Genomic DNA, 72089 nt, shown 5'->3' with positions numbered 1-72089 from the left:
CTGGTCTGCATCCCCTTAACAATTGTATGTATTGAGCTGTACTGTACTGTACCCATTCTGCAATCTGTTAATAAACTTTTCAATCAATCAATCAATGACATACACAACATGCAGATATAAGAATCTAATCGAATCATCTAAACTAATCTAATCATTACATTTAAGACATGCATGACATACAGATATATATATATATCTCTGAGCACCTGAAGCCTGTGCTATTAAACCAGGAAGTGCAGCACTGTTGATAAGGCTGTCAGCACTGCAGTAGAGCCACTCAGTGCCCTGCGCTGCAAAGAGTGTGTGAGGTTTTGTCCGCTGCCCACCCACTCGCTCTGTTCCTTTAAGGTATTTTGTTAAATTATTTGCATTCCGAGCCTCACGCTTCTATCCTGTATGATGCCGTTTGATTGGTGCTCTCCCAACCACACGCTTCTGGAGCAATGATCAATTTCATCCCGCAGCTGTCACAGCTTGTCATTAAGTGCCCCGTGGCTTTAAATACCCTGATCTCCCTAATATTGATGTTGGTTCGTTTTGAAACATTCCCTGCATTTGCCTGTTCCTTCCCGTCGCTGCTTTCCCTGTTCTGTTGCCTCCCAGGACTCTCGAGAAATATTCCGTTTGGAGAACCTGCTTCCCCGTTACGAAGCGGCCGCCTCGTTTGATCTGCCCGCTTTTCGCGTTGCGCTCTGGTGAGTTTTTGCAAACAGTCTTTTGGATCTATCGTTTTTTGTGTGTTTGTAAAGCACTGAAGAGATCCTGTTTTTGTTCAGACTGTTCTCACCTTTTTGTCTGTTGGAATTACACGTTTGGATTACCTAATTGTTTTCACTCTGGACACTGCTCTCTGTGTGTTTCACACCGAAGATCTGTCACTTGGATTATTTGTTTGGACAATTCACTTCACCAGTCACCTGTCAGTTTCAATTGTGCGCTGAGCTAACTCGGATTCTCTCTCTCCCTCTCCGCCTCCATCCGGAGTATATGCTGGGAGGATCTGCAGAGCGGCTCTGACGTCACGGACAAATTCCACAACATCATCTTCTGGGAGAAGCTGCAGAGCAGCAAACATTCCTCACATGCCTGTTTCCCAGTTTGTTCTGTTCACCACCTAATTCATTCTTGTTACTCAGTGAATAAACACACCCTTGATTTTGGCTAACTCTGAAACAACTCTCTCTGTGCCGTTTGCGTTTGGGGTCGGTTTCAAACCCTAACATTACGAACCAACCATGACGACCCCAGCCGACACAGAGAGAGTCAGAACAGCATTAGCTGGCCAGATTGAGTTAACCAGGGAACACAGCCAACAGCTAGACAGGGCTGCGGCTGCAGTACAGGAACTCCGAGAGCAGGTCCTGCCTATTCAGGGGTCCCTGGGCGCTCTGGCAAGCCAGCAGTCAAGTATTCTCCTCCACTTACACACGCTGAGTGACTCCGTTAACACCTTGCTTGTACCCCCACTTCCTTCAGGAGCCTTGGCCGGAGCATCACCCGCAACCCTGGCAGGCCCTGCGCCTCCCGATCCCGCACCTCGGGAGCCCCGTCTCTCCGAACCACGGCTGTTCGACGGCAACTTCGAGGATTGTGCCACATTCATCATGCAATGTGAGTTGGTTTTTCGTCATCAACCCAGTCGTTTCACTTCAAGGGGAGCCCAAGTGGCCTACATGACTAACTTGCTCTCAGGCCGGGCAGCCCAGTGGGTCACTTCCTCCTGGGCAATGGAGGCAGACTTCTGTTTCTCCTACCCAAACTTCGTGGCTGAGCTCCGCAGGGTGTTCCACCATCCAGCCCGTGGTCTGGACCCTGGAGCCCGGTTGGGTACCTTCCGGCAGGGCAGCGGCGGGGTTACCGACTACGTGCTGGAGTTCAGACTGGCGGCTACGGAGAGCGGTTGGAACGACCAAGCACTTCGTCTTACCTTCAGGAGGGGGCTCAACGACGCAGTCAGGGACCAGCTCGCGACCCGTGAGGAACCTGAGTCCCTCGAGGACCTGTTCAGCCTCGCCATTCGCATCGACGGACGCCTCCAGGAGAGAAGACGTGAGAGAACCCGACAGGGACCTCCTGAGGTACTCCGGACCCCCCTTACTCGTGACGGTACTGCTGGTCGCCCTGCTCCCAACACGACTGGTGGTTTTTTTCCCTCCCGTTCGGTACCCGAGGAGGAACCCATGCAGCTGGGACGTTCTCATCTGAGCCATGCTGAACGGGAGGCGAGGTTCAGGTCCGGCCTTTGCCTCTACTGCGGTCGGGAGGGACACCGCATCGCCAACTGCCCCACCCGGCCAAAAGACCGGGAGATCCTGGTGAGCCGTTTTTCTCGTTCCCAGAGCCGTGCACCACCGGGCCATCTGATGAGCGTCACCCTGGCCTGGGCGGACCAACGGGCCACGGTGGAGGCACTCATTGACTCGGGGGCAGACGAGAGTTTCCTAGACTTCGAGTTTGCTACCCGGGCCAACATTCCTCTTGAGGACCTAGTGAGGCCATTGGAGGTATTCGCATTGGACCAACACCGCCTGGCTGACATCACTCAATGCACCTGCCCTGTCCTGCTGACCATTGCTGGTAACCACGTTGAGAGACTCCAGTTCCTTATCACCAGATCCCCTCTTGTCCCAGTAGTCCTGGGCCGGCCCTGGCTCGCGCTGCACGAGCCCCACATCGCCTGGTCCTCCGGTACCATCAAGGGCTGGAGCTCCTCCTGTCATGCCCAGTGTCTTCAGGCGGCGTCCTGTCCCCCGCCCCAGAGATCCGTTGGTGGGCCGCCTCCGGACCTTTCGACCATACCCCCCGAGTACCACGACCTCATGGAGGTTTTCAGTAAGTCCAGGGCTCAGGCCCTTCCGCCCCACTGGCCTTACGACTGTGCCATCGACCTCCGCTCAGGGGCTCCCCTTCCCGGCAGCCGCCTCTACAGTCTGACCGTCCCGGAGAAGGCGGCGATGGATCAATACATCTCTGAGTCCTTGGAAGCAGGACTCATTCGGCCTTCCTCCTCTCCTGTGGCGGCCGGTTTCTTCTTTGTTGGGAAGAAGGACGGGGACCTTCGACCCTGCATCGACTATCGCCAGCTCAACGAGATCACCATTAAGAACAAGTAGCCTCTACCTCTCATGAACTCCACTTTCGAGCCTCTCACCCAGGCTACCGTCTTTACCAAGCTGGACCTCCGGAGTGCCTACCATCTAGTCCGTATCCGTGAGGGCGATGAATGGAAGACCGCCTTCAAGACTCCCAGGGGCCACTACGAGTACCTGGTGATGCCGTTCGGCCTCACCAACGCTCCGGCGGTATTCCAGGCACTCATGAACGACGTCCTTCGTGACATGCTGGAGGAGTTTGTGGTAGTGTACCTAGACGACATCCTCATCTTCTCCAAGACCCTCGAGGAACACATCCAGCATGTCCGCCGTGTGCTGGAGCGCCTCCTCCACAATCGGCTCTTCGTCAAGGCGGAGAAGTGCCGATTCCACTCCGACTCCGTCGATTACCTGGGCTTCATCGTGGAGAAGGGCTTGACCCGAGCTGATCCTCGCAAGATCCAGGCAGTGGAGGAATGGCCTGAACCCACCTCTCGGAAGGAGTTACAGAGCTTCCTCGGGTTCGCCAACTTCTACCGAAGGTTCATCCGGAACTACAGTCAAGTGGCGGAACCGCTTACCAGACTGACCTCTCCCGCCCTGCCGTTCGACTGGTCCCCAGCGGCGTGTGCTGCGTTCCGCTCCCTCAAGAAGAGGTTCACTTCCGCCCTGATCTTGCTCCATCCAGACCCCAAGAGACAGTTCATCGTTGAGGTGGACGCCTCGGATACTGGACTGGGAGCTATCTTATCCCAGCGGTCGGCAACGGACCAGAAGGTACATCCGTGCGCCTTCTACTCGCGTCGGTTCCTCCCTGCCGAGAGGAACTATGACATCGGCAATCGGGAGCTGCTGGCGGTTGTGGCTGCCTTGGAGGAGTGGCGTCATTGGCTAGAGGGGGCCGAGGAGCCGTTTACCATTTGGACGGACCACAAGAACCTGACGTACATCCGTGCTTCCAAGCGCCTCAACGGCCGGCAGGCAAGATGGGCCAGCTTCCTCAGTCGGTTCGACTTCTCGCTGACGTTTCGCCCTGGTTCCCGCAACACGAAGGCCGACTCCCTGTCCCGGTTACACTCCAAGGGGGCTCCAACCACTGAGGACCCGACTCCCATCCTCCCGGAGGCCAGGGTGGTAGGAGTCGTCACCTTGGGCATCGAGGGGGTGGTAAGGCGTGCCCTACGCTTCCATCGCGCTCCAGGCAATGTACCGGTTCATCGTCTCTTCGTCCCCGACTCAGTCCGGTCCCGGGTCCTCCAGTGGGGCCATACCAGCCGGTTCGCCTGCCACCCGGGCGTTCATCGCACGTTCTCCTTCCTGGCTCGTCGATTCTGGTGGCCCACCATGAGGAACGACGTCAAGGAGTTCGTACTGGCCTGCGCGGTGCGCCCGCAGCAAGGCCTCCCACCAGGCACCCTCCGGGCTATTACAGCCGCTTCCCATTCCGAGCCGTCCTTGGTCACATGTGGCGCTGGACTTCGTCACAGGTCTTCCCTCCTCCCAGGGGAACACGTGCCTTCTGACCGTGGTGGATCGGTTCAGCAAGGGGGTTCACCTCGTGGCCCTTCCCAAACTTCCCTCGGCGGCCGAGACGGCGGACCTCCTGACACACCACGTGTTTCGCCTCCATGGTTTTCCCCAGGACGTCGTCTCGGACCGGGGGCCCCAGTTCACTTCCCAGGTATGGCGGGCTTTTTGCAAGGGATTGGGGGCAACGGTCAGTCTTTCCTCTGGTTATCATCCCCAGACTAACGGACAAACGGAGAGGATGAACCAGAGCGTGGAGTCTGCTCTTCGGTGTGTGGCTGCCGAGAGACCAGCTTCTTGGAGCCGTTTCCTTCCCTGGGTCGAGTACTCCATCAACTCCATGGTCAGTTCCGCCACCGGCCTCTCACCCTTTGAGGTATCCCTGGGCTACCAACCCCCTCTTTTCCCTGCACAGGAGACGGAGGTGGCAGTTCCCTCCGTGCAGGACCACCTCGACCGGTGCCGTCGGGTCTGGGAGATCGCCAGGACCGCGCTGCTCCGGTCATCAGAGCGCGCCTGTCGTGGGGCTGACCGGCGCCGGGTTCCTGCGCCGACGTACCACCCTGGGCAGAGGGTGTGGCTTTCCGCGAGGGACCTCCCACTTCGGTCCTCGGCCAAGAAACTTAACCCCCGGTTCGTCGGACCTTTCGAGGTTCTGAAGGTACTCAGTCCGGCGGCGGTGCGTCTTAAGCTTCCTGCGTCCATGCACATTCACCCCGTTTTCCATGTGTCCCGGGTTAAGCCTGTCTCTCTCAGTCCCCTGATGCCTCCTGCTCCGGATCCACCTCCTCACAAGATGGTGGACGGTCACCCCCAGTGGCAGGTCCGCCGGTTGATGGGCGTTCGACGGCGGGGTCGGGGGTTCCAGTACCTGGTGGACTGGGAGGGTTACGGCCCGGAGGAACGGAGCTGGGTCTCCCGCCAGCTCATCGTGGATCCCGGCCTGATCACCGACTTCCATCTTGCCCATCCGGGCGAGCCGGGTCGGCCTGGTCACCGGGTGGCTCCCGTGGAGGGGGGGTACTGTGAGGTTTTGTCCGCTGCCCACCCACTCGCTCTGTTCCTTTAAGGTATTTTGTTAAATTATTTGCATTCCGCGCCTCACGCTTCTATCCTGTATGATGCCGTTTGATTGGTGCTCTCCCAACCACACGCTTCTGGAGCAATGATCAATTTCATCCCGCAGCTGTCACAGCTTGTCATTAAGTGCCCCGTGGCTTTAAATACCCTGATCTCCCTAATATTGATGTTGGTTCGTTTTGAAACATTCCCTGCATTTGCCTGTTCCTTCCCGTCGCTGCTTTCCCTGTTCTGTTGCCTCCCAGGACTCTCGAGAAATATTCCGTTTGGAGAACCTGCTTCCCCGTTACGAAGCGGCCGCCTCGTTTGATCTGCCCGCTTTTCGCGTTGCGCTCTGGTGAGTTTTTGCAAACAGTCTTTTGGATCTATCGTTTTTTGTGTGTTTGTAAAGCACTGAAGAGATCCTGTTTTTGTTCAGACTGTTCTCACCTTTTTGTCTGTTGGAATTACACGTTTGGATTACCTAATTGTTTTCACTCTGGACACTGCTCTCCGAAGATCTGTCACTTGGATTATTTGTTTGGACAATTCACTTCACCAGTCACCTGTCAGTTTCAATTGTGCGCTGAGCTAACTCGGATTCTCTCTCTCCCTCTCCGCCTCCATCCAGAGTATATGCTGGGAGGATCTGCAGAGCGGCTCTGACGTCACGGACAAATTCCACAACATCATCTTCTGGGAGAAGCTGCAGAGCAGCAAACATTCCTCACATGCCTGTTTCCCAGTTTGTTCTGTTCACCACCTAATTCATTCTTGTTACTCAGTGAATAAACACGCCCTTGATTTTGGCTAACTCTGAAACAACTCTCTCTGTGCCGTTTGCGTTTGGGGTCGGTTTCAAACCCTAACAGAGTGAACACAAAACGCTCATGGACCCGCTGTCTCATGTTGACTGAGTCGCTTGTGTTGTTCGTTGGATTCGTTTTTGAGCTCAAAACGTACACTACACGGACCGCGGTCTCATGCTGAGTGATCAGTGATCGCTTGTCTTGTCGCGCTGTGTGTCAGACTCTGGATGCTTTAGACACCCGCCCACCTCCACCTCTGATTGGCTTACCATGACATTGTATTCAACCTCAGCCAATCGTCAGCATGTATGCTTGGCTCGCGCACTGTCCACTAAACAAGGAAGAACATATTATTGACTCTCGGCGCAGAGATATGTCTGATGAAAGAAACAGGTTCATTCATAGTAACGCGCTGCATTTTTTTGCAGTAACTGTAATGACGTTATTAAGATTGGAAGAGTAATCCGTTAGATCACTCGTTACTGAAAAAACTAACGCGTTAGTAACGAAGTTACTTATAGTGCCGTTATTCCCATCACTGGTTATGGCTAAACCTTTAACGTTAGGTAACGCTAGCTTTCGGTTAGCTGTTCAATGCTAATAACACCACCAAGCGAACCCATCACAGCTCCCCGTCAACAGCGCTCTGTCGGGACGATGTGGCATTTAAGAAAGTATCTGCTGTTAAAATGACACAAACATTCGTTTTGTGGCATTAACGTTATATAGTTAGTGTTACACCTTCAATAATATCAGCATATTATTTACCCGAAGATAGCAAGCAAGCAAGCAAGGCATTACTCCGTTGTTCATAGCTCAGTTCCATTCCGTACCCAACTACCCATTCTGCAATCTGTTAATAAAGTTTTCAACCAGACAAATGTATAGAAAGGCTTTGTTTTATTATAACATTTGTTGCAGTAAAATCATTGTGTCTCGTTTGGTCATCCTGTGGAGCGATGGTCGGCGGGCAGCTAACGTATTAGCTACGTTAAGTTTGTTGTGCTCTCGCAAGCAGATCATTTCAATGGCGGCATGCCCCGAAGTAAAAAATGAATAAACTCTTGCCGATTGGTGGTAAGAACAGCAGGAGGTGGGTGCTAGCGGTGTGGCGTAATTGGCAGAATCGACTGTCAATCAAAATGGTTCTATTGCATTGGTTGAAAGCTCTGGTTGAGAGAATAGTATCCATCTGCAGGCCGCCAGAGCGGCCAGACGATACTGGAAGAGGGATATAATAATAATAGTGATACATGGCATGGTGGAATTAATACCATAAACATATTTCTTGATGTTTCCTTTTTTTAAGTAAGTAAAGAGGCCTACAAATACAAACATACACATACAAATATACAGTCGTTTCATTAAAAAAAAATATATAAAAAAAAAAATATTAAAAAAAAAAATTACAAATACTTATTTTTTGCCACAAGTATCGGTATCGGTATCGGCCGATTGTGTTAGTTGAACAATCGGTATCGGTGGCCAATTTTCATATCGGTGCATCCCTAGTCTCGACGCGTACTCGTACATAGTGCTGGTTCGGGGTGTTTCTGATAAGAATCATGCAGGAGGCTAGTACGCCTTGGTTGCTCGTCAGTGGGCTTGATTGCGAACAGCTGCGCACAGCGGTCATTATTGTCCCACAGCGGTCATTATTGTCTGATAACTGACCTCTGACGCGCGCTATTGACCAATCACAAGCAAGCATTTCGGCGAATGTGAAAACGCCATGTAATAACGTTAGATAATGTACAAAATAAACATTTTCCGCTGCTATAAACGTTGCACTTTTATTTTGAAAACCCCAGAAAGGAAATCATTATATTTGCTTTACCATCCTGTTCTGTGTTAGCTCCGGTTAGCTCCGAGCGTCCAGTAGTTAGTAGTATATTATCAATACCAGCCATTGGATTACTGTTTTCTAAATTGGGGAGGCTTTTAATCGTCAAGGTAAGAGGATTTTAAGTCATGGTATCCATAAACTTCAATCGGTTCGGATCCTTTGAAGGAATGAGAATATCAACAAACCTGTAGGGAACGTCAGGCTACTGTCCTGCCTCACTTCCAGTGATGAAGCTATGCTAACGGAGCGACTGTTCCCAAAGCTAAATGCACGCACAGAGACAAAAAAGGTATGTATCTTCTTGTCTAACTCCAGGGAAGATGTTAAATAAGCTAATTTCCCAAAATGTTGGAGTTTTCCTTTAACATATATGACATGCATGACATGCAGATAGACAGTACTGCTATCTAGACATTTATGACATACCAGATTTACAAATACAGTTCAGTTTGTGATACAAAAAGAGAGTATATACATTTGACGAAGAAACAGTACATTGGAGGAGGTTGGGTAGGTGGGGGGGGGGGACTGTACATTGGAGCATAGCTGTCAACATTTCGATTTGAAAAAACATAAGCCACGCCCCTTATCCTGGCCCCGCCCCCTCAGCCCTCCCACCCGGCCCCGCCCCCTCCCAATGGAGCTGCCTCGTCGCTGCTGGTCAAAACCGGTATTATTTTGTTTTCCTACTGTGTAGAGTGTAAATGCTATAAACATACAGTAAATTACCTTTTATCAAAATATTAACCATTAAATAAAGGTTGTAATCTGTAAATGCATTTGATTTTACTGTAATTTGACAGTATTTGGAAACCATAGATGCCAGACATTTAGTTTTCTTGCAGCTTTTTTTCTTACAGTCTACAGTCAGTGAATCCTAAATCTCCACTAGGCAACCACTTAAAGTTATCAGTCCAACAAGGACTGGGTGAACTAGTTGCTACATTAAATTAATCAGATACCTGGTTGAAAGTGAAATGCTGTGAACATCCCTGCATTAAGTGTAAGACACAAATTCAGTATAAATTCAGTTTATGTAGTAGTAGCATTAACATGTTCATATTTATTGAAATCTTACAATTCATACATAAATGTTATGATGAATTGAAAATGGGGGAAGAAGTCCTTCTCTGGTCTGCATCCCCTTAACAATTGTGTATTGCACAATACTGTATTGTACCCATCTGTTAAAGTTAGCAATCAATCAATGTATTACCAGTGTCTTTATACCTTCATCACTGTAGGCTACATATTAATACGACAACTCAAGAAGAATCAAGAGGTTTATTTGTCACATACAGTGAAATGCAGGTGGTCACGCCTGCATTGATTGTGCAAAATGCAAAAAAATATAGACACAGGATATGCATGATAAAAAAGACATGCCATGTTCCTGAAAAAGCTATAAAAAATACCTATGGTCATTAATTTAGCAGTGGGAAATGGGAATATCATTTTTGGAACAGTGTGTGTGTGTCTATTATGTCTGTGTAGTATGTCTGTATGTCTGTATTGAGCCGTACTGTATTGTACCCATTCTGCAATCTGTTAAATAAAGTTTTCATTCATTCTACAGAGAAAAATTTGATAGAAAAAAAGCCAATGCGATTTTGTGTTTTTCCTCAATATCTCTGCAATGCCTGCGAGTTACCAGTAACTGTATTTGTCATACCATGACAATTCACGACAACTTTTAAAACGGATCAATTTATTTATTTTTTGTATTTTATTTTTTTATTATTTTTTAAACAAACATATAAACAAACATGACAACACACGATAAGATATACAAGCATTAATTGTCAGGGCACATCCAATGAGATCACCTTTTGGTTAGTTGTTTTATATAAGATATACCCATAATACCTGTTATCTAAAAAAAAAACCTACACACATATGCTCAGCTCGAACCCCCCCCTCCCGGACCCCACCTTGAGAAGTACCTCCACTATCCCTCGCACCTAACCAGACACTACCATTATAAGCTAGCTTTTATTCTCTCCACCACTTCTAACCACATTGACATTTTGGATTCATTGAGACGGATCAATTTATTTATATGTATAAATCGCATTCAGGAAATTGGGCGTCAGTGATGGCATGCTATCTGTGGAGGAATGGCAGGAGCAGGAGCAAACGGCTGTTAGTGTTCACCAACCAACACATTTACACATTCCTGCATTTGTATTGTTTTATCCACAGAAGATTTGCAAACCTTTTGTTCCAGAGACAAAAGCCACAGAGTGGGCAATCAAGAGACACTGGCTAAGTTGATTTGACACCCTTGGTCCGCGGCCGCCTCGGTGCATCAGTCTACTCTCTCCCCTGAGCTCTGAGCTTTATCCGGTCGCGTGGCTGTCTTCTTCGGGTCGCAACGGTCTGACTTCCTGTGATAACGGTCTAATCTACACTGCTGCCACCTGTCGTCACGGAGGAGAATTGCACCCATTTTGTAAAAAAAATAATAATAATAAGTACAAAATACGTACCAATCCGTGAGCCGTGAAGAGGCCGTGCAGAGGGTCGAAAAAACAGGAGAATCCCGGTAAAACCGTGAGAGTTGACAGCTATGCATTGGAGGTGGTTGGTGGGAGGGGGGGTTGGGTAGGCAGGGTGGGGGGGGGGGGGGGGGTGTAACTACTAGGGATGGGTACCGTTCACATTTGAACCGATACGGCACCGGTACCCAACGGTACCTTTTTTCTGTACTTTAGTCTCTAAAAATGTAATCTACCTACTACCTCAGTTGTAAAAAAAAAAAATCCAAACTTCAAATAACCACACTTTCGACCGTTTTCGGCTTGCCATTGCCCCGACTGCTTTGTTGTTGAATCAAGTCAAATCCTAGGTAAGCGTATATTGTGCGTATGAACGTTGACATAAAAAAAATATATATAATAATTTTTTTTTTTTTTACATTACCGACAACGGTATCTCACGTGAATCGATACTCGGTAGTACCGACGTGTTTCGGTAAGTACCTTTTTAAAAGTACCGAATTCGGTACCCATCCCTAGTAACTACATTGGAGGGGGTTGGGTTAGGACATTTACAGGGGCCAGTTTCGAATTGCAGTCTCCCGTATGTGCTCTTTGTTGGTTGGTTGTGTTGGTTGGTTGCCTAGGCTAAAGTTAAAGCCATTGCTATTGTTAGGTTTGGGTTCCAGAGCACATTTCTTATAAGACTTGTGGAACATTAATGCCGGTGTATAATGTGACAATTCTACATAGATTGCCTAACTGATTAACACTAGCCATCATAGCTAACGTTATAGTAGCCGGTAGACTGTCCCTGACCAAATACAGTCAGGAATAAATTAGGGGTGGAACGGTTCACAAAATCCACGGTTAAAGTTCGTATCACGGTTTTGGGGTCACGGTTTTCGGTTTGGTTCGGTATACGTTGTTTTTTATTGAAACATGTTTGAACACTTCAAAAATACCATACATCAGCATAAGATATATAGCCTAAAAATAATCCAACTTTTCAGTTATTTTCAAGGACGTAGTCGGTCATGCAAAAACTGAAAGAATGAGGCAGTTTGACATCACGCACAACATTTTGACAGTGACCAGTTAGAGCTAGGAGAGATTTTGGTTGCCTAGGCTAAAGTTAAAGCCATTGCTATTGTTAGGCTTGGGTTCCAGAGCACATTTCTTATAAGACTTGTGGAACATTAATGCCGGTGTATAATGTGACAATTCTACGTAGATTGCCTAACCAGGGCTGTACGGTAAGCTTTTTCACTAGGGGCACAGTTGCCCCTAAATGAGAAATTTAGGGGCACAGAATATTTTTTAGGGGCACATTTTTAAATAACAATTTTACCATTATAGTGCAAAAAAGGTTTCTCCTGCCTCATTACTGTGGTCCTTTTATTTAACATTTAAGTGCGTTTGTTTTCAGGTTTGTATCTTTTATAATGAACCAACTGAGAAAGTGTGTAAATCACTAATAGAACAAAATCAACAAACTGTGTGTGTGTGTGTGTGTGTGCGCTTGTAGTGCTCCTTGAATGAGATCATCACAACACACACACCATTGCATTAATCAGGAGGACAAGAAACTCTGCATACCTTTGTTTCACAATGAAAAGTGCTTTAAATGAATTATTATTATTGTAAATAACCCCATGAAAGGTTTATTATTTTTATGGGTAATTACCCGCTTCATATTTGTGATGTTACTGGTTTCAGGGTGTGCCTAAAGTGATCAATGTGTTGGGCCGTTTATAGAGATCTATGCCAATTAATGTTTATGTATATCCGGGACTTTTTTTTTATAAGAATTGAGAGGCCTACTACAGTATTTGTATACGGTATGTGACCTTTATTTTGAAAACTGTGTTGCGACGCAACCTTGTTTAAGTTCGCGCTTTTGACAATGAAATGTTCAGTTCAACTTAGCTTGAAGGAAAGACTCTAATCAAAAAGGTTTAATTGACCCGTATGAGGCTCTTACGGTGGGACTTTGATTGTTTATAGAAGAGGAATCTAATACTATGCAAAACGAGAAATAAACAGTGATTTTACCAGCAGTAAGTTGCAAGCCACTTTCATACGGGGAACCGTGACAATTATTAGTATTATCTTATTTGCATATTGTCTCATTATTAGATAGATAGATATGTTGATACTTTATTGATCCCCGGAGGGAAATTTAAGTAGACAGTATTGAAAAACGTCCCAATAGTGGGCTACTCACCTAATGCATGGCTGAACTGAACGTTAGAAGTGTGTCCCCGTCAATCATCACTGCCAGATCCGACTTAATTTCATCGGCTATGGTCTCTTATCATCTCTCCACATCGGATGTGGTTGTCATAAGATGGACTGATATCCGCTCCGTTCTTCTTGCAGAGCAAAATTAGCGGCTTAAACTTATTGAAAGGAAGTTCTTCTTTGGCGATGCAATAGCCCACATTCAGTTTCGATTAGATTGTTCGCTAGGAATTATGGGATTTGGATGTTTGGCACACTAAGACCGAACTGACTGAAAAATATAGGCTACATTGGTCAAAGTATTAACTTAGTGCAAACAAACAAAATAATTAAACCTTTCTATTTTTGTGGCCACATTATATACAAAGGCCATCAACATAAAGTATGCATATGCTCAACCAGCACTAGACTTTTTTCCATCCCAATTTCGTATTATCCAATTCTTCCCTCCCCTGTCTTGAACGTTGCTAGACAATAGGCGTTCGAGATGGATTTCGGTTCGCCTCGAAAGTAGACGAGAGTAGCCGAGTGAAGCCGGGGGAGGAGTTAAAAAGGCGGACACTTCCGATTTCACGAGAGCCTCTCGCCTAGTCTTGCATGGCAGATACGCTTTCACGTCACCACACACACATTACACACCTGTCCAGCTTATTATAATGTGATGGCCGTGTGCAAAATTAGATCAGATTCAAATGTACAGCACACCATATACTGCTATAGTGGAATATACTATTCATATACCATAATGTATACCATCTTGTTGCGCACTCCTGGCAGCACGCACACACAACACACTGCTGAATAATTCTGTTTTGCATCAATATATATATGTATACTGTGTATATTGAGGCAAAACAGAATTATATATACAGTATTGAGGCAAAACAGACGACGCATGTGTGTATGTGTGTGTGTGTGTGTGTGTCTGACAGCTTGAAGTTTATCATGATGATATGATGATAACGCATAACATAATAAAGTTTTCAATCAATCAATCAATCAATTAAACGTCTCATAACTCCCTGGCTGTCACGTGGCTGGTGACTGACAACTTTTCTGAGCCAATAGGCGCTTTGCGCGACCGTAGCAAGTCGCTTCCCAGCCGGGAGCAGCCGGGTGAGAGGTACTGTGGCGCCTCGCTCTGAAGGCTGTGCGTGGCTCGCTCCCGCGAGAGTTCCGCGCCTCGTCTCGTCAGATTTTCAGAGCAAGTCGGACAACATTCTAACCGTCATGCAACGCGCTTGGCGAGGCCGTAGTAAAACCTGCGCAGATCTGCGTCCGCCTATCCCATCTCGAACATGCCTTATGCCTCCCACTGGTCGGCTGTAATGAGGATAGAAGCCTTGCATCACGTTTCCCCTCCGGTACACGAGGAGGCAGCCTGTCGCATCTTTTCACCGCAGCTGCTCGAACTCTCAGTGGCGAGGAGTAACGCGTGGGAGGCTCACGCTGCCCCCGCTACTTCCTGTTTCCGCCGCACCGGCGTCACCCAACCGACCTGTAGGAGTCGCTGTCCACAACGCCCAATCCCCACCCACGGGCTTTCCCACCCTCTAACACTGCCAATTGTGTTAGTATGACGGCCGGCCAAGCCGGTAGCAACGGCAAGAGCTGGGCTCGATACCAGCGTCTCCTGCGTTAGTGGCGAGCGCCTTGCCCACTGCGCCACTCAGCCGCCCTGTTCATTCTATTTTTAAAATATGTACATTGTCCGTCTACATTTATTTAGACTAACATTATTTAAATATTGAGTGCAACACAGTAATTGTGAAACTGTGGTGGATTAACGTAATTCACCCACGGAACTGTCTATGGGTTGGGGGGTCCGCACGGACAATTTAGCGTGTGGTACCTTACTACCTTCGTACCTTCTCGAATCTACCTGCAGTGGAAGTAGAGTAGAGTCGAATCGAGTTGATACCATGCAGTGGAAAAGCGGCAATAGTCCCGGTTGGATAGTTGGTAAGTAAACACAGTTGTATGTTAGCCTTCTTGGATGTTGAATAAACGCCTAGCATTGTCTTTCGACACCCTGCCTCTCAGACTCCCATTTTCTTCTCTGCTAGCTACGGTAACATTTCATTGATGTCTGATGATAATGATTTCACTGGCTGTATTGGAGCTGGCGGGCTACCATAGTTAAACGTGCGTTGTACTTGTAGCGTCTCAAACCGTGCTAACGTTATGGCAAGATGTGTGTAGGCCTATGTAATGTTAATGCCGGTTTTTAAAGTCGTAATGAAGATTGATTTATATTGCGCTTGCCATTTCCACAAACTTTCTACGAACTGACTAACACCTGCTGCTGCAGCCGGCGCTTCACCTCTCCCGCCTCCGTGCCAAATGAAGATTTTTTGCGTTTGGGTCTGAGAGTGTGGCTGGTCTGCCGTTCTGCAGCTGGATACTATTGGTTTGTTTTGGCAAAATTCTTCTGCTCTGTGTGACAATAAATAAATGATGATATGCGATTTAAAACCAAAACTAAGGCCTCAGTATGAGTTGAGACGTGAACATGGTCATGTTTGTTGAATAAAAAAAAAAAGCAAAAAAAGAAAAGAACCCCCTTTTTCTTTTTTTTCTTTTTTTATCCCGATCTTCGGAAAATCACGTGATCAGATCGGGACATCCCTAAACATAACCATGTCACAACAGCATGTATAATGTATATTATCATCAATACGTTAGTTTAGGAATAGGTTAAAGTGTTAGATAGATAGATTTTCCTCTTTGAAATGTCTGTATATTCCTCAAGAGGCGACCATTTTGTAAAACCTTGAATCATGGGAATTGTAGTTTTTTTGTGGCCATTTTGTAATAGACATCGCTAGCTGTCGATCAGCGTTGGAATTTTTCAAAACTACACTTCCTGTAAGTTTCTATGGGGTTCAAAGTTCTGTATGGATTAATTTAACTGTTATTATTTGGGATAATTCTACCACAAAAGGTAATGTTTTTGACAAATATTGAAACACAGTTAGTTTCTCTTCCCTATTGTTAGCATGCAGCAACAATTAGATCTGAAATTAGTTTCAAAACGGTTGCACTGTGGTGAAAATAAAAAAGTACAGTAGATTACAGTAGATTTCATTATCTGTTCTTATGCACTCCTGGTGATACTAAATCCAAATTGAACTCAGGCATTTGAAAGATAATATGTATATATATATATTAGTGCTGTCAATCGATTAAAATATTTAATCTGATTAATCGCATGATTGTCCATAGTTAACCCACGATTAATTGCAAATTATTATTATTATTTTTTTATCTATCTTAATCAGATCTTTTTCAAGTTCCAAGTTTTAATACTCTTATCAACATGAGTCAACAAATGCTTGCTTTATGCAGGCATTTAACACAAAATGATGACCCTCAATCCCTCATGCATTACAAATTTGCATAAAATTCAAAACAGTGGTAAAAAAATTACTTAAAGTGGAGATGAAACAGTGAACAATGTGATCCTAGTTTGTTTGTTGTGTACCTTGTGTAAGACAGGGTCCTATAATAAAATGTGAAATCCTGCTTATTTGTCTGAAAAATCAAATATAATTTCCCTGTTTTCGCCATGGGCGGCGCCATTTTGTTGCTGACGTCACGTGTTGGTTTGGTGTATACACTGCTGGGTAGCTGCATAGTAAACATGGATTGTTGGGTCAGTCAGTAAATAAAATGTTGCCTACCAAACAACGGGACCGCGGTGGTTCTTTTTGTATTGCTCCTGGCTGTTCAAACTAATTTTACCGTGTGAAAGAGAGAGGAAAGTTGGTTCATTTCCACAAACTACCAGTGAAAAAAACAGTGTTGTTGGCACGTTGGCTCAGGCTGGCTGCACTCAGGCGGCGCGATCAGCCTGTTGGACAGGGAATGAAGATCTGCAGCGAACACTTCATTGCCTCGGATTATGTTGTTGGGGTGGGAGGTTTGTCCAGAAGACCACTAATCAGCTGAAGCCCGATGCGGTTCCCTCGGTCTTCGACAGACAGACCGGCGCAGGCAGTTCAGCGTTGCGGAGCATTTAGCCTGCTGGCTACCTAGCTCCACTTCAACCAGCATCGGGAGCTCCAGCAGCTTGTCGATCTGCTGGAGCCAGCTAACGTTAGGTTGCTGAGGCTATTAGCACATTGACAAGCTGCTGGAGCTCCCGATGCTGGTTGAAGTGGAGCTAGGTAGCCAGCAGGCTAAATGCTCCCGACGACATCGACAAGCTGCTGGAGCCAGCTAAAGTTAGCTTGACTGGTTGCTGGCTAACTAACGTGGCTACTCGTCCCGGGAGATAACGGTGCTGCCTGGCTGGTTGCTGGCTAACTAACGTAGCTACTCGTCCCGGGAGATAACGGCGCTGCCTGGCTGGTTAGCGTTAGTTAGCCAGCAACCAGCCAGGCAGCGCCGTTATCTCCCGGGACGAGTAGCCACGTTAGTTAGCCAACAACCAGCCAGGCAGCGCCGTTATCTCCCGGGACGAGTAGCCACGTTAGTTAGCCAACAACCAGCCAGGCAGCGCCGTTATCTCCCGGGACGAGTAGCCACGTTAGTTAGCCAACAACCAGCCAGGCAGCGCCGTTATCTCCTGGAACGAGTAGCCACGTTAGTTAGCCAGCAACCAGTCAAGCTAACGTTAGCTGGCTCCAGCAGCTTGTCGATGTCGTCGGGAGCATTTAGCCTGCTGGCTACCTATCTCCACTTCAACCAGCGTTGGGAGCTCCAGCATCTTGTCGATGTGCTGGTAGCATCGGCAAGCTAACGTTGGAGCTCCCAACGCTGGTTGAAGTGGAGCTAGGTAGCCAGCAGGCTAAATGCTCCCGATGCTGAACTGCCTGCGTCTGTCTGTCGAAGACCGAGGGAACCGCATCGGGCTTCAGCTGATTAGTGGTCTTCTGGACAAACCTCCCACCCCAACAACATAATCCGAGGCAATGAAGTGTTCGCTGCAGATCTTGATTCCCTGTCCAACAGGCTGATCGCGCCCCCTGAGTGCAGCCAGCCTGAGCCAACGTGCCAACAACACTGTTTTTTTCACTGGTAGTTTGTGGAAATGAACCAACTTTCCTCTCTCTTTCACACGGTAAAATTAGTTTGAACAGCCAGGAGCAATACAAAAACCATCCATGTTTACTATGCAGCTACCCAGCAGTGTATACACCAAACCAACACCGTGACGTCAGCAACAAAATGGCGGCGCACATGTTCATAAATGCTACATAAATGGACATTACAAATCGTTTTTTCTTAGAAACGCCTTATTTTTATAACGTGATTTTTTTCTGTGGTTTATCTAAATACTAATTTGATGCTATGACTATGTGTTTATCGCTATGCTTCATCTCCCCTTTAAAGGAAAACTCCAACATTTTGGGAAATTAGCTTATTTGCCATCTACCCTGGAGTTAGACAAGAAGATACATACATTTTTTCTTCTCTGTGCATGCAGTAGGAGTAGGAAGACGCGCACTGTTAGCCTAGCTTAGCGTCAATCACTGGAAGTAGGTTCCTCCATTAGCCTAGTTCCCAACGTCTTCCTACTCCTACTGCATGCACAGAGAAGAAAAAGGTATGCATCTTCCTTCTTGTCTAACTCCAGGGTTCCCAAAATGTTGGAGTGTTAAGATACATACCTTTTCTTTTCTGTGCATGCAGTAGGAGTAGGAAGACGTGCACCGTTAGCTAGGGCTGAACGATTAATAGATTTTAAATCGAAATCGGGATTTGGAATGATGCAATTAGCAAATCGCAAAAAAAAAAAATCGCTATATATATATATATATATATATATATATATATTTTTTTTTTTTTTTTTTTAACCAGGAAGTCCCATTGAGATACAAGATCGGTTTGGGAGATGGAGGTAAGGGGTTTTAGATTGTGTGTTGTGAAGTTTAGACTTCAGAGAGGGAGAGTAAAGCACAGAAAAAAAGGTACCGTTGGGTACCGGTATCGATTCCCAGGTAAAAAGAAACATTTTCAGGCTCGGTGTCCCGAAAAGACCCACCGTGTAGGCCAAATGCAAGCCGCATTTTACAATAAACCTCTGTGGGGCTGCTTTAAAAATAATTATTATTATAATCGCAAATTTAATCGCAATCGCACTGTCAGAAAAATCGCAATTAGATTATTTCCCAAAATCATGCAGCCCTACCATTAGCCTAGCTTAGCGTCAGTCACTGGAAGTAGGTTCCTCCATTAGCCTAGTTCCCAAGGTCTTCCTACTCCTACTGCATGCACAGAGAAGAAAAATGTATGCATCTTCTTGTCTATCTCCAGGGTAGATGGCAAATAAGTTAATTTCCCAAAATGTTGAAGTTTTCCTTTAAAAGAAAATAATAATCTAAAACAATGAATAAAGTGTGCATGAAATAATAGGGGAAAGAAAACGTTAGGAACTTGTTACATTCACCCACACAAGGGCTGAGTACTCGCACACCCCCCTCTCTCTCTCTCACACACACACTCTCCCAGCTCTCTTTCTCTCTTGCCCCTTCCTCATCTCTCTCACCCCCCTCTCTCTATCTCTCTCTCTCTCTCACACACACACACACACACACACACACACACACACACACACACTCACACTCACACACACACACTTTGAGTCAGAAACAAACATAGTATCAATGTTAGTATCAATAATACACCTGAGTGAAGTCTAGTTTAAAAAAATATATATATATATATTTTTCTCTAAAAAGTTAATTGTGAGTTAAAAAAAATTGTGGCGTTAATAGAATCGGGCGTTAACGTGTTAATACCGCGTAAACTTTTTACAGCCTTAACTCATTGGACGCCAGTCACGATGATAGTCGGGTTAACTCGCCATCGCTTGAGCGCCAATCACGAGTATAGTCTGGTTTGAATCGTTATTTCTTTTATTAGCGATATCCATTCATTTTCATCCATCCAGCCTGATGTTATCGTTGGGAATGGGTCTGAGCTCGCAAAAGGGCAAATACCGCCGCCTACGCCTTCCGGCTGGTATTGCACTCCACTGGGAAGGGTATAGTTTACTTTCTGGGACGATCCAAGCCGTGCAGGCGTGGTTTAAATAATCAGGCGAGGTAACCTGATTTCAACGATACATCTGCGAGGCTGCCCCCCCCCCCCTCATATGCAATGCTGTTGAACGTGGCACGGACCTCCGCGCCCAGTACTTCAAATGGCGATCAGATAATTGGATTATTTCTTTTGCATTACATCAGATACAAGGTAAGAACACTATATATACATTTGATCGTTGATCTGATATGTATTTCTACCCCGATCGATGCTGTATCTGTGTGTGTATGTGTGGCTGTTTTCCGTTGGGTGCAGGAGGTGGGGGGGGGGGGGGGGGGGGGTGGCGGCGCCGCGCTACGAGGGCCATTTCATGTATGCACGAGGTAGGATAATAATGATGATCTAGCGTTGATTTCAGGAAGATTCGATAATCAGCCGAAAAATGACAACGTGTTTTGTGTATTCCACTAAAGGGCTATTATCGCGTCTTTCTCTGGAATTACTAGAAATCACCAAAACTATACTTGTATTCAAAACGGTATAAAACGGAAATGTACTGATGAAAAAAACAATCCGTTTTGTACATGTTGACTGCAAGCAACTCACTGATAATCGACGGGTGTATTAGACCCATAGCCATAATTTAAGATATATTTTAAGCACTCGCAAATCTCCCAGTCCTCCCATTGATTAAAGAGGTGGCGCTCTAGCACCCTCTCGCGCACTTAAGCGGCGGCGTCCAATGAGTTAATATACATATAAATTGGCTATAATAAGGTAATTTATAAGCCTGCTATTCTATATTCTATAATAATATTTCTAATTGCATTGGTCCGGATGGGAGAATTCAGTACTGTATCTACAGAACCTTCTGTTTAATCATCTTCCCTTTATTCATTTCCTTAGATATTTTGTACACATGATCTCAAGGAGGTACTGAACGAGACCAGTGGCAGTTTTTAATGTTTGGTCATTATTATCATGGTGTTATTCACTGTCAAAGATGCAAAGAAAAATCATAATTCATATTCTCCTTTGTTTCATCACAATTTAAGCAAGCCTAGTAATAGACACAATATCTCTGACACTGGGAATACATTCACTGAGATGTCCCTAGATACCAAGAATATGCAGTTCTGGAACTGAGACTGATGACAGTGATGATGACAGTTCTGGAACTGAGACTGATGACAGCGATGAATGGAAGGAGAGTGGAGGTCCAGGTTTGATGGCAGTAAAACAAAAGAAGACACAGAAAATACAAACGTTGTCTAACAGGCCTGGGTTCAGCAAGAAGAGAGATCTGAAGATACACATAAAAAATCATACTGGAGTGAAACCATTTAGTTGTTCAGTTTGTGGGAAAGGGTTCAGTAGGAAGGACAATCTGAAGAAGCACATGAGAACTCATACTGGAGAGAAACCATTTAGTTGTTCAGTTTGTGGGAAAGGGTTCAATGACCAAGGACATCTGAAAAGACACATGATAACTCATACTGGAGAGAAACCATTTAGCTGTTCAGTTTGTGGGAAAGGGTTCAGTAGGAAGGGAGCTCTGAAGAGACACATGAGAACTCATACTGGAGAGAAACCATTTAGCTGTTCAGTTTGTGAGAAAGGGTTCACTAGGAATGAAGATCTGAAGAGACACATGAGAACACATACTGGAGAGAAACCATTTAGCGTTTCAGTTTGTGGGAAAGCGTTCAATGATAAAGGAAATATGAAGCAACACATGAGAACACATACTGGAGAGAAACCATTTAGCTGTTCAGTTTGTGGGAAAGGGTTCAATGATAAACGACATATGAAGAAACACACTAGAACTCATACTGGAAAGAAACCATTTAGTTGTTTAAGCTGAGAGTAGACTTGAAAAGAATAAAGAGAACAGGTCCCCAAACACAGTTTGCAGTATATTAAATAGAAACCCCATGTACTCTTTTAGAAGAAGAACACACACATGCGAGATGGGCGACACACAGGAACACTCACACACGCATGCACTGATGAAATGTCTCTCTGCACTTTTCCCATCCCGTCGTCCTTCCCCCCAAGGGCAGCCGGAAGCAGACATGGGCCGTCCCCAAGCAGGAATCGAACCCAGGACCTTCTAGCTGTGAGGCGACAGTGTTAACCACTACACCACGTGCTGCCCAAAGATTCTGTTCCCATACTGAGCAGTATAATCAATAGGAACCCCATGTACTTATACTAAGTAGTATACTCAATAGGAACCCCATGTACTTATACTAAGCAGTATACTCAATAGGAACCCCATGTACTTATACTAAGTAGTATACTCAATAGGAACCCCATGTACTTATACTACAGTAAGTAGTATACCCAATAGGAATCCTTAGGACTTATTTTTGTTTTGTGACTGATTTCCGTTTATCTTCATTCATATCAAACACAAAGATTCTGCACCTCCTTTTTTGATTTAGTCAATAAAATATATCTCATTATGCTTATTTTGACTCTTTCATTATGAGTGTTATAATTTAAAATGCTGTGTAGCCATTAGGACATGACATTTTACTTACGTTAAAAGTAGAATACTCTACAGAAAATACATTTTCAAATGTATTATTTTGGCACAAACCCGGTGCCATTTAGCTCCATTGTATTGGAGTGACAGCGGACATCTCTACTGCAGATATGTCGTGCTCTAGTGGGCTTCGCTCATAAGTAGTTCAAGGTAGCAGTCAGAAGACTGAGGTGTGACAGCAACAGTGTATTCCTTCAATAACTGGTGGCGCCAGAGAGCATCTGACAAAACCTCAGAGCCTGTTTCACCACAGAACTGGTGGGTCACGTGCTTGAAGCTCTGATCCCTAGGAAGACTTCAGTGTTCAATGTTGAAAGACGGACACATCACATTGGACCTGTACTTCTATTTAAAAACGGAAATGGACTTCCATAATGTTATTACTGTATATATTATGTTTTATGTTTTATATATCAATATTGTAGAATGTGGCTGCAATATTATCATCCATTGATAATTGTTCCACTGTAACAATTAGGGATTGGAAATGTAGCAGCCAGAATAGTGATTTTGTGTTCATGACGTTTTTATATTCATTTATTCTCATTTACATGATTGAATTGAAATATTTACACTAATCTAATTTGATTTAATATAAAGATTTAGTTTTTGTTCATATTACCGATGGTATGGCTATATTATTTGTGAGAAATCTCTTAATGTTGTGGGTTTAACCTATTAGCCCCTCTCCCCCTCCCCTATAAGGAACAGGAAGTGATTTCTTTGTCAGTAAGAGTTTAGAGACATAACCTAGGTCGAAAAATAATGGTTTAATTTAAAACAAGTGTCTCATTCTCCGTTGCTACTTTACTGTTTGTTGGATACCATTCCCCCACATAGAGATGAATGTTGGTTTAGTGCCTCTACACCAGGGGTGTCAAACTCATTTTCACAGAGGGCCACATCAGCATTATGGTTGCCCTCAAAGGGCCAAAGACTATATACATGTTAATGTAATGTAAAATAAACGTAGCTACTCATTTACATATTGTTAAACATGTTGTTTCTGTATTTATTACTTATTCAAGTTATACATATTGCATTTGCATAGATGTAAAAATATATGTTAGCTTATGTTATTTTAACAAATAATTGTAGTTTATCAGAACCCCATATTACTCCATCAATCAATGATCAAACCATTCAAGTAAATAACAAAGAAGAATATCATCAAATACAAGCTATGACATTAAGTTTGTTCAAAACCTTTTTGTCACAGTCAAGAGGGGCAGAACTAACAACTGTGAGCTGCAAAGAACACGTGGGACAGATGTAGCAGATGTTACAAAAACAAATGGCTGCACACAACCTTGCAGAGGCCATACATCCAACTAAAGTTTAATTAACTTTAATTAACAGATTGCAGAATGGGTACAGTACAGCTCAATACACACAATTGTTAAGGGGATGCAGACCAGAGAAAGACTTTCGACTTGTTTACATCAGGGTCCTCCATTTTCAATTCGTAATGAAATTGCTATTATGTGTCTGCATGAACACACAACTGTAACTGTACTCAAAAATAACAAAATAAGGGTTGTCTCAGTTCACAACTATATTGGTCAAGTTTTGGGTGGGACTTGTTTGCGTCCCTACAGCTTTTTATTCAATTGAGCGAGAAATTAATATTTCTTCAACCCTTTGTTACCTATTCCGCCTGGATCTTTTTTGTATTTTGGGCTGTAAAATTGTCAAAGGATGTCTGAGGAGTAAGTGCTTTTGGCTTTTTTCCTTTGTTACTTCATCAATACCTCAGCTGTTCAACATACATGTATGTGTAAGAATGTGTAATAACTAAGGCTGTCAAAGTTAAAGCTTTATTAACGCATTAACCCACAATTATTTTAACGCCGCTATTTTTTAACCCAAGATTAATGTAAATTTTTATTTTTTTAAATTTTTTTGGGGGGCTCTTGGGGGCCACATCAAATGACGTGGCGGGCCACATTTGGCCCGCGGGCCATGAGTTTGACACATATGCTCTACAGTAACACTATATATGTAAGGGATAATGTATAGCTATGAGGTCATTGTCACAAAATAATTGACAGACACGGAGTTTAGAATACCGAGGCGCCTCGCAGAGGTGTTCTAAACGTAGTGAAGGTAAATTATTTTGCGACAATGACAGAGTATAGCTATACATTATCCTGCTTATTACATGGCTAACTTACTAACAATATACCTAATTAATTTTACACCATCGACAAGACGAGATCAAATGCAGACGCAGTTCTGTTCATCGCCGGAAGCTTCGCCGGCAGCCGGCAGGTGTGTCTGATTGCACTGATGCAGTGTGTGTCAGTGGGCTTGATTGCTTCAGCTGCGAACAGCGGTCATTATTGCTCGGCAGAGGTCCGTTATCGAGTAATAACGGACCTCTGCCGAGCGCTATTGACCAATCACAATCAAGCATTTCGGCGAATGTTAAAACGCCATGTAATAAAATATAATAATTATCTCCATCAGGTCGGTTTTGTCCACCTGTCTATCTCTGTCCGCAGCTAACCTCACAATAGGGCAGTTTTGAACAAGTATTTTAAGTTAATTAATTTCTATCATTGAAATGCATATTCAGTATGAAGTTATAGCTTTTCACCACAAGAGGGTGATATTACACAGGTTCGCTGGTAATCAGCTCTCTGGCACCTGGTAACAATATAGACATGCCATAGTGAACCTATTGTCATTGATATATGTTGTGAAGGATCAGATTAAACCGAATATATATATTTATTTATGGATATATATTTAATAGTATTTGTATATCGTTTGATATCCCCTGTATATTCCTTGTACAATATGCACTGAATATCCCTTTAGTCTACTAAACAGCCCATAATAGTTTCATTCTACCATTGGACGAGAACCTGGCGCCAGCAGCCATACCCCTAGGTTCAAGTTCAATCGTGCCGACCAACATGTCGTGGCAAGCCCGGTTCCGCGTAGGAATACGTCTGGCGAAATACGAATGGTACTATTTGTTCACAGCGCATATATATATGGCGCAAGTAAAGTAGAACTTTCTTTTTAGTCCATTAGTTCTTTACCCTCCAACCTAGTAACAGACGCGAAGCCTCACCCACGACGCACGTGTGGTGCAGTAAGGCCTACTTGGCCTCAGAATAGGCATTGAGATATCGTGTGGATTAATAGTTGAATTGTCATAGTTTGGCACTATACCGTCGAGTTGGACGTATTTCTATTAAGCTAATAATAGTCTATTATGTATGGTGCATCGTTCGGTTAGAGTTATAAAGTGAGCAGCACCCCCATCGTTCCTGACGTTATCTGGAGTCTTAACCAGGCTGGGCAGACCACTTGTGGTGCTTGCATCCGAGGAGCTCCGGGCCAGGACGAGTGGACATGTACATTGGATTACTTTACCCGGACGACGGCGAGCCTTCCACGGCTTGGATTATCTACATGCTTTGGGTGCTTTGATTATTCCATGGATAACGGCCAACACTGCTGAGTGTTGGAACTACCCCCCGGAGAGGAGTCCAGGTGAGACGGCGCTCTACACCAGTGAGGTCGCCTCACGTCTCTCCGTTGTGGACCGGCAGCTACCGTCCACCAGAGGGTCCAGCTGTATTCATCTGCGGACCGAGGTTCTGTGGGCATCGTGTTCAGGACTCTGAATTCTCCCAAGAAATCGTCGGCCAGATGGGATACCGCCAGCGGCTCTTCTAACCCCCCCTCCTACTGTCTTACAACCAGCGGGACCCCCCCCCCCCTTAGTGTATCCAGCTATAATCATTTAAGTACCATCGCTATAGTTCCCTAAAGAACCGGGTTGTATACTTACTCCCTGCGTAACCAGAGATTGGACATTCAATGTTGATTTACCTACGAATACTCATTTGCCATACAAGTGCATTTCAAATCATAAATGTCATCAAGTGAACGTTGTATATACCCTTTGCTATATAAAATATTCGATTTGTACATTTGTGTGGACTTCGTTTCATCAGGTGGGAAAGTGTTCATCATATCTATATCATGTACTGGATGGCCAGAAGTTAAAGTACAAGAGGTAGTGGTTTAATAATACCATACTTATCAATACAGTCAGGGAATTGTACCCCTCAGTTACAATATACATGCATTACAATTATTTATGAATAGATTATTGACCATTGCAATAAGCCACACGCCTTTCATATCATGAACCGTTCATCGTACAGACTTGTGGGAGGGGTTAATGAGTGGTGGGGCTTCCCCTGGAAGGTTGGTGGTACCGTTCAAAATAGGCGTAAAAGCTGTTCAGCTCATCCGGTAGGGAGGCAGCAATGTTAGCCGTGCTGTTTGGTTTCCTTTTAAGGTCCGATATTGTGTGTAGTCCCGGCCACATGCCACGTGGGTCATAGCTGCTTAGCTCCTTTCCAGGTGTTTGCCGATCCAGGCAGATGGGGCTATCTTAGTGGCCCAACCACATGCGACTGTGGCACAGTCTGTGATGCCAGTAATCTGATTACTCCTTTAAAAAGTTATCTTAGTTACTTTACTGATTACTTGATTATCAGAGTAACTTAGTTACTTTGAAAGTAACTAGGTTACGAAGTTGTCGTCCCTGCTGCTGCCACAACATAAGAATGACAAAAAAAAATTTAGTACAATGTACTCAGTTTGAGTAAAATGTACTAATAGGGCAGGTAGGCCTATCTATAGATCTATAGATTTCACAAAAGATAAATAGTCAATAACACCACATGTAGGCTGATATGTAGCCTACCTTTGAGGCCTGCCCTATTCAGATATGGTTCTAATGTTCCTAGTGAAACAGGGGAGAGGGGTGAGTAAACCAGTGATTATATCTCAGTAACAGAATCTTCTCAAACCTCTTGTCAGAAAGTCTGTTCCTTCTAGGCGTGAGCACCAACCCTCCCAGACTAAAAAGCTGTTCCACAGGAGCACTTGATGGGTTGGAGTGTTATACTTCAAGAAAATGTTCTTTATGTTTGAAGGTCTATCCAGTATCTGAAGCTCATGCTCTTAAAAAACTGTATTAAACGGTACTGCTCCTCCTATGCTATTAATTATTATTATTATTATTATTATTAATTATTGTGTGCTACTGACAACCTACATACTGCAGTATGGTGTTCCATGTTCATGAATAGTGCAATGCAAAAGATGTTTAACTCAAAGGTGGAACATACCTGCACTATGGCATCTGGAAGGCCTGCAGTCGTGTCCTTCAGAGTGCATCAGCACTTCAAGTGTGGGTAGTAAAGTTTAAATCCAGTAAAGAAATCCAGCTTTTGCTGTTTGGCTGGTGCACCTCCGAGTCCTGTAGAAGTCGATGCTTCGGGTTTTTTTCTATCCTTTTGGTCGTGCTGTGCTGTATATTCCAGATGCGGTAGACAGTATTTTGTTTCCTCCGCATAGTGAATGTTTTTTTCACCCGGCTTAGCTGACACAAACGTGAAGACAAGTAGACTAGTGATTGAACTAACAGTGCAAGAAAGCGTTACCAGCCTGAGCGTCTCCCTGCTAGCTCGCTATGTTTAGGTCAGCCTGATAATAACAATAATAGCCACCGCCCACCAGCATGGTACAACACGTGAGGTTGCGTGCTGTGACGTCACTCCCCAATACAAGGAAAACAGCTCCAAACGAATTTTTGACTGTCAAACGAAAGAAAATACTGCATTCCGCCTGCATTATGATGAGATAGTAACAAAATAGTAACGCACAGCCACTTGGACAAGTAACTGCAATCAGATTACTGGCTTGTAAAGATAAACGCGTTAGATTACTATTTTCGGGGAAAAGTAATCAGATTACAGTAACGCGTTACTTAGTAACGCGTTAGTGGCATCACTGGGCACAGAACCCCAGACCATGGAGCACCACCTTCCATGTCCTCTGTTAGGTGGACCCTGCACAGCAAAGGACCTAGCACTCTACAACACCAAGGGACAGCCATGTACCAAGCACTGGCTGGACGTTATATAAGCTGAATAGCTTTGTATATGGACAGGAAAAGAAGAAGAAGAGCTCCTTTCTGGGTTTGCACTCGTCCATCGTGTTCTCATGTCTCAGGCTCTCTCCTGCATGACCTCCCAGTCCGTGTTTTACTCAGGGCTGACCAGACGTGTGCACCAATCAAGGGGGGGTGACCTCATCGCCCAGCCGAAGGGCATTGTCTCTGATTAGTACAACGTTGTGGAGAATGCAAGGGAACAAACAACACAAAATACATATAAGATAAACTCCACATAAACTGATGAAAGTCACCACTACTGAGATGCATTTATTTTTCCATGTTAGTGAAATGTGACTTTTATGGGTTTATGTGTTTAAGACACATTTTAAGATACACTGGAAGCCAATTAGCACCACATTTTCAGTAATGGTTAAAGATTATGAAAACAGAATGGCACAGTGAGTGTTGTATCAAGGCAAGCCAATAGTTTGTGGGGTGCCGCAAGGAAGTGTTTTAGGACCATTGCTATTTTTATTGTACATAAATGATATGAGAGATGCATGTTCTTGTAATTTATTCGTATTAGCAGATGATTCAGCTTTGCTCATCTCCCATAAGGATCTGAGTACACTCCAAAGAATGCTAGGAGAGGAACTCTCTAAGGTTAGGAATTAGGCTCTCACTTCACTTAGGCAAAACAGAGTCTATTTTGTTAGGATCTAAGCCCAGATTACCTGAAACTGTCGCTGCACTGATGGCTGCCTTTCTGATCGCTCCGTCGAGACTGTGCTTTCTTTTGTTAATTTTTATAGTATTAGGAGTTTTATTTGCACCAACTGTTGGTGCATTATATGTGTATGACCGTCAGTCAATCATTGACATTGGATTAAGGAAAACTTACCGTTTGGATTGCTCTCTGGATCAGATCGCTGAACAGCAGAAATGGCCCGCCGAGATCCTTTGTTATGGCCATGGCCAAGACCAGGAGAAGCCGCCGCGAAGACGTGGAAAGAGAGCCGGGGTCCGAAACAGACTGAGGTCCAAACGACACAGAACCACATTGCCCAGCATATTGTTGGCCAATGTGCAATCGATAGGAAATAAACTGGACGACATTAGAGCACGGATCCAATTCCAGAGGGACATTCGGGATTGTAACGTCCTCTGTTTCACAGAAACTTGGCTGAGTCCAGATGTCCCGAATCACGCAATAGAACCGGCAGACCACTTCTTCGTTCTCCGCAAGGACCGGACGGCAGAAGAGTCACTAAAGAAGAAAGGAGGCGGCATTGCCTTCATGATAAACAAGGAGTGGTGCGATTTAGGCAACACAAAGGAACTGTCTAACCACTGCTCCCCAGACCTGGAGTTTATCACGATAAAATGTCGACCCTTCTTCCTCTCAAGAGAGTTAACGTCCATCATCCTCATCGGAGTGTACATTCCACCACACGCGAACACTGGGGTCGCACTTTCAAATCTTCACAACGAGGTAAACAAACTCCAGGCAGCTAATGTTGACGCTGCCATTTTGGTTTTGGGTGATTTCAACAGCGCGCGTCTTAAAAAGGTGTTGCCGAATTTCTATCAGCATGTGACCTGTCCCACCAGAGGCGAGAACATATTAGACCATGTATACTCGCAATTTAAGAATGGGTACAAGTCACAGGCTCTTAGTCCATTCGGTAAGTCCGATCACGCCGCAATATTTCTTTTGCCAAAGTACAAACAAAGTCTCAAGCGAACGCCGGTGGTCTCGCGAGAGGTTAAGCGTTGGGCCGTGACGTCAGAGGAGTCACTCCAAGCTGCACTGGAATGCACAGACTGGAGTGTATTCCGTGATAACACAGCCAATATTAACGAATACACCGAAACGGTGATTGACTATGTCTGTACTATGGTAGAAGAAACAATCCCCTCCACCAAAATTAAAATCTACCCAAATCAAAAGCCCTGGGTAGACAAATCCGTCCGTGAGGCTCTGAAAGTGCGCACATCAGCATACAACACCGGGCTGGTGACAGGCAACATGGAAGAACACAAGATGGCAAGATACAACGTCAGGAGAGCAGTAATAGAGGCAAAACGGCGTTACAGGGATAAAGTTGAACTTCAGTTTGAACAGGCTGACTCTAGAGGCATGTGGCAGGGCCTCAGAACAATGACAGACTACAAAGGCACCCCCCTCAAACTGAACAGTGACATCTCCTTAGCAAATGATCTCAATTCCTTCTATGCGAGGTTTGAGGCTGTGAATAACAACACCAGCCTACAAACCACGGCAATGGGGGGGGGGGGTCTGCTGATGGAGACTCAGTGTTCAGGGTAACAGAGCATGAGGTGAGAAGGATCTTTAAAAAAGTGAATATCAGGAAGGCAGCAGGACCGGACGGCATCCCCGGCCGCGTCCTAAAAGTCTGTGCCGACCAACTGGCCCCGGTATTCACTGACATCTTCAACCTGTCCTTGGAACAGGCTGTCATCCCCACCTGTCTGAAGAAGTCCACCATCATCCCTGTACCCAAAAAATCTACGCCCGCTTGCCTCAACGACTACCGCCCTGTAGCCCTCACCTCCATAGCCATGAAGTGCTTTGAGAAGCTAGTGAAGGGCTACATCTGTTCCTCCCTCCCCATCAACCTGGACCCTCTGCAATTTGCATATCGCCCCAACAGGTCCACGGAGGACGCCATAGCCCATGTGCTGCACACAGCAGCATCACACCTGGACAAGAGGCAGGGGAACTATGTGAGAATGCTGGTTATCGACTACAGCTCAGCATTCAATACCATAGTCCCCTCCAAACTCATAGCCAAGCTCAGGGACCTGGGCTTGAACTATGACCTCTGCCAGTGGGTCTTGGACTTCCTGACGGGCAGACCCCAGGTGGTAAGAGCCGGCAACTGCACCTCCTCATCCATCACGCTCAACATAGGGGCCCCCCAGGGCTGTGTTCTGAGCCCCCTCCTCTACTCCCTGTACACACATGACTGCGTAGCACAGCGGAACAACAACACCATCATCAAATTTGCTGATGACACAGTAGTGGTGGGCCTGATCTCTGCCAACGACGAAAGGGCCTACCTGGAAGAGGTAGAGAACCTGTCACAGTGGTGTCAGGAGAACTGCCTCTCCCTGAACGTCAGCAAAACAAAAGAGATGATTGTGGACTTCAGGAGGTCGGGGGTCAAGGACTACAGCCCCCTCAGCATCGACGGGGCACCGGTTGAGAGAGTGAACAGTTTCAAGTACCTCGGAGCCCACATATCCGAGGACTTGACATGGACCACACACATTGACAGTGTTGTGAAGAAGGCACGACAACGCCTCTACTTCCTCAGGCGCCTAAGGAAGTTCCAAGTCAGTCAGAAGATCCTTAGGAACTTCTACTCATGTACAATAGAGAGCATCCTGACCGGCAACATCACCTCCTGGTTTGGGAATAGCACTGCACAAGACCGTAGCAGACTACAAAGAGTGACACGTTCAGCCGAACGCACAATTGGAGGGGGGCTTCCCACCCTCCAGAACATTTACAACAAGCGGTGCAAGGGGAAGGCTAAGAGAATTATTAAGGACTCGAGCCACCCGAACAACTGCCTCTTTGAACTGCTGCGGTCAGGCAAGCGATACCGGAGTCTTAAGGCGAGCACAGAAAGACTCAGAAGAAGCTTCTATCCCCAGGCCATCAGGCTGCTAAACGAACAATAATCGCTAAACGAACAATAATCACTATGCAACAACCATCAAATGCACACAGCACACACACCCACACGCACACACTCAAACAAACAACACACTGCAGCACCCACTCTCCACACTTTAGATCACACAAACACACTTACACTTTATATTTATTGATAAAGGATTTGCACTACAACTCATACACCTACTGTGAATTGTACCTAAATTGCACCTCGTCCCATTTCTCCATTTCTGCCTTGCACTATATAGTATTGTATATTAGTACACTGCACAGTATTGTATATTGTATGGTAACTACGTCTATTCTGCATCGAACATTGTACATATGTCTAAACTGAACACTGTGACCTCATTTTTTTACTTCTAATTTTACTATGTTATTTTATTTCATACTTATCTTGTTCTGCACAGTCTCTGGAGCGCAACAGTAAGAAGCATTTTGTATAAAAGTATTCTGTACTTCTGTATGACAACTATTAAAGAAACTTGAACTTGAGATTAAAAAAGGCTCCTGAACTCAAGGTAGAATTATGGTCAGAGGTTATAGCAGCAAGAACAGCAGTGAAGTACCTGGGCTGTATGCTGGATGGCCTTACAGGCCTTGCCCGCACCAGGTTTTTGGCTAGAAAGGCCAATCTTCTTGACAGGGAAAGCCTTAGACTACTAGCCAACAGCCTGGTGCAGTGTCATTTTGATTATGCTAGTGGAGCCTGGTTTGAGGGACTGTCAGGTTCATTAAAGAAGAAACTACAGGTGTCACAGAATAAGCTGATCAGGGTTGTGATGGGCCTAGGCCCTCGTGATCATGTTGGGAGGAGACATCTTCAGGAGCTCAACTGGCTACCAGTTGAGGCCAGAGTAGCCCAGCTTAGGCTCAACATGGTACACAAAATAATCAATAACAGGGCCCCCAAATATTTGATCAACTATTTTCCTAGTGTTGGTGAATCACACAGCCACAGAACAAGATCTAGCTCAGCAAACCTGCATCCTCCAAGGTGGAGAACACAGATGTGACAGAGCTCATCCTCCAAGGTGGAGAACACAGATGTGACAGAGCTCATCCTCCAAGGTGTAGAACACAGATGGGACAGAGCTCATCCTCCAAGGTGTAGAACACAGATGGGACAGAGCTCATCCTCCAAGGTGTAGAACACAGATGTGACAGAGCTCATCCTCCAAGGTGGAGAACACAGATGGGACAGAGCTCATCCTCCAAGGTGTAGAACACAGATGTGACAGAGCTCATCCTCCAAGGTGTAGAACACAGATGGGACAGAGCTCATCCTCCAAGGTGTAGAACACAGATGTGACAGAGCTCATCCTCCAAGGTGTAGAACACAGATGTGACAGAGCTCATCCTCCAAGGTGGAGAACACAGATGTGACAGAGCTCATCCTCCAAGGTGTAGAACACAGATGGGACAGAGCTCATCCTCCAAGGTGGAGAACACAGATGGGACAGAGCTCATCCTCCAAGGTGGAGAACACAGATGGGACAGAGCTCATCCTCCAAGGTGGAGAACACAGATGGGACAGAGCTCATCCTCCAAGGTGGAGAACACAGATGGGACAGAGCTCATTTGCTCACACAGGAGTGGGATGAGTTGCCTTTGACCACCAAACAGATCTTGAACCTGTATAGTTTTCAGGGTGAACGTTAGGAAATGGCTCCTAGAAAATGTCCCAGAGTAACTAAGGAAGGTTCTAGTTTTTAATGTAGTGTAGTTTTAGTGTGTCTGTACATTTTGTACATATTTGATTAATAATGTTGTATTTTACTTTTTAATTATATTTTTAGCAATATACTGTAGGCTGACGATAATATGTGTAATACATGTTTATGTATGACTTTTTTGTGCTATCCTTGATAATTTTAGGATGCATGACTTGTTGTAACATGTAATGTATTTTAATAATTGTCAAATAAACTAAACTAAACCAATATATGTTTATATTATTCCCAATAAAACATTTGTGAGGCGAGAAATCATGTTTATAAATGAGGGACCAAGTGAGCAGCATTTGTTGATGGAAATTGGGTAGGAGCGGTTTGATTGACAATGTATCCTATTCACCAGACATGTAAATAAAGTAATGATAAATATAAATAAATTAAAATGAAAGTAGACACATCCTAAATGATCACAATGACCCATGTATGGAGTCTCCAATCTATCTTCAATTCAAAAACACATTTAAATAAATGTTTCGTCTTCTCTCGTAACAAAACCACACAGAATATCCAAATGCAGTTTTTTCCTTTAGCCAAGTTCAAATTGAAAAACAGAACTGTATTAAACATCAAATCTAGGGAGCGACTGGGTAGCGCAGTGGACTAAACACTCACCTACCACCAGTGGCGGCCGGTGGGTATTCGCCACTAGGGGCGCTATACCAAATATTTTGTACAGTACAGTACAGTACCACGCAACACTCATGGCAAGACGTGAGCGATTCGACTCACGCTCACGGCAATGAATCGGCTCTTATGAACGAGTCGCTCAGCTGTTACTACAACAACACACAACCAGTCAAATAAAGTATAGTCTAGACTCTAATTCACAACTTGAAACACAATATATAAATAGAAAAGTTAGAAACAAAACTCGCCCGTCTACAAACACAGGCAGATCTCTCCCTCTCTCCCTCACACACAGCGCGACGTGGAATCGATTCGTTACACAATCAGACCTATTATATACCAAGAATAACTTCAGTATGAGTACAGGGCTGTACACATATTTTGCATATTGTTAAACGAGCCAAGGCTAGCTATTAAACTATCGATATGAATCGAAAATCTGGGACCCTGATGTAAACAAGACAAACGTCTTTCTCTGGTCTGCATCCCCTTAACAATTGTGTGTATTGAGCCGTACTGTATTGTACCCATTCTGCAATCTGTTAATAAAGTTCTCATTCATTCATTCAAACATAGACGATCTCTCTGTCTCTCGGATCAATCAAATCAAATAATTAACACATGTATGTTGTCATTTTAAACAACTCACCATTCATTCATTATGCATCAGCAGCATCAGAGAGCATTTTAGTAGTTACATTTTCAACAAGATTGCTGCTATTTAAACACTTCATGGAAACGGGGTAACGTTAACCTTATGTCGACTGTAGTATTGTATGACCTCGACATAACGTTTAAACGTTAACGTTACTCCGTTCCATGCACTAAGTGGCCAGCTAAGCTAACGGAGCTAACAGCTAGCAGTAGCTAACGTTAGCTGAAAGCTGTAACGTTACAACGAATCAGCTGTTGATATTATGCGGCATCAGTAGACAACGTATCATGTATTAAACTAGAGTTAAGATCGCTAATCTACCTTGTTGTTGGCTTGTTGATAAAGTATATCCACTCCATGGCATTGTCCATCCAGCCTGTGTTGATGTCCATCCATTGTCCATGCATGTCCACACTGCCTCCATAATATAGCTTGTTACTAGCCAACAAGTACTGAGTGCCTTTGTCCATGTCCGCCTCGAACAGCCTGCAAACTACCTGGCGTTCTATCGCCATGCTCTAAGACAAACTCTAACCTTAACCAACTTTGAAAGAGTGCCTAAGCTCAGTGTAGTAACAGTTGCTGTTGTTGTTGACGAGTCGGCTGAGTTGCATTCTCTCTCTAACCAACCCGAGAAATGCGGCAATGGAAAAAAACTGGCATCGCGTCGGCCAATCAGAGAGCGTCTCCGCGAAATGCGGCTATGGAAATTCTTCACGGAAGTTCACACGCTGCTGGCTAGACCGCTTCAAATCGCGCTCGGATTCCAACATAATAGTCATATTTCAACGCACAACGCCGTATGCACTGATTGGCTGTGACGGAGACAGCGATCAAACTGTGACGCGCACGCAGAGCGCTATCGCTTCTTGCCCGGGCGAGAAATACGAAAAAATAAAAAAAAACGTCACTTCCTGCCCATGAAAACGCTGTTTTTTTTATTTAGATAATAACGTTATATTGTGCATTGGAAATACAAACATACTTAAAATGAGTAAATATTATTCATTTTAAACATGTTTATATTATTTATAGGGCTATAAAACAAAAAACAAAAAAGTTTTTTTTTCTTCTTCTCTCATTTAACAGGTGGGTCGGCGCCCTAGCGCCACCAGTGGCGAGCCGCCACTGCCTACCACCGCAGAGACTCTGGGATCGAATCCAGCTGTCAGCGGTACCTCCGGCTTGGTCAGTCGTCCCTACTAACACAATTGGCAGTGTTTAGCGGGTGGGAAGCCGGTGGGGTATGTGTCCTGGACGGTCGTTGTCGGGCGGGGAGGGGATCTGGGTGAACCTCTTCCAGGTGAAACTCCTCGCCATCAGGTGAAAAGAAGCAACTGGCGACTCTAAATTTGGATGGGTGAAAAATACAGAAACCCAAAAAATAAATAGAAAAAAAAACAAAAAACATCCAATCTATTTTTCAATGTTGTTCTCCAATGACAAAGATAAAAACAGCCATTTGGAGTTTTATTTCCGAATGAAACCAAATAAAACAATTGCTCAATGCTATATTCAAATGCAAATGTTATACTTCATAATAATAATAATAAATTGGATTTAAAGAGAGAAGCACCTTTCTCAGACTCAAGGACACTTTACAAAGAGAGAAGCTATATATAAAAAAAGGGTAAAACATATGTATATATATGTATAGTTAAAAAAAAAAGGAAGCAAGGTGCAAAATTTACAAAAACAACGGGATCTGTGGCTTAAAAGAAAAGAGTCAGGGGGAAAAGGGGTGGGCTACTTGGGAGCAGGGCCGTGTTGTTCCGACTGCTACCTTGAACTACTTATGAGCGAAGCCCACTAGGGCACGACATGTCTGCAGTAGAGATGTCCGCTGTCACTCCAATACAATGGAGCTAAATGGCACCGGGTTTGTGCCAAAATAATACATTTGAAAAACTCAACATTAATGTCTATAGACCTTTTTATTTCATTTAGCAACTATTTAACTTAACTATATTAACTTAAGTAAAATATCATGTCCTAATGGCTACAGAGCATTTGAAATTATAACACTCATAATAAAAGAGTCAAAACAAGCATGAGATATATTTTATTGACTAAATCAAAAAAGGAGGTACAAAATCTTTGTGTTTGATATGAATGAAGATAAACTCACTGGTAAACAAGAATACCCTGAAGACTCTAGCAGGAGCACTCATTCAAGGGTACTACGACTATGCTTGCACCTCATGGTACCAAAGCACCTCAAAGGCGCTAAAAACAAAATTACAAACATCTCAAAACAAACTGGTCAGACTACTGCTTGACCTTACTCCTAGAACCCACCTCACCCCTGCCCACTTTGACAACCTAGGATGGCTTAGAGTAGACGACAGAGTACAGCAACTTGCAATGGGCCTGGTCTACAAGATACACTACACGACCAAGGTACCCATGTACATGACTAAATACTTCCCAAAGGTCAGTGAATACCACGATCACAACACCAGAGGGAGCTCCACAAATCATGTTAAACCCAGATTCGGCTCAAACAAGGGACTAAACACGTTTCGCAATTATGCCACATCAATGTGGAACGCCCTACCCAAAGCTGTAAAGGAATGTGAATCACTACCCACTTTCAAAAACACTCTCAAAAAACACCTAAGGGAGACTGCAACTCGAAACTGGCCCCTGTAAATGTCCGAACACAACCCCCGCCAACACCCCCCCCCCCCCCACTCCTACCCCCCCCCCCCCCCCCCCCCCCCCCAACCACCTCCAATGTACAGTCCCACCCCCACCTACCCAATCCAATGTACAGTTTCTACGCCTAATGTATATACTCTTTTCTTTCTGGACTCTTTTTGTATCACAAATACAGTACTGTAATTGCAAATCTGGTATGTCATAAATGTATAGATGTAGCAGTACTGTCTATCTGTATGTCATGTATGTCATATATGTTACGATGAATTGGAAATGGGGGACCCTGGTGGAAACAAGACGAAAGTCTTTCTCTGGTCTGCATCCCCTTAACACTTGTATGTATTGAGCTGTACTGCACTGTACCCATTCGGCAATCTGTTAATAAAGTTTTCATTCATTCATTCATTCATTCATTCATTCATTCATTCAACAGAAACCAATCACAAAACAAAAATAAGTCCTAAGGATTCATATTGTGTATACTGCTTAGTATAAGTACATGGGGTTCCTATTGTGTATAGTACTTAGTATGTACATGGAGTTCCTATTGAGTATACTACTTAGTATAAGTACACGGGGTTCCTATTGTGTATACTACTTAGTATAAGTACATGAGGTTCCTATTGAGTATACTACTTAGTATGAGTACATGGGGTTCCTATTGTGTATACTACTTAGTATGAGTACATGGGGTTCCTGTTGAGTATACTACTTAGTATGAGTACATGGGGTTCCTATTGAGTATACTACTTAGTATAAGTACATGGGGTTCCTATTGGGTATACTACTTAGTATAAGTACATGGGGTTCCTGTTGAGTATACTGCTTAGTATAAGTACATGGGGTTCCTGTTGAGTATACTACTTAGTATTGGAACAGAATGTTTGGGCAGCACGGTGGTGTAGTGGTTAACACTGTCGCCTCACAGCTAGAAGGTCCTGGGTTCGATTCCCGCTTGGGGACCAGGTTGCCGCGTTGCCAGGTACCCAGGTGGGGTATCTCCCGGGCCTTTCTGTGTGGAGTTTGCATGTTCTCCCCGTGCTCGCAAGGGTTTCCCCTCCAGATAAGATAAACCCAAAGGAAAAACATGCAGTTCAACAGATCGCTAACGCTGTCGCGTCCCTGACGAAGATGGACAGGAGCACTTGGATTGGTCCCCGGGCGCGGCCCACGCCACAGCCCATGTCTGCTCCCGGCTGCCCTTGGGGGGAAGGACGACGGGATGCGTGTAGCCTTTTTACAACGCATCTGCGTTTCCGGCGCTCTGATTGGCCAGGTCATGTGACATGTGCGCCCAATAGCGTGTTTGCCCATTTCCGCGTCGAACAGCCTGCAAACTACCTGGCGTTCTATCGCCATGCTCTAAGACAAACTCTAACCTTAACCAACTTCGAAGAGTGTGGAGATGAAGCATAGCGATAAATACATATTCATAGCATCACATTAGTATTTAGATAAGCCACAGAAAAAATCACGTTATAAAAATAAGCAGTTTCTAAGAAAAAACGATTTGTTATGTGCATTTTTTAAGCATTTATCATTATGGGCGCGGCCATTTTGTTGCTGACGTCATGGGGTTGGTTTGGTGTATACACTGCTGGTTAGCTGCCTATAGTGAATGGGTCAGTCAGTAAATAAAATGTTGCCTACAAAACAACGGGACCGCGGTGGTTCTGTTTGTATTGCTCCTGGCTGTTCAAACTAATTTTACCGTGTGAAAGAGAGGAAAGTTGGTTAATTTCCACAAACTACCAGTGAAAAAAACAGTGTTGTTGGCACGGTGGCTCAGGCTGGCTGCACTCAGGCGGCGCGACCAGCCTGTTGGACAGGGAAGAAGGATCTGCAGCTGAAGCCGGACGCGGTTCCCTCAGTCTTCGACAGACAGACCGGCCCAGGCAGTTCAGCGTTGCGGAGCATTCAGCCTGCTGGCTACCTAGATCCACTTCAACCAGCGTCGCGGAGCATTCAGCCTGCTGGCTACACAGCTTGTCGGTGTGCTAATAGCCTCGGCAAGCTAACGGTAGCTGGCTACACAGCTTGTCGGTGTGCTAATAGCCTCGGCAAGCTAACGGTAGCTGGCTACACAGCTTGTCGGTGTGCTAATAGCCTCGGCAAGCTAACGGTAGCTGGCTACACAGCTTGTCGGTGTGCTAATAGCCTCTGCAAGCTAACGGTAGCTAGCTCCAGCAGCTTGTCGGTGTGCTAATAACCTCGGCAAGCTAACGGTAGCTGCCGGCTCCAGCAGCTTGTCGGTGTGCTGGAGCCTCGGCAAGCTAACGGTAGCTGGCTCCAGGCTATTAGCACATCGACAAGCTGCTGGAGCTATCGACGCTCGGCTGGTTGAAGTGGAGCTAGGTAGCCAGCAGGCTGAATGCTCCGCGACGCTGGTTGAAGTGGATCTAGGTAGCCAGCAGGCTGAATGCTCCGCGACGCTGGTTGAAGTGGATCTAGGTAGCCAGCAGGCTGAATGCTCCGCGACGGGATAGACGTGTTTAGAGTGGCTCCCGCACAACTTGCAAACAATTTATTTATTTGACAAGCGACATGCTACAATGCACCATCTAAACTAAAAGACAAATACTGCACTACGTTTCACAACATGACGGGAAGAGCAAAAAGAATTGATAAAAGAGAAATGTCGAAGGCAACTGCTGCTAACCTCGAAGCTATTGAACTTGCTAGTGGGGCTATTGAACTTGCTAATGGGGCTAAAGACATGCCTGTTTCCCCAGCCAAAGCGAAGCCAGCCTTGCCCAGCGACTTGGAGAACCTCCGTACTGCCATACTCACCGACACGACGGCAGTGGTCACCTCGCTGCTAAACTCAGCTCTCACACCGGTGAATAGGACCCTGGAGGCAATAAAATCCACGCTGGATATACACGGACAACGGATCTCCTCCGTCGAATCGGGGTTGTCTGACTACAGCGACAGAGTCGTCGAGATGGAAGGCGCATATGCTCAACTCAAAACGGAGAACGCTCGGCTGGCCGACAAGTTGGATGATCTTGAAAACCGCTCGCGCAGAGCCAACCTGAGAGTGATCGGCATCCCTGAAAAAATGGAAGGCTCGGATCCAATCCAATTCATGACCGAATTGTTTTCGGACATTTGTGGGGCTAATCTTTTCCCCACGCCGCTCATACTGTCTCGCGCCCACAGGCTGGGGAAAGAAAATAAAGCCGGAGGAACCAACCCCAGACCCAGAGCGTTCATCGTACTTTTCCACAACTACCAGGACAAGGAGCGTGTTTTTGGGAAGAGAAGGGAGGATCTGCGATACCGTGGCCACAAGATCTCACTCTACCCTGACTTCAGCGTCGAACTGTCCCGAAAGCGCGCGGCTTACAACGACGTGAAAGCCCGACTGTACAAGAAAAACATTCGTTTTGGAATGCTGTACCCAGCTCGCCTCCGCGTGGACTTCGAAGACCAAACGTTGTACTTTGACTCTCCCGCAGCTGCTCAGACATTCTACAACGCTCATTGGCATGACTGAGGTAACTACACAACGGTCGGGGTTTGTTTATTTACACACCAGATTTAACGTAGGCTGGCTAACAGCTGGCTTGGACTGAATGACGTTAACACACCAGCCTACTGGTTGGCGCGTCCCCTACTCTTTTCTTTTCTTTGCTTGACAAATCTCGAGTTGTTATTCAAGTTCAGTATCTTTCAGTTATTTCTATTTCTATAATGTAATTCTACAACAGCTGGCTTGGACTGAATGACGTTAACACACCAGCCTACTGGTTGGCGCGTCCCCTACTCTTTTCTTTGCTCGACAAATCTCGAGTTGTTATTCAAGTTCAGTATCTTTCAGTTATTTCTATTTCTATAATGTAATTCTACAACAGCTGGCTTGGACTGAATGACGTTAACACACCAGCCTACTGGTTGGTGCTCCCCCTACTCTTTTCTTTGCTCGACAAATCTTGAGTTGTTATTCAAGTTCAGTATCTTTCAGTTATTTCTATTTCTATAATGTGTCGCTTGTCACAGCGAAATGCTCTTTGATATATACTTTTTTTTCTTTCTTTCTCTACACTTAAATTGGGAGCTCACGCTCACGTTCTAGGTTAGGTTAGGTTTTAGCTTCTAGGCTAGGTTCTAGCTTCTAGGTTAGGTTTTAGGTTAGGTTCTAGCTTCTAGGTTAGGTTTTAGGTTAGGCTAGGTTCTAGCTTCTAGGTTAGGTTAGCTTCTAGGTTAGGTTTTAGCTTCTAGGTTAGGTTAGTTTCTAGCTTCTAGGTTAGGTTCAAGGTTAGATTCTAAGCTAGGCTAAGGTCTGTAGATGCACCGGAAGTTTAGTAGCGATTACCTGCGGTTCTCTAGATGTGGGAAAAAGAGAAGGGAACCTAGGATGGGAATGGAGAGGGGATTATTTTGGGGGTTGCTTACACCGGATGCGGTCCGGGAAAGGTCGGTACTTTCTGTTGTTATTGCTGTTTTTGCAAATGTTGTGGTTACACATACATATGTTTATAGTTACTTATTTGTTATTTTCTTTATCACTTTATGAGTCTACAATGCCCCTGTACAGGGGGCCTGTATATGGGACAATCAGACCACTCAAATCTTGAACTGAATCATGACTTCATCTAATAATAGGAGGGACAACTCTGTTAGACTGATCACGTGGAATGTCAAATCTATGAACGGGCCAGTCAAACGTTCAAGGGTTTTTGCTCACCTAAGAAACTTGAAGGCCGATATTATGTTTTTGCAAGAAACTCACTTATTGAAAGCAGATCAAATTAGACTACACAAGCCTTGAATCAGCCAGGTATTTCACTCCAATTTTAATATTCGGGCAAGAGGTGTTGCGATACTGGTAAACAAAAAAGTTCAATTCACATCCTCTAACGTTATCTCTGACCCGGATGGCAGATATATAATAGTAACGGGCACTCTATTCCAAACCCCAGTGCTCTTAGTCAATATTTACGCTCCCAACTGGGATGACGTTGGTTTTATGAACAAGATCCTCTCCTCCCTCCCAAACTTAAACACACACCAACTTATTTTGGGGGGCGATTTGAACTGTGTTGTGGACCCGGTTTTGGATCGCTCTTCTCTAAGACCCTCAACACTCTCTAAAATGTCCAGGTCCTTATCAGCCTTTATGAGGGAAAATGGATGTGTGGACCCATGGAGATCTGCTAACCCACTATTAAAGGCATTCTCTTTTTTTTCACATGTACACCACTCTTATACCAGGATAGATAATTTTTTTATTGATAAAACCCTGTTAGACTCTGTCCGCTCAGTTGACTATTTAGCCATTGTAATTTCAGACCATGCGCCTATACAAATGGACATCTCCCTTACTCTGAATAGAAAAGATCGCCCTCCCTGGAGATTTGATACCTTGCTACTTTCCGACAAGGGGTTTTGCGACAAAATTTCAAAGTCAATTGATGACTTCTTACTCACCAATAGATCGGATTCAATATCTCACTCACTGTTGTGGGAGACTTTAAAAGTGGTTCTGCGTGGTGAAATTATCTCCCATGTAGCCCATGCGAACAAAACCCAGAGAAAGCGGCTGCAGGACCTTACAGATTCTATTCTCCAGCTTGATGGTGAGTACGCCGCAGACCCTTCACCTGAATTGTATAAAAAGAAGCTGGATTTGCAGTCTGAATTCGATCTATTATCCACAAAGAAAGCTGAAGGTCTGCTGCTCCACTCCCGCGGCCTGTCGTATGAATATGGAGACAAGAACAGTCGTCTGCTTGCACATCAGCTCAAGCGCAGAGCAGCCTCCAGGCTGATCTCACAGATAAGGGATCGCTCTAATAACATGGTCTCGAAACCCCAAGACATTAACAAGGCCTTTGAAGTGTTTTACTCCACTCTCTACACATCCGAACCCCCTCCCGACAGAATATCTATGGATACTTTTTTAAATGACCTAGAATTCCCGTCTATAGACCCGGAGCTGGCTAAGGATTTAGACAGACCATTGAACATTGAGGAGATCAAGGAGGCTATCAATGCTATGCAGAGTGGCAAGGCACCGGGTCCAGATGGCTATGAGGCAAGTTTTTATAAAAAGTTTTGTGACAAACTCGCCCCGCTTCTGATGGAAATGTTTAACGAGTCCCTGAAAAATGGGACACTGCCACATACACTCACACAAGCAACAATTTCCCTCCTACTTAAAAAGGACAAAGACCCCACAGATTGTGGATCGTATCGCCCAATTTCGCTGATTAACAACGATGGAAAGGTCATTGCCAAGGTGATGGCTAGGCGTCTGGAGAACATCTTACCTCTGATTATTTCTGAGGACCAGACTGGCTTCATTAAGGGTCGCCACTCCTTTTCTAACATTCGCAGACTCTTGAATATTATACACACTTCAGGTACTTCTCTCCCTCCTGAGGTAATTATATCTCTGGACGCGGAGAAAGCCTTTGACCGCGTGGAGTGGGAATACTTGTTCACGACTCTGCAGAAATTTGGGTTCGGGGACACATTTATTTCATGGGTCCGGCTACTCTACTCCGCCCCCTTGGCCTGTGTCACTACCAACTCTATAAATTCCCCTTATTTCCCACTTTCCAGAGGGACACGCCAGGGTTGTCCTTTGTCTCCATTATTGTTTGCCATCGCCGCTGAACCTCTATCCATTGCACTCAAGTCCTCGCCCCACTTCCGTGGTATCACCCGTCACGGAGTCGAACACAGGGTCTCCCTTTACGCTGACGACCTTCTGCTCTATTTGACGCATCCTATTACCTCCATCCCTCACATAAAATCTATGTTAAGACAGTTTGGCTCTTTCTCAGGCTATAAGCTAAATTTTCATAAAAGTGAATGTTTCCCCATTAACAACTCAGCCTTACAAATTACACAATCTTCAATTCCCTTTCGTCTGTCACAATCGGGCTTTAAATATCTGGGCATAAAGATCACCCACACCTTAAACTCTATTTTTGAAGCTAACTTCCCCCCATTAATCACTAACATGAAAGCTGACTTTCAACATTGGAGCAGCCTGCCCCTCTCACTCTCCGGTAAAGTACAATGTGTTAAAATGAATATCCTGCCCAAATTCCTGTATGTCTTTCAATGTCTCCCTCTATTTCTACCCAAATCCTTTTTTTCTCACAATAGACCAAGCAATATCTGCCTTTATCTGGGGGGGAAAGATCCCTAGAATAGGCAAAGCCATCCTACAAGGACCTAGGGGGTCAGGTGGACTTGCGCTCCCTAATTTCATGCACTATTACTGGTCTGTCAACATCCATAAAATTATTCTTTGGTTAAAAGCCCCAGAAACTGACTGGTGTAGCTTAGAAGCGCAATCGTGCCGTTCATCCTCCCTGGCAGCTCTGGTCTACTCTTCTTTCCCTCTCTCTCCTTCCCGGCACTCCTCAAACCCTGTTGTTCTGTCCACTCTAAAGATTTGGATACAGTTTCGTCGCCACTTTAAACTCTGTGCAGCATCAGTCTTGGGGCCTATTAGTAATAACCACCTGTTTGTTCCCTCCACTCTGGACTCGTCTTTTACACGCTGGAACAGACTCGGAATAAATAGTTTCAAGGATCTATATGACGGTGACACTTTCTCCAGTTTTAGCTCCTTGTGTCTCCAATTTGGTCTTCCACGCTCCGATTTATTTCGCTATCTTCAGATACGTCATTTTGTACGTTCACAATTTGACTCATTTCCTAGCCCCCCTCAACGATCAAATTGGGAGAGACTCTTGGGTCTATCACCAAACCAAAAAGGGCTTATATCTGAAATTTATCAAAATACTATGTGCTTGACCAAAGACAAAAGCGCTAAGATGAGATCCAGGTGGGAGGAAGAGCTGGGGGTGGAACTGACAGAGGGGTGGTGGGGGGGAGCACTGGATAGGGTGAATTCCTCCTCCACTTGTGCCATACTCAGCCTAATACAGCTAAAGGTGGTACACAGAATACACTACAGCAAAGCAAGACTAGCTGAAATCTACCCAGACTCCAATCCCAATTGTGACCGCTGTAATAGCCCACAAGCTGATCTCTCTCACATGTTTTGGTCCTGCCCGGGGCTTAGACCATTATGGTCCTCGATATTCAATGTGCTCTCGATAGTACTAGATACCACAATACAGCCCTGTCCACTGTTGGCCATTTTCGGCGTGCCGGCTGAGCCTCTCCCTATTAAGCCAAACGATACCGACATGTTGGCTTTTGCCACACTCTTGGCCAGACGGAGAATACTCCTAGCCTGGAAACTGTCTACACCTCCCCCCTTCTCCGCCTGGCTAAAAGATATGGTCTCATTTCTAAAACTAGAGAAGATTAAGTATGCACTTAGAGGAGTTAACGAAAAATTCTTTAAGAAGTGGCAGCCGTTCATTTCCTACTTTAACAGCCTATCTGTTCTCCCTCCTGACTGAGTGTCTTCCTTCTTTGAGTGATCCTCCCATCTAACCAGGCCCAACAGTACTATGTAATACCACCAGATAACTATGTAGATACTCTATAATTGATTAATGTACCATATCTGACTCAGACTATTTTCCTTTTGTTTATTATTATTATTATTATTTATTATTATTATTATTATTATTTTTTTTTTATTATATTATTTAATTTGTCTTTGTTATTTTTGCATTTTGTATTATTTAATTTAATTTAATTGTATCATTGTAAGTAGCAATTGTTATTATTGTCTGTAATTTAACCTTTTCTCTGGTTGCATGTTATGTATGTAACCCTACCTGTTGATTCGTGGGGTGGGTTTGGGGGTGGGATGGGTGGGGTAGATTATACAAAAAAAAGGGAAAAAAGGATGAATGAATAATTCTGACTTTGTAATTGTACAAACTTGCTTCACCAATAAAAACTTTTGCTTTAAAAAAAAAAAAAGATCCTCATTCCCTGTCCAACAGGCTGGTCGCGCAGCCTGAGTGCAGCCAGCCTGAGCCAACGTGCCAACAACACTGTTTTTTTCACTGGTAGTTTGTGGAAATTAACCAACTTTCCTCTCTTTCACACGGTAAAATTAGTTTGAACAGCCAGGAGCAGGGGAGGAAACTAACTTTTTGGCTTACCAGCCAACTGGCGAGTATCTGATTTTTTTTACCAGCCAAACAGATTTTTTACCAGACAAAAAAAAATTGCTAATTGTGATAATTACTTCTTTGTATGTCTTCGTCTAAATAGATTTTCAATCATAGTAAAATAATCACACCGTGTCTCTACTCTTTAAAATATGTATTAGCATAAAACATTAATCTCTACTCTTCACAATATTAGCATAAAACATATTAACATGAAAGAGGTATCTATTCTGGACTGGGTTGGGCTGAACTGGGCAGTGAAAGATGCTGGGTTGGACTGGGTTGGGCAGTGAAAGAAAAAAACCGAAGTATGTTGTGAAGTGTATAGATAGATGTGAAATATATAGATGTAGCAGTAGTCTATCTGTATGTCATATGTTATGATGAATTGAAAATGCCGTACTGTATTGTACCCATTCTGTAATCTGTTAATAAAGTTTTCAATCAATCAAGTTAACTTTGAACCTCGGTTGTCAAGCCTCGTCAATGTTGTGTATGCATCTGGGTAGGCACACTGTGCCTTTAAGACAGCACGGTGGTCTTACGACAGTACCGTCAAGTGTTGTGATAACGTCAGTTGGGTTGGTGTGCTGTTGTACACAGTGCACTGGTTGAGCTTAGCTAGCCCCTTTCGTGACTGCGATGTGCAAGCCAGGGGCTTTTGAGCATGAAATAAAATGTCTAACCTTACGTCGTAGTCCGGTGCTTTTTTGGAAACATTATAGTCATAACAGATACACCTAGCTGGCTGCTTTGAGCACACGGGGCTAACGTTAGCTAGCAAGCAGCTATCGCTAAAACTAGAAGCTAACCACTGTATACATTTCCAGTAGACTAACATTACACCTCTGTGATTTAAATGTGTCCTTAGTAACTTATACTCGAGGGTTGTACTAGGGTTGGATGCAGTTCCCCGTTGGTCAGTCTGTCTGTTTTCCATCTTCTGCTGTGTTTAACGTTATCCGTTTGAGAGTGCTCCTGATGGCTAGCCTAGTAACGCAGGACTTTTATCATTATATGTCCGCGGGTTGGCCAGTACTGCGCAAACTTTTATTAAACATTATATGTCCGCGGGTGGTCTTGTGCAGTGCTCTCGTGGCACTGTCAACTAAAGCGAGCACTCAGAAGACGTGCACCGATTGCCAGTGCAGTGATTGCAGAATGTTTTTTTTTTTGTATACTCGCCAGACTGGCGAGTGGTCTTCATGAATCACTCGCCAAACGTAAAAAATACTCGCATTTGGCGAGTAAAGTGGCCTAATTTCCTCCCCTGGCCAGGAGCAATACAAACAGAACCACCGCGGTCCCGTTGTTTTGTAGGCAACATTTTATTTACTGACTGACCCATTCACTATAGGCAGCTAACCAGCAGTGTATACACCAAACCAGCCCCATGACGTCAGCAACAAAATGGCCGAGCCCATGGCGAAAACAGGGAAATTATATTTGATTTTTCAGACAAATAAGCAGGATTTCACATTTTATTATAGGACCCTGTCTTACACAATGTACACAACAAACAAACTAGGATCACATTGTTCACTGCTTCATCTCCCCTTTAACCAGTGTAGAAACTTGCCGTCCCACGATTGGCGCTCATGTCACATGACCTGGTCAATCAGAGCGCAAAACGGGAACCAGGAAACGTGGATGCGTTGTAAAAAGGCTTCAAGCCGATGGGATGGGAAAAGTGCAGAGACACATTTCATCAGTGCATGTGTGAATGTTCCTGTGTGTCGCCCATCTCGCATGTGTGTGTGTTCTTCTTCTAAAAGAGTACATGGGGTTTCTATTTATTATACTGCAAACTGTGTTTGGGGACCTGTTCTCTTTATTCTTTTCAAGTCTACTCTCAGCTTAAACGGGACAACTAAATGGGTTCTTTCCAGTATGAGTTCTAGTGTGTCTCTTCATATTTCCTTTATTATTGAACCCTTTCCCACAAACTGAACAGCTAAATGGTTTCTCTCCAGTATGAATTATCATGTGCGTCTTCAGATCTCCCTTCGTACTGAACTCTTTCCCACAAACTGAACAACTAAATGGTTTCTCTCCAGTATGAGATATCATGTGTGTCTTCAGACTTGTTTGCTGACTGAACCCTTTCCCACAAACTGAACAACTAAATGGTTTCTCTCCAGTATGAGTTATCATGTGTTTCTTCATATTTGTTTGCTGACTGATACCTTTCCCACAAACTGAACAGCTAAATCGTTTCTCTCCAGTGTGAGTTCTAGTGTGTTTCTTCATATTTCCTTTATCATTGAACCCTTTCCCACAAACTGAACAACTAAATGGTTTCTCTCCAGTGTGAGTTATCATGTGTTTCTTCAGATTTCCTTGGTCATTGCACCCTTTCCCACAAACTGAACAAACAAAAGGTTTCTCTCCAGTATGTGTTGTCATGTGTTTCTTCAGATTTGCCTTCATACTGAAACCTTTCCCACAAACTGAATAAACAAATGGTTTCTCTCCAGTATGTGTTCTCATGTGTCTCTTCAGATCTCCCTTCGCACTGAACCCTTTCTCACAAACTGAACAACTAAATGGTTTCACTCCGGTTTGATTTTTTACGTGTATCTTCAGATCTCTCTTCTTGCTGAACCCAGGCCTGTTAGACAACGTTTGTATTTTTTGTGTCTTCTTTCGTTTTACTGCCATCAAACCTGGACCTCCACTCTCCTTCGATTCATCGCTATCATCAGTCTCAGCTCCAGAACTGTCATCATCACCGTCATCAGTCTCAGTTCCAGAACTGTCATCATCACCGTCATCAGTCTCAGCTCCAGAACTGTCATCATCACTGTCATCAGTCTCAGTTAGAGAACAGTCTGAAGAGAGAGGCTGGCTATCTCTAGTTGGTTCTAAATCACCAGCTGGATCTAAGTTACTGGTTAGTTCTGCTACTCCACAGTCCTCTCCTTCAGGTTCTGTTTTCATGTGTTCAGTTGAGGTGCTGGGTAAAGAGTATGCTTCTCTGTTTTTCTCCCTCTGGGTTTGAAGAGGCTGGAAGGACAGAGCGTTCTCTTGACCATCTTCACATTTCACTGAGTCTACTGTGATCTTGGAGAGATCAGCTTCTTCCAGCCCTTGATCTAGTTCATCTTTAATCTGCTCTGGGTCCCGGTTTTGGCTGAGTTGTGAGGACAGAGTGTTCTCACCTTCATTTTCACATTTCATAGGTTGTAAGGTCATCTTGGAGCCATCAGCCTCCTCTAGATCTTGACACAGTTCCTCCTGTTCCTCTTTAATCTGGAGGGGCTCTGTGTCCTGGGTTTGGCTGAGCTGTGAGGACTGAGGTTTCTCTTCATCATGTTCACTCTTCACAGAGACAGGAAGCTCCTCTCCCTCCTGACTGATCCAGAGTTCCTCCTGTTCCTCTTTCATCTGTAGGCACTCTGGCTCCTCCTGGACCAGACTGGGGCTCCTCTCCTGCTGCTCAGGGGGAACCTCCTCTTCACAGATAAACAGCTGTAAGGCCATGGAGTCTAGAAAGAAGGGCATACAATCATTTAAATGTAATTTGTTGTAACCATTGCTTTTGAAAGTAACAAAGGGACAGGTCACTATTTCACATTACTCTCTTAACAGGAAAGTAACAACACGCTGAACCAATATATAGGGATGCACAGATCCTATACCCAACACCACTATCAGGCTGATACTAGCTACATGTGATCAGTATCGACTACAGGTGGTCTGATCCATTACCACGTTGTCATAAAGCATCCTCCTCCACTAACATCCCAGCAGCAGTGCATGGTGGAGAGGAAGAAGGACAATGTTCCTGCTGATTCTGCTTGATGAGATGTTGGACAAAGGTTTGGAGTTTTTATTATATAAGGCCATAAAATACACATCCAATACGGTACATGTACACACAACTACATGTACACCTCCAATACTGTACATGTACACACAACTACATGTACACCTCCAATACTGTACATGTACACACAATAACATGTACACATCCATTATTGTACATGTACACACAACTACATGTACACCTCCAATACTGTACATGTACACACAACTACATGTACACCTCCAATACGGTACATGTACACACAACTACATGTACACCTCCAATACTGCACATGTACACACAAGTACATGTACACCTCCAATACTGTACATGTAGCTAAGAAAAGGCAAGGGAATCTAGAAAGTAAAACTGGAGGATTTCGAGGTAAGGAGACTACTCCTAATCCACCTCTTAGTACTCATGTGGATTCTGCTTTGTTGGTCAAATCCAGAGAGAAATGAGGACCCAAGTCTCTGAACATAAGAGCAACATTGGAAATCAGGATGCAGGGTATCTGCAGGTTTAGCCCAGTCAGATTTAAGGCTTTAAGACTTTTTAATGCCACTCAGAATAAAATTTAATACCAATTTCACAATAACAAAATGGCAAAAATCATGGGTACTCTCAGTACACTCATTCAAGGGTACTACAACTATGCTTGCACCTCATGGTACCAAAGCACCTCAAAGGCACTAAAAACAAGATTACAAACATCACAAAACAAACTGGTCAGACTACTGCTTAACCTCACTCCTAAAACCCACTTTACCCCTGCCCACATTCAAAACCGCTCTTATTAAAGAGCACCTACGGGAGGCTGCAATTCAAAACTGGCCACTGTAAATGTCCAACCCCCCCCCCCCCCCCCCCTCCTCCTCCTCCTAATGTACAGTCTCATCCCCATCATATGTATATAATATTTTCTGTTAGGATCTCTGGGTAACAGTACTGTATATTATTTGCATATCGTATATGTCACAAATGTAACACTACTATATACCTGTATGTCATGTATGTCCCTATGCCATAAATGTCATGTATGTTGTGTATGTCATAAATGTCACTATGAATTGAAAATGGTGGACCCTGATGTAAACAAGACAAACGTCTTTCTCTGGTCTGCATCCCCTTAACAATTGTGTGTATTGAGCCGTACTGTATTGTACCCATTCTGCAATCTGTTAAATAAAGTTTTAATTCATTCATTCAGTTGTTTTGTTTTTGTGGTTTGGTTGAATGAATGAATGAATACTTTATTTAACAGATCGCAGAATGGGTACAATACAGTACAGCTCAATACACACAATTGTTAAGGGGATGCAGACCAGAGAAAGACGTTTGTCTTGTTTACATCAGGGTCCCCCATTTTCAATTCATAGTGACATTTATGACATACACAACATACATGACATCATGACATTTATGGCATAGGGACATACATGACATACAGGTATATAGTACTGTTACATTTGTGACATATACGATATGCAAATATACAGTACTGTTACCCAGAGATCCTAACATATATATATATACATATGATGGGGAGGAGACTGTACATTAGGAGGGGGTGGGTGGGTGGGAGACAAAAAAATAGATACGGTGGGGTGAAGCTCTCATCGAACATCAACACAAAGTGTCCTTGTTTACATCCGTGAATAGATTATTTTGGATGTAAGGGGCCAATCCAAACCTGTAGGACGTTTTGTCTTTGCCACATGTGAATGTTTTAGCGATTTCCGAGTCAGGGAACATCGCATGGAATACCTCTCCTAGTCCCTCATTTCCATTGTAGGACTGATGCTTTGCGACCGTATTTAGAACCCACAGTACCTCAGCTTCAAACGTTGGCGTGGAGCCGAACGTTACCCGGACAGGTGCAGATGTAATTGGTGGTAGACCTACCTGTCCCTGAGCAGTTGATGTGGACGGCGTCGGCGTCGAAAAGAAATTTGATATTGAAGTTGTCTGCAGGCGGGTTTTTGTAGAGGTAACATGCTTAGCGCTGTGCATGTGTGACTCAGAGGTAACATGCTTAGCGCTGTGCATGTGTGACTTGACTGCTTTTATTCCCATCGTTCCCAGTTTAAAATCCTTTTTGCAGAGTTTGCAGCGGGCCTCGTACATGTCTTTCACTGGGACCAACCACGGTGCAAACAGAGGGCCTCGTGCATGTCTTTCACTGGGACCAACCACGGTGCAAACAGAGGGTTTTCGAGCCAGTTCTCATTAAATTTGCACTTTCCCATGTGACATGGGAAATTAACGAGTGCAAATAAATACAAATCAATTAAACTAAACTAAACGTCAGCGTTATCGCTACGGCTTGAATAACGTGTTACCTATGCTCCGGTGTTCTGAAATAGCTCCCGACGGCGACACACATTAAGGACCATGTTAATTAGTTCCGCCCCACTGCGTACCGTTTGCGCGAAAAAAAAAAAAACCTGACTTTATCTCCTGTTAATAGTTTCCCCCCAGATTTCACAATGAAACATAAGATGACATGGCATGTTTTTAAGACCTCCGAAAGTCGGATTTAAGACATTTTAAGACAAATTAAGGCCTTAATAGTTGATAGTTGAATTTAAGACTTTTTAAGACTTTTTAAGGTCCCGCGGACACCCTGAGGATGAAAAGTCTCCTGTAGCCAAGTATCTCTCTGCTGCAGGCCATGAGGTTTGTAGGCCGAGGTTCCAGAGCATTGAGGTAGTGAATCCCTTGAAAAGAGGGAACAGGGACTGATTACTCTTACAGAGAGAGACGTAAAGGAGGGGACAGGGACTGCTTACTCTTACAGAGAGACGTAAAGGAGGGGACAGGGACTGATTACTCTTACAGAGAGACGTAAAGGAGGGGACAGGGACTGATTACTCTTACAGAGAGAGAGACATAAAGGAGGGGACAGGGACTGCTTACTCTTACAGAGAGAGACGTAAAGGAGGGGACAGGGACTGCTTACTCTCACAGAGAGACATAAAGGAGGGGACAGGGACTGCTTACTCTCACAGAGAGATGTAAAGGAGGGGACAGGGACTGCTTACTCTTACAGAGAGACGTAAAGGAGGGGACAGGGACTGCTTACTCTTACAGAGAGACGTAAAGGAGGGGACAGGGACTGCTTACTCTTACAGAGAGACGTAAAGGAGGGGACAGGGACTGCTTACTCTCACAGAGAGACGTAAAGGAGGGGACAGGGACTGCTTACTCTCACAGAGAGAGACGTAAAGGAGGGGACAGGGACTGCTTACTCTCACAGAGAGAGACGTAAAGGAGGGGACAGGGACTGCTTACTCTTAAGGCGCTCCCATAGTCCAGCAGACTGTACACAGAGCAGACCCCGCGGAGGTCCGCGCGGACTCTTTGAGCCTTCATAGTCGAGCGGACCTCCGCGGACCAATTTCCTACATGTCACGCGGCAGTTTACACAATTGTCCCCACGTTGTTCAACTTCTGTCATGTCGTCGTCATCCGATGTCAAAATAAAGAGTATGTTATCTCCGTTTCCAATATTTCGATAATAAAACGGGCAGTTTTACGCACTTGAATAACAGGTATATAGGCAGCGAGATGCAATGTACCGTATAGGCTTGAGGTGGACAGCGCGTGGTGCTGAAAAGACACGCATTGCATGAAATAAAAGCACCAGTTTTATTTCAAAATATTGGAAACGGAGATAACATTCTATGTTATCTCCGTTTCCAATATTTCGAAATAAAACTGGCAATTTTACACACTTCATTTAGAAAAGCCATTCAAACATCTCTCTTGGCACAGAGCGAGTGTTCAGAGTAAAATGCAGATCGGCGTCACATTAAATGCAGTTCGATGTCAACCAAAACGCCGAGCAGCGTTTTGTGTGACACCAAGTCAGCGGCGCGGATGTCCGCGCGTCAGAAAATAGGAGCTTCCCACCTGTGGGTCTGCTGTCCGCTGAGATCAAAGCTCAAGAGTCCGCGCGGACGTCCGCGGAGTCTGCTCTGTGTACAGTCTGCTGGACTATGGGAGCGCCTTTACAGAGAGAGACGTAAAGGAGGGGACAGGGACTGCTTACTCTCACAGAGAGACGTAAAAGAGGGGACAGGGACTGCTTACTCTTACAGAGAGAGACGTAAAAGAGGGGACAGGGACTGCTTACTCTTACAGAGAGAGACGTAAAGGAGGGGACAGGGACTGCTTACTCTTACAGCGAGACGTAAAGGAGGGGACAGGGACTGCTTACTCTTACAGAGAGAGACATAGAGGAGGGGACAGGGACTGCTTACTCTCACAGAGAGAGACGTAAAGGAGGGGGCAGGGACTGCTTACTCTTACAGAGAGAGACGTAAAGGAGGGGACAGGGACTGCTTACTCTCACAGAGAGAGACCTAAAGGAGGGGACATGGACTGCTTACTCTTACAGAGAGAGACGTAAAAGAGGGGACAGGGACTGCTTACTCTTACAGAGAGAGACGTAAAGGAGGGGACAGGGACTGCTTACTCTTACAGAGAGAGATGTAAAGGAGGGGACAGGGACTGCTTACAGAGAGAGACATAAAGGAGGGGACAGGGACTGCTTACTCTTACAGAGAGAGACGTAAAGGAGGGGACAGGGACTGACTTACAGAGAGAGACGTAAAGGAGGGGACAGGGACTGCTTACTCTTACAGAGAGAGACGTAAAGGAGGGGACAGGGACTGCTTACTCTTACAGAGAGAGACGTAAAGGAGGGGACAGGGACTGCTTACTCTTACAGAGAGAGACGTAAAGGAGGGGACAGGGACTGCTTACTCTTACAGAGAGAGACGTAAAGGAGGGGACAGGGACTGCTTACTCTTACAGAGAGAGACGTAAAGGAGGGGACAGGGACTGCTTACTCTTACAGAGAGAGACGTAAAGGAGGGGACAGGGACTGCTTACTCTTACAGAGAGACATAAAGGAGGGGACAGGGACTGCTTACTCTTACAGAGAGAGACGTAAAGGAGGGGACAGGGACTGCTTACTCTTACAGAGAGAGACGTAAAGGAGGGGACAGGGACTGCTTACTCTTACAGAGAGACATAAAGGAGGGGACAGGGACTGCTTACTCTTACAGAGAGAGACGTAAAGGAGGGGACAGGGACTGCTTACTCTTACAGAGAGACATAAAGGAGGGGACAGGGACTGCTTACTCACAGAGCAACACGGTATCATCAGAAAACGTAAATAAAGTAGTTAATCGACAAAAGGAAAAAAGGTACACAATGTACGTTATGTTATATATATATAAGTAATTTACATTACTTATATTATATATATATAAACATTTATTTAAAAAGGAACACGTCAACATTTTGGGAAATAAGCTTATCGTCTTCTCCAGAGAGAGACAAGAAGATAGATACCAATTTCCTCTCTGTGCGTTCAGTAGAAAGGTATCTGGCTGCACGTTAGCATGTTAACTTAGTGTAACCGGTGTCATATTGCCATCTCTGCGTTCTGTGTTAAACTTCGATGCCCCGAGGGAGTTTTGAACCCGGAGCGCCCGCATCACGGGTGACATCACAGACCGCTATACCAAGAGGTGAATTCACTTCTTGGTAACGTGTCTATATGTCTTTTTTAGTTAGTAGTTAGCTTTCTACTGAACGCACAGAGAGGAAACTGGTATCTATCTTCTAGTCTCTCTCTGGAGAAGACGGTAAGCTAATTTCCCAAAATGTTGGCATGTTCCTTTAACATAACGTATGTAGCATAACGTGCTAGCATAACATAACGTGGCTAGCACCAGCCGACATGCACTTTAAGGCAATATGCACTTTAAACTGGAACACTGAGCAATTTATTTTAGGTACTGTCTGCTTGCTGCATTAAAGCATTTAAACATATTGCATTAGTGCACATTTCCCCTGTGTTGATGCTATACGTTTGGAAATGGCCACATAGCTGTATCTCTTCAGCTCAGCCACACTTCCCCAAAACAGGCCCTTTGCTGTCGGGGTGACAAGGCTACATTATTCACTAGTTTGGGAGGGGGGACATATCAAAAAGATGTTATATTATTGGTTGGAATTTGAATGCCACTCACTGAGACATGCTGACGTAAGCAGTAAACATATTTTATTTTACAGGTGGGAAACGTGATTGGATTTTGAGACAAGATATAAAAGATATACAAGATATATAACGTTATCCGGTAGACATTCCTGTTTATGGTCAGTTCATTGTCTTGCAATGTAGACATCTGTTTAGCTCTCCTGGTGCGTGAGGTTATGAATTTACTAGGGATGCACCGATCCGACATTTTAACCCCCCCCCCCCCCCCCCCCCCCCAAGTTAAAAAAAAATTTAAATCCATGTTTTTATTTTATATTAAAATATATTTAGTTTTTAAGAATTGTAAAGGATGACAAGTGTGTTTTTGATTTGTTGTAAACAAAGACAGAAAATAAACTTCATTCATTCAATTAATAAACTGTATGCCTCACTGTCACTGTGTGGAAGAGACTGGGATCATTATTTTGTGCAACAAGGCAACAGTAAGAAGCATTTTGTATGAAAGTATTCTGTACTTCTGTATGACAACTATTAAAGAACTTGAACTTGAACTTGAACTTGAACATCAGGCTTGACTTAAAACATTACTTTCCTAACTTAGTGAAACTAAATGTAACAAATTAACACATAGATTGTTATTTCTTATTTTATTTATTATACATTTTTTTTTTTTTTTTTACCGATACCCGATCCAGCTATTTTACTGATATCGGCGGCCGATACCAATATCGGATCGGTGCATCCCTAGAATTTACCCACACGGTTGGTGCTGATTCTTGAAAATCAAAAGGATTTACAAGAACCTGCGCCGGTAAATTCATAACCTCACGCATCGGGAGACATAAACAGATCACATCAGGAGACGTAAACAGATCACATCAGGAGACCTAAACAGATCACATCAGGAGACCTAAACAGATCACATCAGGAGACCTAAACAGATCACATCAGGAGACATAAACAGATCACACCAGGAGACCTAAACAGATCACACCAGGAGACCTAAACAGATCACACCAGGAGACCTAAACAGATCACACCAGGAGACCTAAACAGGTCACATCAGGAGACATAAACAGATCACACCAGGAGACATAAACAGATCACACCAGGAGACCTAAACAAATCACACCAGGAGACATAAACAGATCACACCAGGAGACCTAAACAGATCACACCAGGAGACATAAACAGATCACACCAGGAGACATAAACAGATCACACCAGGAGACATAAACAGATCACACCAGGAGACCTAAACAGATCACACCAGGAGACCTAAACAGATCACACCAGGAGACCTAAACAGATCACACCAGGAGACATAAACAGATCACACCAGGAGACCTAAACAGATCACACCAGGAGACCTAAACAGATCACATCAGGAGACCTAAACAGATCACACCAGGAGACATAAACAGATCACACCAGGAGACCTAAACAGATCACACCAGGAGACATAAACAGATCACACCAGGAGACCTAAACAGATCACATCAGGAGACATAAACAGATCACACCAGGAGACATAAACAGATCACACCAGGAGACCTAAACAAATCACACCAGGAGACATAAACAGATCACACCAGGAGACATAAACAGATCACACCAGGAGACCTAAACAGATCACACCAGGAGACATAAACAGATCACACCAGGAGACATAAACAGATCACACCAGGAGACATAAACAGATCACACCAGGAGAGTTAAACAGATCACATCAGGAGACATAAACAGATCACACCAGGGCCCTATTCCCCGTACCTGGCTAACTGAGTTAGCCGGATAATTTTCAGCATAGCTTGACTTAAGCCAGACATTTCCGTTCCCCGACATCGGATTTTCTAAATCGCCATGGTAACAGATCAGAAAGTTTGAACCTGGTCGAGGGCAGGGTTTAGTTCAGTTAGCTGGATAACCTGCATGGCCACACCCTCGCAAAGAAATGCCAGCTCCCTTCCTGAAATATTTCTCAGTCTAGATCCCATTATGCCATTCTGAATTATGTTTTTGTGCTTCGTTTGAAATGTAAAATAATAGGTCTACCTAAAATGCTGATAATAAATCATATTTAGCCTATGAATTTACTTTGTCCTATATAATGCACGTCATATTTATACGGATACGGCGCTCGCGACACAGTTATTTTAATAACGGACTAAACGGATCATTGCAAATGTGAATCCTGCAGGGATATTTTTAATGAATGAAACCTATCGGGCGTTTGGCTCTGATTAGTTTAATATTCTTCGCTGTGTATTTGCTTAACGGAGCACCCGGATGCGTTTCATTCAAGCTGAAGCGTCTTGTGGATATGAATTATGAGGAATCTGAATCTGTGGAGTATTTAATTGTATCACTGTCACTGTGACAGTGTCACACGTTATTGTGATATTGTAACTGGGATTAAAATATATGAGGAGATGCGCTGTTTGATGGATTTGATGACGTGACGTGACTTGATAAATTGAATGAGCCTTTGACGTTTTTGATGAATGAATTTGAGAAAATGCATTTATCTTTTCAAGCACTGTTATCTGATGATGAACATGAGGTGTCACTGGTATAAACCAAAGGGTAATCAATTCAATGCATGTATGGATTAGGTCCGAAACAGATTAAAACCTGATTAATAGTGTAACTGCAAGCCTCCCTCCAAGCCTCTCTTTGGAAACCATGTATTTATATAATACATAATACCTAAGCACATACAGTACAGATATCCTCATAATATAATTCGTATCAATTAGATATACTATTTGGGCTTGTTTTTATCCTTATTCTGAAAGAGTTGAACTAATTATTTTCGCTAGCAAGATCTCATTTGATTATTCATTCCATAAGCCTACTGCCAGCAGGCACGTTTAAAGAAATATAATCTGATTGATTGGGGTAATGAGGGACTTAAAATTAGCCTATAGATTATGCATTTAACTTGTCGGCGAGGCTATTGAGCCGTACTGCATTGTACCCATTCTGCAATCTGTTAATAAAGTTTTAAATCAATCAATCAATCAATCAATGCCGTTAGAAAATCAGGATTTCTGCGATCGACACCTGCTGTCTTTTCAGCTGAGGCGGCCGTGCGCAATTATCCTGAGTCTCAAGTCTGGTTCAAATGAACGAGACTGAATCCACCTTCGAGGAACAGGAAAATCCCGGATTCAAACATCGGGTTAATTGAATCTGGATAATGGGACTTTTGATCGACTTAGTTGAACCAGGTACGGGGAATAGGGCCCAGGAGACTTAAACAGATCACACTAGGAGACATAAACAGATCACATCAGGAGACATAAACAGATCACATCTAAGTTGCACAGCATCTTCAATCTGTGGATCTATTCCCCCATGGATTTATTCCTGACTGTAGGATCAGGGACAGTCTAGTGTAACGTTAGCTATGATGGCTAGTGTTAATCAGTTAGGCAACCTACATAAAGTTGTCACTTTACACACCGGCATTAATGTTCCACAAGTCTTAGAAGAAATGGGCTCTGCAACCCAAGCCGGTCTAACAATAGTAATGGCTTTAACATTGGCCTAGGCAACCAACCAACACATTACAATAATGTTTCTGTTTATTGTAATGCCTTATTCACCGTTACATCATGTGTAAAATAAAGCTTTTCATTGGAAATTTGTGTCCAGTAAAATTTATAAAGTAGTCGCTTTTATTTTGAAAGAAAGTCAGGAAGTCTTATTATTGTTCTAATTAAAACAGCAACCATAGATATAAAACATTAGATGCCACGTGTCATAGTCAATTGACATTTTGGAATAGGACCATCTTACCTGGGTCCTGTTCTAAACTTTCTGTAATTTGAACCTATGGTGAAAGAGATGTAGGTTGTCTTTATAATCCTTGTATTCTTCTTCCAGTACACAAAAAACGCTGAAGTACAAATCTCCTGTATGTCTCCGACTGGATTACTTATCCTGATCAAGACATGGATTATTTTGTATTTGCTTTACGGATGTTGTCAAAAATCCATAAATTGTGTGAAGGCATGAGATAAACTGACCAGTGATTTGCTGGATGTCTTGAGGTACTGTATGATGAAATGGGATGTAGGAATAAAGACGAGCATTTCTCCTCGACTATGACTACTTTACACTTGATTGGTGGGGAATCAGCTGCTGTCTAGCAGTTAGGCTAAACGTTACTAAATGTTACCTTTGAGATCAAAGTTAGCGTAGCAAACATTAAAACATTTGCAGGTTACCTCTTAACAGGTGCCTCCAAAATTGGCCATTTTAGTTTTCGTTTTTTGAGGACTGCATACTTTATACTTATAGCACATGCATGAGCCTGGTCTCTTTTGAAAGAAAATTCACTTTTAGTGCTAACATAATAGAGTAACATAGGTCTGAACTTGAGTTGTAGAAAAACGTATTACTCAAGTTTTTCTGTAGTAGTTAGTAGTATTTCCCAGAAGGTGGTATGGCTTAGAAAAACTCCCGAGATCCATAGCCTGAAGCCTTATGTAGTACATGTCCAAATTTCATAAAGATCCATTCAGAAATGAGTGATTAGGAGTGATTTTGGTAAACTGTGTACTCAGTTTTCTCATAGACTTCAATTCATTCGGCTGTTTTTCTCTTCCTGTTTTCGTGTTTTTATTTTTTTTTATTTAGATCCCCATGTGGGGTATCATTGGAAAGCCACACTCATTGGCTACAACCCTCCACAATCATTTTTGAGATCGGATCTAGATTGACGGAACTACTGGAGCCTGAGTCGGAGTGGTATTTTGCGCAATACCATGTACTTTGCACATGCCTCAAATACCGGCATGTAACTCGAGAACCGCTGAACGGATTTTGTCAGATTTTGTCGCTATCGACAGGCAACAAATAAGCCTTCAATTCCAAATATATATTGTATTACAAAATATGCACACCCGAGCCACTAGGGGTTGCCAAAGTGCCGATTGCAAAAAGTCTGAAAAACGTCCCATATGAGGGACGTTGCAGCTTAAGAGTTAATTAATTAAGCCTCTGTTTAGCTAACAGATCAATGCTGTTGAGAGCTATTGTGGAATAATTTGACGAGATTATTCACAGAGGCAGACAACAGTCTTTGATTAAGGATAGTTTACTGACAGAATGACATGTTGCAACACGGAGAGACCTCGCTTACAGCAATGGACCTATAGCCCAGATCTCTGTAGAATGGCGAGCTAACAAAGTATTTATACAGGAGGAGAGTAGACTAAACTAAGTGGAACATTGACATACATAATATGAATTATAGATATGTACAGAGATAATGACGTAGAGATAGATATGATTGGGAATGACGTAGAGATATGAGTGAAGGTTGTGTGTATGTGTCAGAAAGGGAGATCATAGAAATGAGAAGGCTGTATTTTGTGCATAATATGTGTACAAGTTGCAAGGGGGGTGGGGGTAATGTGTGTAGATAGATATGTCTGGACTGAAGGCTGTGTGTATGCAATTATGCATGTGTGTGTGTTTGTGCGTGTGTGTTTGTGCATGTGGGATAGTAAGAGAGACAGGGAGAGAGAGTGTGTGTGTGCATGTGGGATAGTAAGAGAGACAGGGAGAGAGAGTGTGTGTGTGTGCATGTGGGATAGTAAGAGAGACAGGGAGAGATAGTGTTTGTGTGCATGTGGGATAGTAAGAGAGACAGGGAGAGATAGTGTGTGTGTGCATGTGGGATAGTAAGAGAGACAGGGAGAGATAGTGTGTGTGTGCATGTGTGTGTTAGAAAGAGAGTGATTGAGCCTTGTGTGATCTAATCTCCTCCATACTCATGTGTATAAAGTGATGCCAGCCTCCTTAGTAACTAGGCTGCATAGCCGACAAACATAGTTGCTGCCTAAACAATATCCAGGTAAGATGGTGCGTCTGTCTATATCTGGGTCTCTTAATATGTCATGATGTGCTCTGTCCTTGTGTCCATGACTGTATTGTGACCTGTATCCCTACTATGTCTATGTGCTTTTGTTGTGTTTTTATTCTAATGTTATTTATCTTGATTTTATTCTGTTTTTATTGCTAACCCTTTTTTTACACAGGATTTTAGCCTGTACCTTCTGGGGACTGCCAATGGAAATTAGCCTTGGGTGCATTTACATTTGTAAAATGTTTTATTAATGTACACTGTCCCCCTTGAACAAATAAAATAAACGTAACCTAAGATGGCGGACGGTTATCCCATGATTTATGGCGTAATGTCGCATCTAATGTTTTATATGGCAGCACCGCTGGTCTAACTGTTGGGTACATTATTTAAGGTTAGGCAATTGTGAAATACCGTAATCACAAACGGGAACATATACCTATTGATCAAAGAACAAAGTCCAAAGGACCTTCTGATGAAACAAACCTGCTTTGCGTTTCTTCATCTCACTTTCACAACACACTGAAGTTTACGGCCTCGACTCCTCCTTAGTTCAAATCGGTCTCCAGCAGCTGCAGTTAGTCCGTTCTTTACACAACCTCTGCTTCTAGATCTGTTCAGAGGAAATACAGAGTTAACAGAGTTAGAGATTAGCAGCATTAGCCCGTTATAGCCACAGACAACGTGGTGAAGCCATGGAGGGTGGAGCCCCTGGTGGCTAGGACGAGACACTGCATGGCATTTCCGTATTTCCTGGTGACGTCACGGAGGGCCGGACCAATCAGCTACGTCAAGCGGCACCCCACGCCCCGCCCCTTTGGAAATAAACAGCAGCAGATATTTAAATAGAAATCTCTTTAAATGTTTTTACCTCAGTTGTTATTTCTGGTAGACAAAAAGCACATCTGACCCACAGGAGTATCAACTGGATTCAGAACCAGTAACACAGGTCCTTGTTTTGTTGCATCTTTTAAGAGCATTATAACCCCAGAAGGGATTTAATCTACTACAGCATTTTCCTTTGGCGTTTGATTGATGATTGATTGATTGATTGATTGATTGAAAATTAACAAATTGCAGAATGGGTACAATACAGTACGGCTCAATACACACAATTGTTAAGGGGATGCAGACCAGAGAAAGACTTTCGTCTTGTTTACATCAGGGTTCCCCATTTTCAATTCATCATAACATATATGACATACAGATAGACAGTAGTGCTACATCCAGACATTTATGTCAGAGACCAGCAGGGCTGAGTCGTCCGCGAACAGGAACAAGTTGATGACATGTCATTTGCATAAATTAGGAACAGTAACGGTCCTAGTATGCTTCCTTGTGGAACACCACAGCTCACTGTGAGGGGGGGGGGGATAGGGTACCGTTTACCTCCACCATCTGTTCTCTCCCCTCCAGGTAGGATTGCATCCAGCTCACTCATAGACTATCAAAACTAGGGATATACCGATATTGTCCAACTCTTAATTTCCGATACCGATATCAACCGATACCGATATATGCAGGGTTTTCCCCACCAAAAAACCGAATAATTTCAGGTAATTAACATTAGATATCTCTTGTTGTAGAATGAACACAACATTATGCATACTTTTGACAATAAATAAAATAAGAATTTGTTCTTACTTGCTTGCCTTGGTAAATAAAGCTTATAGAAATGTAAACAAATTTGATTTTTTTTTTTTTTTTTTATCAATAGATATTTTCCGATATCACATTTGAATGCCAATATCGGCCGATAATATCGGTAGGACGATAATATCGGACATCCCTAATCAAAACTAATTGCTTTTAGCTTGTCAGTCAGAATGGAGTGATTGACAGTGTCGAAGGCCTTTTGTAGGTCCAGCATGACCATGCCGCAGTATTTGCCCGCGTCCACCTCTTGTTTGATGTGGTCGTTCAAATGTTGTTGTTTTTGTTTACTGTATGTGTGTGTGTTGTTTGTTCCCTTGCATTCGCCCCTCCTCTTAATTCTCCCCAATGTTGTACTAATCAGAGACAATGCCCTTCGGCTGGGCGATGAGGTCACCCCCCCTTGATTGGTGCACACGTCTGGTCAGCCCTGAGTAAAACACGGACTGGGAGGTCATGCAGGAGAGAGCCTGAGACATGAGAACACGATGGACGAGTGCAAACCCAGAAAGGAGCTCTTCTTCTTCTTTTCCTGTCCATATACAAAGCTATTCAGCTTATATAACGTCCAGCCAGTGCTTGGTACATGGCTGTCCCTTGGTGTTGTAGAGTGCTAGGTCCTTTGCTGTGCAGGGTCCACCTAACAGAGGACATGGAAGGAGGTGCTCCATGGTCTGGGGTTCTGTGCCACAGTCGCATGTGGTTGGGCCACTAAGATAGCCCCATCTGCTTGGGGCTTCCCTGGAACGGCCAACACCTGGAAAGGAGCTAAGCAGCTATGACCCACGTGGCATGTGGCCGGGACTACACACAATATCGGACCTTAAAAGGAAACCCAACAGCACCGCTAACATTGCTGCCTCCCTACCGGATGAGCTGAACAGCTTTTACGCCCGTTTTGAACGGTACAACCAACCTTCCAGGGGAAGCCCCCACCACTCAAAATCTAAAAGGGACGAACATCTACATTAATGAAGATTACACTGACGCAGTCAGAATGAAAAGGAAAGAGCTACTCCCTAAATTGAGGGAAGCCCAGGAGAGGGGTACAATGTTTCCCACAGGATTTTCAGAGACTATGAGGGGTGAACCCCCGACCCTCTAGTTAAATGCATCAATCTGGTGCACTTTGAGAGCAAAATAAAGAGGCTAGATCTATGATGAACTTTGTGCTCAAAACACAAAATCGAATAGACTAGTGCTTCCCAATCCTCTCCTCGAAGCACCCCAGCCGTTCAATGTTAGTATGTTAAATTAAATTCCACCACCAGCACACCTGATTCAACTTAACTAGCCTTATTAGTTGAATAAAGGTGTGCTGGTGGTGGAATTTAACAAATACATGGAACGGCTGGGGTGTCTCGAGGAGAGGTTTGGGAACCACTGGACTAGAGCATACATTTAAGCCATCAAAGAAATGAAGCAAAAGTGGTTACCTGTGTTGAACTGGTTTATTTTTTCGAAAATAAAAAAATATAGTGGATTACTATTACGACTACTACCACTGCCAATACTACTGATACATCCCTATTGGCAAACTTAATATTTAAAAAAGAATAGTAAAAAATGTTTTTAAAAGATTTTTTTTATTTTTTATTACATCTTTTTTTGGTTCATTATAAAACTGCAGTGGGCCGCCACAGTCTAGATAATTAATGGGAAACCCTGGGGTGATATTGCCTTTCTGAGGCATGACAAGCTGATCATTCACCCCCCCAAAGCACCCCAGAGCCTAATTGTATCACTGGACTTTTAAAGGTATGTCTGATATGACCTAATCATGAACACATGACAAAAGTGTCATACTCTGTTAATCTGCCAAAGAAAGCTATGTTACTTGCTCATTTGAATGTGTGTAGTCTGAGGAACAAGGTGCATGAATTATGCCATTTGGTAGAATCAAATAATATACACATACTTGCTATCTCAGAAACACACCTGGGCCCTCATTCATCAACGTGGACGTAGAACATGTTCTATTTCCACACGTAAGCACAGAATGTAGAATCAGTGTACGCACAGGAAAATCGGGATTCACCACACGTGCGTACGCAGGTTCTACGCACACCTGTCATGATGAATATGACTTTGATCCTACGTTTGAGCTCGTGCACTGTTTTAAGTATTTGCATACCAGAACCGCCCCGATTAACCATATACGGTAATGGTATACCCCCATGAAATGTGGAAAAATGGACTAAGCCGAGGGAAGCGTGTTATGAGAACGGTGATGTCGGATATGATATCTATTAACCATTGCTGCCTGGGCAGCGCAAACACTAATAAAGACCGCGCTGGAATATGACTGCCTTTTCCCGTGTTGTTTGATTAATACCCAGGGATTAAAGTTTTATTCCAAATCGCGATGGATCTCCCGTCAATTTTCTACCTGCTGCATATGATTTCTAGAGGCATACTACAATCTATTTTGATGTCAGTATTGGGTAGCCTATATAAACAATAATACGAGAGCATATACAAGAACAATGAATCTCACTGCATGTATGATGTAGCCTGCCTTTCAATACATGAACTTGAATTCCATCATGTTTGTGTGCGGGACTCACAAGGCTGTTGTCACAATGGGTGGTACCGGTACAGTAATAACAGTCCACACAATATCACGATGGACCATGCCATAGCCTATGTTCTATTAGGACATGATCTGTGACGACAAATGTTCTAGAATGTTTGATTAAGATATCATACTCTGACAGCATGCCTATGATCAACAAAAACGCGAACTTGAATCCCATCATATACATAGTCTGTCCACTATCTGGTGTCATTGCAATGCGTTTTCTATTCTTTCTTATACAGTAAAAAGGGGGAAGAACACTATATCGTGGGTGTTCATATGACTTGTATTCTGCTTACAGCTTCGAAATTCCACTTGTTTCGTTTAACGTAAAGCCTTTTAAATATAATCAAAACGTTCCCGTGTTTCTGCGGTCTGTGCGCAAAATAATAACGAGTTGAGCTTTATGATTTATGATGAATTGAAAATGGGGGACCCTGATGTAAACAAGACGAAAGTCTTTCTCTGGTCTGCATCCCCTTAACAATTGTATGTACTGAGCTGTACTGTACTGTACCCATTCTGCAATCTGTTAATAAACTTTTCAATCAATCAATCAATCAAGCTACGCGGAGCGCAGTCAGTCAGTAGCCTACACCCCGTATATTCCGATAACGCTATATAAACCATGCTGCATTCATTCTGAGAGAAATATCTATTATTCCAAATGCTATTTATAGGGTTTTGACCATAATTACACTACTGTTGCTATTTTACAATGAACTATAATGAATTACTGGGGTCATACAGAACACGCGCCAGTGTCTTTATTTCCGCCTTGAAACTAATGCAGAACTGAGGAGCGCTTATGCATAGTAACGATATTCTACCACTGGGCGTCAGCTAAGTGTGGTCCGAGCTGTGCGTACACGTAAGCACGGAGTCAAGTTCAAGTTGAAATTGATGAATCCCACTCTTTGCTTAGAAATGGTCGTACGCACAGGATAAGCACAAATCTGTGCGTAAATCGGGTTGATGAATGAGGGCCCTGGACTCATCTTTTGGTGATTCAGAGGTTGCAATGCATGGTTACAACCTATTCAGAAAGGATAGAGATAAGAATGGTGGCGGAGTTCTGATTCATGTACAGAATCATATTCCAGCTAAAGTACGATACGACTTAATGAAAAATTAAATAGAAGCCGTATGGTTACAAATACAATTGCCAAATTTAAAACCCATATTAATTGGATGCTGTTATAGGCCACCAAGTGCCAGTTCAAATTATCTACATGGTATATATGAAATGTTAGACAACACAGCTAATTGTAATAGTGAAATATATTTCATGGGAGACCTGAATATCAATGTCTTCAATGAGAAATGCCCCATGTGGAACAAGATTGCATTATCTGCCAAACTGTGTAATATGACTCAGGTAATGACATCACCAACCAGAATGGCTACAAATAAACATGGGGCCATTACAACAACCTGCATTGATCATATATATACTAACAGGCCAGAGCCCTGCACTAAAGTGTTGTCACTTACAGTTGGTTTTAGTGATCATAACCTAGTTGATATTGTACGGAAGACCAAAATACCTAAAGCTGGCTCCAAGATAAATTATAGGTCTTATAAGGGGTTTAATCCAGCGCAATTTGTGGAGGAGGTAAAGAATAAGCAATGGTTTGATGTTTGCCATGAAGAAAACCCAGAAAAAACACTGCGAGAATTTAAGTATTTCATGGGGATTGCCGATCAGCATGCTCCAATGAGAAAATGGTCGGCACGGTCAAATTGTGCACCTTGGTTGAATAATGAGATGAGAAGTTTGATGGTCCAACGAGATGATGCAAAAAAAACTGCAAATATAACAGGTAATCCATGTGACAAACAACATTACTGTAAACTAAGACACGCGGTAACCAAATTGAATAAATGTAGAAAGAAGGAATACTACATGCAGAAAATCAGTGATTCAAAAAATGGGACAAAATGATGGAGAACGTTAAATAACATAATGGGGAGGAACTCAAACATGCATCCTTCCTTTATAGAAACAGAGGGTAAATTCCTTACCAAGCCAGCAGATATTGCAAATCATTTGAATGATTACTTTACAAATAAAGTAGACAAGCTGAGGAATGCCATGGGTGCAGTCGAGGACACAGTGTCACATAGCATCATTAAAGATTGTATCATGAAGGAAAAGCAGTGCATGTTTGAATTCCACCATGTTACAGAGGAAAATGTTGAAAATATGCCTTTACACCTGTCTGATGATAAATCTCCTGGTATTGACAACTTGGATGGTAAACTGCTCAAAATGACTGCCAAATACATATCTAAGCCATTAAGTCACATCTTCAATAAATGTTTAGAGCAAGGTGTGTGCCCCGAGAAGCCAAGGTTATCCCATTACCTAAGGACAAAAGAAAAACCTTTGCTGGTTCCAACAGTAAAATAATAGAATTTACAAGGCGGCTGGGTGGCGTAGCAGAGAGTGCGCTCGTCACCAATGCAAGAGACTCCGGTCTCGACTCCCAGAGTCAGCATTGCCTGCGGCTTGGGCCAGTCGTCATACTATCTCAATTGGCAGAGGTAGCGGGTGGAAAGTCGATGGGTGGGAATGGGATTGGACGTTGTGGACAGCGACTCCTACAGGTCGGTCGGGTGATGCCTGTACAGCAGAGACAGGAAGTATCGGGGGCAGCGTGAGCCTCCCACGCATTACTCCTCACCACTGAGAGTCCGCGCTGTCTGGTGAAAAGATGCGACAGGCTGCCTCCTCGTGTACCGGAGGGCACACGTGATGCAAGGCTTCCATCCTCACTACAGCCGACCAGTGGGAGGCATAGTCTAGCAACGTTCAAGACAGGGGAGGGGAGAATTGAAGGGGAGAATTGGCGATAGGAAATTGGGATGGGAGAAAAATAGAAAAATAAGGAGAAAAAGTGGATACATTTAAAAAAAAAAAAAAAAAAAAAAAAAAAGATTGTATACACCCAAATTCAAAACTACGTTTCAAGTAACAGTCTGATAACGAACTACCAACATGCATATAGAGATGGTCACTCTACAAGCACAGCACTTGCCCAAATGGCCGACGACTGGTTTAAGAGCATGGATGATAGGAGGCTTGTTGGAGCTGTGATGTTAGACTTTAGCGCAGCTTTCGATGTGATCGATCATAGTCTGCTGCTGAACAAACTCAAATGCTATGGCTTTGGCTCTGTTGCTATGTGTTGGCTGGAGACCTACCTGACTAGGAGAAGCCAGCGAGTCTTTTTCAATGGGAGCTTTTCTGAAAGTAAGGTGTTGCAGTGTGGGGTCCCACAGGGAAGTTCGCTTGGGCCTTTGCTATACTCAATATTGTATTAAATAAATCTAGTGTAATCATGTATGCTGATTAGGGCTGCAACGATTAGTCGACATAATCGACGATTATAAAAAATCGTCGACGAGGAATTGTTGCGTCGATTAGTCATAAAAAATTAAAATAAAACAATTATTATTATTATTATTATTTTTTATTTTTTATTTGCACTACTTTGTGAAAGTGGCTTCTCAGCTCTGGTCCAGCCAGCTGAAGACTTCTTAGCTTAACATAACAGACCGACAGTAAGTTTGGGGGAACTAATGGGATAACTGGGGATGTTGTTTGGTCCTGACAAGAGTCTCAAAGCAACTCTGAGGTCATGCTCAATGTCCAATCTGTTCCTCTGCTCTGTCTTCAGCTGGACCAGAGCTGAGAAGCCACTTTCACATTTTCTTTTGAATTTTTTTTATATAATTGTTTTTCGATTAGTCGACTAATCGAAAAAATAATCGACAGATTAGTCGACTACCAAAATAGTCATTAGTTGCAGCCCTAATGCTGATGATTCGACAATGTACAGTACAGCATCAACATTAGGGCTGCAACTAATGACTATTTTGGTAGTAGACTAATCTGTCGATTATTTTTTCGATTAGTCGACTAATCGAAAAACAATTATATAAAAAAATAAAAATAAAGAAAATAAAAATAAAATATATATATTTTTTTTCTTTTTCTTTTTTTCTTTGCACTACCTATCTTTGTGAAAGTGGCTTCTCAGCTCTGGTCCAGCTGAAGACAGAGCAGAGGAACAGATTGGACATTGAGCATGACCTCAGAGTTGCTTTGAGACTCTTGTCAGGACCAAACAACATCCCCAGTTATCCCATTAGTTCCCCCAAACTCGGTCTGTTATGTTAAGCTAAGAAGTCTTCAGCTGGCTGGACCAGAGCAGAGAAGCCACTTTCACAAAGATAGGTAGTGCAAAAAAAAAAAAATAATAATAATATCTTTATTTTTTATTTTTTTTAATGGCTAATCAACGCAACAATTCCTCGTCGACGATTTTTTATAATCGACATCGTCGATTATGTCGACTAATCGTTGCAGCCCTAATCAACATGTAGTGAGTTAAACAATATACTTAAAATAGAGCTTAAAGTCATAACAGACTGGGTCAACAATAACAAACTGGTACTCAACATTGCAAAAGTTGAGTAGTTTGAATGGGTTTCCAATCAGTTTTTAGTTATTGTGGGGTATACAATTTTAGCTATAGGTTAGTCTTCCAAAGTTTTAAATGTATGTGTTTTGTGTTATTGTCGTGTTTTTGTTGTGGCCTAACAGCCCTGGGACCATGACGGAAATAAGGGTTTTACTCTCTCATGTTATCCTTTGGATCCTTGTTGTGTGTTTTTAATCCATCAATAAAATAAAATCAAATAAAATCAAAAACAAAGGCAATGGTGTTTGGATCCAGGCAGCGATCCACAATTAAGCCAGTGGAACAGGTAAAAGAGGCTAAGTTGCTTGGCATGGTTCTTGATTCTGTAGTAAACTGGCTACTTAACCCTAGTCTTCATGTGTAAACTGGCTACTTAACCCTAGTCTTCATGTGTATACTGGCTACTTAACCCTAGTCTTCATGTGTATACTGGCTACTTAACCCTAGTCTTCATGTGTATACTGGCTACTTAACCCTAGTCTTCATGTGTAAACTGGCTACTTAACCCTAGTCTTCATGTGTATACTGGCTACTTAAGCCTAGTCTTCATGTGTAAACTGGCTACTTAAGCCTAGTCTTCATGTGTAAACTGGCTACAGCACCCTAGTCTTCATGTGTAAACTGGCTACTTAACCCTAGTCTTCATGTGTATACTGGCTACAGCACCCTAGTCTTCATGTGTAAACTGGCTA

This window comes from Notolepis coatsorum (genome assembly GCF_963971535.1).
Source record: "Notolepis coatsorum genome assembly, chromosome: 3".
NCBI classification, from domain to species: domain Eukaryota; kingdom Metazoa; phylum Chordata; class Actinopteri; order Aulopiformes; family Paralepididae; genus Notolepis; species Notolepis coatsorum.
The sequence above is the reverse complement of the archived record's forward strand: the minus strand, read 5'-3'. Positions refer to the sequence as shown.